At 39.5% G+C, this 71,921-nt stretch overlaps 6 protein-coding genes across 7 annotated transcripts; 2 read left to right on the plus strand and 4 right to left on the minus strand.

Moving 5' to 3' along the window:
• The first annotated feature begins 3,304 nt into the window (after window positions 1-3,304).
• Window positions 3,305-4,760, plus strand: LOC135677789 (uncharacterized). Its single transcript, XM_065190184.1, has 3 exons — window positions 3,305-4,148; window positions 4,248-4,343; window positions 4,438-4,760. Exons 1-3 carry the CDS (start codon window positions 3,336-3,338, stop codon window positions 4,648-4,650), a joined length of 1,122 nt encoding a protein of 373 aa, XP_065046256.1. The 5' UTR covers window positions 3,305-3,335; the 3' UTR covers window positions 4,651-4,760.
• A 1,470-nt stretch (window positions 4,761-6,230) lies between these two features.
• LOC135677790 (transcription factor bHLH112-like) lies at window positions 6,231-8,372 on the minus strand. Its single transcript, XM_065190185.1, has 6 exons — window positions 7,801-8,372; window positions 7,191-7,710; window positions 6,990-7,106; window positions 6,819-6,884; window positions 6,666-6,731; window positions 6,231-6,574 (listed from the first exon to the last, which is right to left on the minus strand). The coding sequence occupies exons 1-6, from the start codon at window positions 8,109-8,111 to the stop codon at window positions 6,401-6,403; spliced, it is 1,254 nt and encodes a 417-aa protein (XP_065046257.1). The 5' UTR covers window positions 8,112-8,372; the 3' UTR covers window positions 6,231-6,400.
• An 18,063-nt stretch (window positions 8,373-26,435) lies between these two features.
• Window positions 26,436-27,850, plus strand: LOC103988954 (uncharacterized). The gene is made up of 2 exons (XM_009407650.3): window positions 26,436-26,983; window positions 27,505-27,850. The coding sequence occupies exons 1-2, from the start codon at window positions 26,491-26,493 to the stop codon at window positions 27,543-27,545; spliced, it is 534 nt and encodes a 177-aa protein (XP_009405925.2). The 5' UTR covers window positions 26,436-26,490; the 3' UTR covers window positions 27,546-27,850.
• Window positions 27,851-29,211: 1,361 nt separating this feature from the next.
• On the minus strand, window positions 29,212-31,083 carry LOC135677791 (scarecrow-like protein 32). The gene has a single exon (XM_065190186.1). The coding sequence runs from the start codon at window positions 30,809-30,811 to the stop codon at window positions 29,480-29,482; it is 1,332 nt and encodes a 443-aa protein (XP_065046258.1). The 5' UTR covers window positions 30,812-31,083; the 3' UTR covers window positions 29,212-29,479.
• Window positions 31,084-35,786: 4,703 nt separating this feature from the next.
• LOC135676766 (chitin-inducible gibberellin-responsive protein 1-like) lies at window positions 35,787-40,923 on the minus strand. The gene is made up of 2 exons (XM_065188287.1): window positions 40,797-40,923; window positions 35,787-37,837 (listed from the first exon to the last, which is right to left on the minus strand). Exon 2 carries the CDS (start codon window positions 37,800-37,802, stop codon window positions 36,084-36,086), a length of 1,719 nt encoding a protein of 572 aa, XP_065044359.1. The 5' UTR covers window positions 37,803-37,837; window positions 40,797-40,923; the 3' UTR covers window positions 35,787-36,083.
• A 5,822-nt stretch (window positions 40,924-46,745) lies between these two features.
• On the minus strand, window positions 46,746-48,846 carry LOC135677793 (uncharacterized). 2 transcript variants are annotated; one of them, XM_065190188.1, is made up of 2 exons: window positions 47,912-48,846; window positions 46,746-47,691 (listed from the first exon to the last, which is right to left on the minus strand). In XM_065190188.1, the coding sequence occupies exons 1-2, from the start codon at window positions 48,582-48,584 to the stop codon at window positions 47,054-47,056; spliced, it is 1,311 nt and encodes a 436-aa protein (XP_065046260.1). In that variant the 5' UTR covers window positions 48,585-48,846; the 3' UTR covers window positions 46,746-47,053. The 2 variants fall into 2 exon arrangements, 1 of the variants encoding a protein (XP_065046260.1); XR_010514751.1 differs by having other exon boundaries at window positions 47,550-47,819; window positions 47,912-48,045.
• Window positions 48,847-71,921: the final 23,075 nt, after the last annotated feature.

The raw sequence follows: 71,921 nt of genomic DNA on the forward strand, positions 1-71,921 counted from the left end.
CCACCATCTCCCTTGAAGCAGACAGTGCATTTATGTTACCATGCTCGACCTAACTCGACGTTACGTTACTTTTTAAAGTTGTGATGAACTTGTGATGATCTTCTGTATCTCATGAAACTCCAACTGTAGATCCTCATTAAGTTTCACATGGTTGTTCCACGATGTTCAGACAAGTGGCTTGAATGTCTTTGGTTCGTGGCTGAGGAGAGCCTTAACTTGGGCAACCTTTTTGGTTCACGTTCTTATGGCTCAAACAGTAAACCAGCAGAGGACTAGTTTCAGAGGCGAGCAATCGATCTTGAGGGAGTGGGGACCGCAAGTTAAGACCGAAGAGAGTAATCAGGATGCTTGTGGCTTTGTCATTCTGCAGCACTATCACTCTGTTGGATGCATGCCGCTAGGACTGTACGGATCTGGATCTTGTGCTTCGCAGGACAGCTAGTCTTAGGCAATGCCAGCATCAGACACTCCAGAGATCCAACGTGTGTGTGTGTGTGTGTGTGTCTCTGGGCTCTGGCGGCGAGGCACTCGGAAGCTTGCATGGTTGTCTTAGTACTTGCTTATACCATACGTGTGCATACACTTGCATAGGAACATATAAGATGAAGTAAACACGGGAATTACTCTTGCTCTCGTGTTAACTACTCTGTGTCACTCAGATGCATATCCTGTTTGTTGTTTCTTGGAGGGTTTGATTTCCCAGACAACATCTTTCTTCCTCTTCTTTCAACCGAATGAAACCCGTCAAATCTTTAGGTGTTGCTGCACCGGACATGCATGAAACAAAAGAAGAACCCCAGCTTGGCCTTCCTCCTGTCTGTCCCTTTGCACTTACGTACCTATCTTCTTGTGACTACTCAAAATTTCCTAACTAACCATGTCCTTTCTATGTCTTAATTCCAATTGGACATTGCCTGCCAACCGTAGCTACCAAATGCATCAGTCAATCCCTCAATCGGCAGAACAAATCGCAGAGGTTTGAAGTTACATAACCTCGAAACAAATGCAGCATCTTATCAATACCTGAAGCAGCTAACTAAGTAAGAAGCGTTGAAGTTATCTGACTCCAAAGCAAATGCAGCATCTCCAAGAGGTAAACGCACCGCTTGTGTTAGAGGAGGTCCAAGTTCTACCATTCAAGATGAGGTAGTAGCCAGTCTTGATGATTCATTTGAATCCTGCTGATATTCCTGACGACTTCCTTCGACTGGAGGCTCCATAGAAGCTTGCGTCTAATGTTGGTAAGTGCAACATCCAGACTACAAAGTTGCAAGTAGATTAATTTCATCACACAGGTTCGTTCTTCTTCAAGTTAACCTTATGGGCCTACGGTGGCATCTTCGCAGGGGTTGCTTGTCATCGAAGGATCTCTCTCAAAAGGCTGTGGACCCTGAGCAGAGAAAGGCAGTCGGTACATGTGGAGACGAAAAGGAGAGCAGAACCGCATTGAACGACAAGGAAGTGGCTCGGTGGGCTACGAGGCATGTTGGCCAACCTCACACACCACAGGCTAGCTGTCTTCTCCGTTCCCAAACAAATAAAACAAAAAGACAATGTCAAAGTGGAGTAACACGTGAAGACAGCTTTCGCTTGGACAAACATATGCGTCTCGGAGATGATGCTACACACATCTCTTTCGTTGCAAGCAGCCATATGATGCAACTGTCAGTTCATTCTCGCTAAAACTATATTCCTCTTAGATATACAGTACGCTCATGTGACACACAAAGTTCCAAGCTGCTCGTTTCATCCATATGTCTTGCCAGTATGGATGAATGAGAAGGCTCAGGTAATTCACCTATTCAGTAGTGTTTCTCGGCTGCTTGTCCTTTAGGACCGATTAGTCCAATCGTGTATACAGCAACCTTCTAGCTCAGGTCGATGCTCGGAGATGTCACTCTGCTGTCATCTCGAGATCCTACCTTCCCGGTAATGATATTTGCAGCAATGCTGTATCGGGACAACGTGTTTTGTCCATATATGGGCCACCCCTTTTATCTCACTTACAACATAGCAGTTCAAGTGTGTGAAAACCCAACCTCGAGGACTCAAGCTGCACTTCCACCCAACACCTAGCTTGCATACAGCACAGGTGAGTGGCACATACACCTGAACTTGTCCTGCCTAAAACCACTACTTGGAAGGGCCTCCGGTGGAATCGATAGGATACAGAGGTCAATGCTGAAATGAGGTATTTAGGCCCAGGCCTAGTATCCAGAATGGGCCTGTATCTTCTTCAACTCCATGAAAAATGAGTTGCAAACATATAGAAACAGCATCACATACGATGACAAGAGCAGGATCATCGGTGCAGAACCCTACGCATTCTGGAACTCGATATCTTATATACTACACAAGATTTGTCGACCTTTCGATCCAAGAAACTTATCCGCAAGTGCAGAACTATCTTCAGAAACATTAACTCGGATGTGAGATAATTGGAGCATCACATTGACTCGGAATCCTCCTTGATTACCACTCTTAAATGACTCCAACTGCAATGATAACAAGAGCTTGGAGCACCCTTGTTGTGCGCGCGACATCCAATATTGTGGGAGTGGGTAACAGCAGTTAATTTTGTGTTGGTGGACATTGGATTTAATCCGTGGAAAACTCTTCCGTAGAGGTACATCGAAGAATTCATGACTCGTTGATCTAGATGGTTGTCAGATGCGGATGAATCTCGGCGCCATCACGGTCTAGGAAGCATGATTAGTGGTGGTGCGACCTGGCTTTGACGCAGTGATAATTATATAGCAACTTATGAGTTGAACCTCGAATTGCAGGGGAATGGATTTGGGGCATTGCAGCTCCGCCTTGTGGTAGACGGCGACTTTTTCGCACGAACCAAAGACTCTGCATGGCCGTGCAACTGGCGCCCGGTCTGTACTGGACGAGGCAGCTGCTGCCTCGTAGTACTGGTTCCGTGTGCCCGGCTCGCCATATACATCTCTCTCTCTCTCTCTCTCTCTCTCTCTCTCTCTGTGTGATGGTCCCGTATGTTACCAGGTTAAAGTAGTAACGCTCAATGACACGGTGCAAAGCCGGACCAAACGAAAATAATTCCAGAAGAGAGAGCGGGAATACCCACTCGATCTTTCTCCTTATCGTAGTTTCATCACCATATCCACCGTAGACCGTCCCGTTCAGTCCAATCGCCTCTCGCAAACTCTTAGCCCCCGCCTTTCTTCCATGACCCCACAACCTCCTCCCTGACTTGGTGAATGCCCGTTCCAGCACCGTGTACACACACATGGATGTATCTCTAACGTTCCTATCGGACGACTCTAACCATCCCCGGCACTGCCAGTCTACACCTCGTACATGAGACGGCTATGCGCCTTCCATATCATTTCGGATACTCCACCCCTGTGTCTGCCCTACTAGTGGGGACCACACTCAAGAATTCATTTATGAGACTGGCCGCTCCCTCGCGCATCCACCGTACTGTCGTTCCCGCGGTTGCCTCCCTCCCTCTTGTGGTTTTCTGGATCCGTCTCTTCTCGTCCTCCTATATATACCCACCTACTCCCCCGATCCTTGTTCCCTCTCGCCCTCTGTTTAGACCGTCGACGATGGCGACGTCCTTCTTCCTCTGGCCCTCCGACCAGCACAAAGCCGACGACGGAGGAGGAGGAACCACCGCAGAGGCAAAAGTGGAAGCCCCCACGGGCAACGTAAAGGATCGCAAGGGATGCGGAGCCAAGGCGGTCTGGCCAAAGCGCCCGCCGCAGAGGGGCCTTGGTGTTGCTCAGCTCGAGCGGCTCCGCCTCCAGGAGCGCTGGAACAAGTTGACCGCGCTCGACCGCGGTCCATTCCGCGACGACGCCCATCTCCTCCAGCCCCACCCCCTCCCCGGGTCCAAAAGCTACGGCAATCTCGTTCACCATCAACTCACCCCTCTGGCCGCGGCTGCCGTATACGGCGCTCCCATCGCCCTCTCCGGAAGCCACCCCACCGACGACTACCTTCCAAGTTACTGTTCGATCGTCCAGGCACCCTTGACGTTTGGCGGAACTGCTGCTGCTGCTGCCTCCGCCATCCAAGCTGTGCACAGGGATCGATGTCTTCAAGCCAGATTCCGGGTCGGGAGTCCGTCTCTAGAGGTCCCTTCATGCCAAAATCCTCAGTGCGAGTTTTGCGCCCGAGTAAGCCCCTCATTCCGTCTTCCCAAACCCCACCACGTCCGGTTCCCATCTTTCTTTAGCTTCTCATCCACTTATCTTTGATGAAACTTGATCCATTAGAAGGAACGCCGTTTCGGCAACGATCTAGGGGACGATGTGGCCAATGGCGCGGATTACTTAGACATGGATCTCTCTGCTGGCATGGCCGTCGATTTGGTGATTCCCACTCCCTTCGATTCCATCGCTCCGTCACGGTCGCACCCCACTCCTCTCCTTCCTGTTGATTCGGTGCTTTCTCTTTGGAATGCAGAACCGTGGCTGCACCCAGTGGAAGGCTAAATTGACCAACGACAGGGAGCTGACGATCAAGGAGTTCGACTTCTTTCCGCCGAACAGCCGCAGCGCATCCAACGATGGCAGTTCCTCCAAGCTTGTCAATAGGGAGGCTTGTGACGCCATCTCAACCTCCTCCGCTGCGGCCTCCTCGACTTGTCCCGATCTCTCGCTCAAGCTATCCCTCTGAGACGAGAAAAAACACAAGCGTCGACAAAGCGCCAAAGCCCTCTGAGTATGTCTCCAATTATTGATGTCTTTTTAAGTGTTTGGGGAACCTTTATATTAGTCACGTATGTGTAGATTTCAGCGTTCCTCGTCTTAATCCCGTATCATATGGAATTAAAAGCACATGTGGATATGGTAAAGTGACACGCTTAAGAGTTGACCACCTGGCAACGTTTATTACTCGGAACCGGAGGCATATACTGCACGTTTCCTGAATCGCTGATGTCTTTTTGCTCTGATCCTGATCTTGCCTAAAGGGAGGCATTTTAGGGGTTGGAAGTACGTACGAGCAGCAATTGGTTTACATATACCATAATGCAATGGGAGGGCCATTAAGAAAGCTCAGGACCACATACAGACATGCTGTCGTTCGAGAGAGCGAGCGAGAGTGATGTTGCAACAGTGCAGCAGAATACGGAGGGCGCATGAGCAGCGACCTGGGAATAGTTGCTAATGCCGCTTCCCTTTGTTGGTGTGTTCCATTGGGATAGGCGAACTGAACTTTGATCTCTCTTCGGAACAGAAGAAAAGCTGTGAGACTTTGAATACCAAGGTTTAATCCTCTGATGCAAATGGAGGCGACAAATCCCTAAAACACCGCTTCTTCTGGTCTCGCTCTGTCGAGCTGGGCCACGCGGGGCACCGATGCGCTACGAGCTGAACGCCTGGGCTGGGCTAGCCGACGAGACGCGGTCCGGCCGCGACACTGTCTCGCACACATTTAGCAGGCGTTTTATTCCACAGCCATTTGCAGGCTCACATTCTTTTGTGGCTGTGCCATTTATGAGCTTCGTTAGTAATCAGTAAAATCTAAGGGATTTGTATCTGACCACGGCTTTCGGTGATAAGCCCTGTGCTGCTGAGACTGCCTTTGCATACATAATATATACAGAAGAAGAAGAAGGAAAAAAACGGAGTTGTAAGGTTCTGCCGAGATGACTGACATCCAATAGTTGGAATGCTACGTTCTGCAAAAGCACTAGAGTCGTCGTCGTCGTCGTCGTCCATCTTCCAAGCAGGCCACGCTCTGAGTCCCACTAACATCATCACAGAATATAAATAGACCAAAAGTAAAGATCCCAAAACGAAATGGGGGCAGGCTGCTGCTGCATGTGTCCCCATCCCTGAAGGCGGCATTTGAACGGCATCCAGTGAGGTGGTCGGGCTTGGGGTCTGCACAAGTAATTTGTTTGAATCTCTTACCAAAATAAATATGATGACCATCGAAGAGCATAACAAAAGAAGGGAATAGAAAAAAAATACTCCAATTTTATATTAAATATAATAATTTATAATATTTCAAATCTCTCCACCTCTTTTCATTCTATAGCATCTCTTTTTATCAATCATATATATATATATATATATATATATATATATATATATATATAATATTACATGAGTCTAAATTAAATTTAAGATGATATCTCATCATCAAGTTTAATTTAATACTCGATTATTCCGTACCACTGTTAAATTTTATTTTTATTTTATTTTATTTTTTTAATGAAAAGAAGGGGTACAGTGGGGCTGATGGCAGTATATATGTATATTATTTTTATTATAATAAAAATTCATAAGAACATACGGTACATATTCCTTTGCTCCTAATCTAAAATATCATTTCTTCGGCTTACATTCTGCAACATCGTGGGGTTCAGACAAATGCTCCATCATCCCTATTCCCTCACTGGACGGTGTAATCATCATCTCTATCTGAAGATTCCTCCGAATGTGGGGTGCCAGAAGTCTGCTGTGGTCTCGCTTGCCACCGGGTGCGTGCTTGCGACGGGAACCAAACACAGTCCCCGGCTTCTTAGATCTTGATTCGGTTCACTGCAATCCTTCGACTTGTCGGACATCTTCAAGTATGGACTGCTTAGAACCTGCAGTTCAGACGGGGTTAGCGGTGCAAGAATTTTTCTGTGACGAGAAACATAACAATAGCTGGACGAAAACATGGATGAAGAAGCTTACACCAACTTGATCCTGCAAGAACTTAATGTATTCGATGGCTTCTTGGAGAACCGATGCAGTGTCAGTCTGAAAATATAACAGCAAATAGTTCGTTTGCTAGCGTAGTTAACAATGCTCTTCGAGACAAAGACAAATAAAACAAACAGCACTGACCTTTCCAAAAGGCGAAACTATCTGCTGGAGAGCAGTGATTCTGTCCCCTAATTTTTCTTTCCTCACCTGCAAACATGTAATGCGAACTCTAACATTACATGAAAAGTGACGGGCAACAGAAGCAAAAGACCAAATATCAGCGATCCAAAATCTCGACTGGTCTAACCGTACCTTAAAGGTTGGTTGTGGCGAAGGTGTCTCGGTCCGGAGCTTTTTAGTTGCCGCCGGCTCGCTTCCGGTTTTCATGGTCGAGGAAGAACACGAATCATGAATTCCTTCCGGATTCATCTGCACAGTCAAGCGTCCCAAACGACACTCATGTTCCAAAACTTCAATGGTCAGAATGAAGATACACGAATCGATGATGGGTACCTTAGCTGTGAGATTACGGTAGATAGTTCTGGGCTGCAAGTCAAATTGCGAAGTCGCCGGAGAACACAAGGCCGACCTTATCTCACCAACTGAGGTAGCCGCAGATGCATTCCAAAAGAGAGTGTTGTTGGTGAACTGCAGCTGGTTATTCGACTGCTGCTTTGGATGAGAGGATTTAAGGAACTGATGAGAGAATTTAGCCCATGAAGGTTGCCACAGCTCGTTCGAGCTTCCCTGATAGGAGGTCGTCGGAGACTGGTAGCCATTCATCAGTCGATTGCCATACATGAACTGATAGCTGCCAACACCAGCATCGCTGGACTCGTGACCTGAGCTGAAATGGTGTTGTTCTACCAAGAGATTCTGGTTCATGTCGCTAGACGGATTCGCGGTCCAACTTTCAGCGCCGGTACGAGTTTGATTTGAAACAGCCGGCGTGTCCTGCCTGATATAAGGTCTTGAGCCGAGATCCTCTTGGAGCATAGCATGAAGGCTGCTGCTCTCAGGTCTTCCACCATACCTATTTCATTAAGTTTCGGATGGCTCAAACCTGTGATCTCTGACTACACGAAAATTCTAAGATTTAAGCAAGCATGCACCAGAGACATACGATAACGCTCGAGTCCAGTTCATGGAGGAAGAGACGAGGCCGAAGCTTGGGATGGCCGAATCGATCAACAAAGGGCGAATATCCGAGTGTTGGAACATATGATTACTTTCTCGAAAAGCGATGGAGCTACCGCCGGCCGATCCTGCGGTGTCATCGCCCGACGCAGCGCTCAAACAGAAGGCTCTTCCTCCGATCATATCAGCCATTGCAGTCGAGCATGACATGGAGGTTGGCGCATCAAAGCTGCCGCTTCCTTCAGGGTTCCACCAGCTCCCTCCACTGCATATCCCGGTCTCGAGATCTTCTGCCATCGCTCACGACCCCTCCCCCCCTCTCTCTCGTGTGCTCTTGTTCTTCTATTGACTTTGGTATGGCTTCTTAAGGTTTGGGTTGAATGGAAAGAACAAAAAAACAAGGACTCGAGGGTATCCTATATCTTACAAGCACTGTTGGGCTGTGGAATTCATCCACCTTTGACCTACAAGGGGAGGATGGAGAGCTGAGAGGAATTGGTAAGCTTCTCCAAGTTAAGATGTCTGTCGTTTTGGGACTTGGGACTAGTATCTTACGAAAACACTCACCGGGGTAGCCAAAGGTCATTGTGTGAATAACGCTACTCCAGTTGTTCATCATCTACTGTGAAAAGGATGACAATCTCGTGAAGATATGTAATCTAAATCCAAAATAAAAGCACCATTAGAGGAATTACTAAGATTAAATGCTAAGGAAGTGAGATATTGTACTTGAGGCAGAGGTAGCACAACGATAGGGGCAATGAGTTTTCTGTGCTGTAGAGTGGTGAATCAAGTTGACAATATTTTAATGGAAGTCCACGCTGCTTTCAAAGGTTTATAGAGATGTAGGGATGCCAACAACAGACTGCATACTCGAGTCTTTCGGTAGGATAGAACCAACACACTTGTTTAATGCTAGCATCGATCGTATAGAATTGAAAAGTTGGAGAGCCGATAAATTGCTTTCCAGATTCTTCAACCACTCGATTCTTCTTAGTGGCTCAATTTACTTTGTCCAAATTCTAAACTAATATTACCTATCGAAAAAGGCACGACTTGAGAACATGTCATCTTCTGTTTTCACAACATGGTATAACTCGTGTTAAAACTGCATGGATCCTCCAAGGGAATGTAATCATGCACAATAATCTCTCTCTCTCTCTCTCTCTCTCTCTCTCTCTCTCTCTCACTCTCTCTCTCTCTCTCTCTCTCTCTTCAAGTGATACATTTTAGTGGTGGCAGCCTTATGTTTGTGTGGGCTCAGCAATTACAGATTTAGCTGTAAGAACTTTAACAGTAAATTTGTTCAGTAACTCTGCTTCCATCTAAATTTTTTTGAGCTTACGATCTAAACTTCACTAAGATTCTCAAACTTGCAATCATACAATCCAATGAATGACCTATATTGGCCAAATCCGTCAATTCATTGGATACAAGATATTCCAAATTCCAAAGGTAATTGTCTGCTGAAAGAGACAGACATTGGAACGAGGAGGAGAGGAGAGGAGAGAGGACACGAGGAGGCAAGGGTGATGGCATGCTCATGACCAGGCTGTTGTAGGTCAACGTGGGTCCCACTTGGCGTGCGGCTGGCACTAAGACCCGCGCGGGGCCCACCCCCTTCTTCCACTACCATCGAAAAAGCCTGAAAATTTTGCACTTACCTCCCTAATGGGTTGCTGATTCACATCGCCTGCTCGTGCTTCTCTCTCTCTCTCTCTCTCTCTCTCTCTCTCTCTCTCCGTCTCCTCTTTTCTTTTGCCAAGGTCTTCTCTTCTGTGTCTAAGCCTCTCCCTCAGTCAGTCACAGATCTCTAGTTCCCTTTTTCACCTTTTTAGTGTCGACGCCGGTCCTCTAAAACGAATCTCAGAGATCTACAGTTTGTCCAATGCGTTGCAATCAAAATTGCGTAGCTACATAATACCTGAATTTAATTAGTGCATATATAGGTCGATTTTTACAGTTGTGTATATGGATGTATTGCCGTGTGTGCCTTTGTCGCTCCAGTTCCCGGTTTCGTCTATCAGCCATGGAAATTAGTTTTCTAAGATCAAGCGTAAAGCTACACAGAAAATGTAAACATATTCTTAGTCGACCTAAAGAAAAAGCCGGTGATACTACTAAAATTCTTAGTCGACGTTACTGTGACAAGCTTTCATTTAAAGACGAAAGAGAATTCTGTCTAAGCAAAAAATATTGATAGATTAGTGATAGCATGGATATTGATGATGTCTCGGTCAATTAGACTTGATTCAAAGTAAGGTGTGTCACCAGAAGAGAGACTGAGTGCTCATTTGGAGGCAAAGGTAGATTTAGGTGTGTGCTCAAACGACTTGCATGAGGACTAAGGTTAGAATAGATTTTTAGATATGATTCCTTCAACGTTCAGTAGTCAATAAAGATAAAAGTTATTTTCATGAATAATCACCGGTCTCGATTACCATGTCTAAAAGTAATTTTTAATAGTGAGTTAATTGAGAAAAATATTTTAAGGTATGGATGGAATGTTTCTAGTCCCATATTTTGAGTTGATATCCATGTGATCTGGATGTTGATTAAGTCCTTTGTCGAGTTGCTATTAGATATTTGTCTTATCAATTATGCAACAGATACACATATTATCAAAGTTAAGACACACTTGAACAGATTTTTCCTTCATAATACATGGTATGGTATGAATAATCAAAGATCATTTTGATTGTTTTCCGGATTCGGCATCGTGGAGAGTCTCATTTCATTTATATATGTGGAAAGGTTGTATAAAAAGTTAGTAAGCTTGAAAGATGAGGGGTTGATCGAGCAATGACTCACCATACATTCAACATTGACTTTTGTTGTGGTGTGCACTTGGTGACCAACAATGAGTAAAGGTTTGACTTGTACAACACCTTTGTCGACGTCGCTTCTGGTCTTCTCAATGGAAGTTAGGTCATAGCCATCCACCACTCAGGAGATATATATATATATATATATATATATATATATATATATATATATATATATATATATATATATATATATATATATATACAACAAAACCTTTGAGCAAAAAACTCGTATGCAAGAACAAGGGCTGGCCGTGCTGTGTCACCACCCACTCTTTTAATAATGCCCACAGAGATATCTTTGGAGCTCGAATTGGAATGCCACGTGCTCCATCCATTAGAATACAACTCTCCCCATTTGAATTTGAATTGCTTGGTCTTCACCTGTGAGGCTAAGACTTTTTTTTTTTTCCCTCAAAACAAAGAGAGAAAATTATATTGGAGTAAAGTAATTACAATTAGTATAATCCACAACTATAATTTATATTTATAAAGGTATTTACTTATTTGAGCATAGAGAATTAACCCATTTGACAATTTGATTCCCCGAAGAATTGTTGGTAATATTTCGAACGATGCACCCGAGGCATCTTACGCTTGAAAAACAACATAAAAATTCTCTAAGATGATTAATGTTTCACATTTTATCTCTAAACATCCAATAAAAACCTACGTTCAACGAAAAAACAAGTAGCAATATTACTTCTTAGAATGAATTATCCTCGAGATCTTACTGTTTTGATGGCTTCGGATGCTAGAGGCATGGGTTACAATCATCGAATAATATGACTTTTTTTATCATAAAAAAAAATAAAACTCAGTCCTCAATCCTCATCTTGGATTTCCATTATAGTTTAACTTAACCTACCCAAAAACAAGATCAATCCACCTAATAATGGATCGACATTTTTCAACAATTTTCACCTATACGAAGGAAGTCAAGGAAAAATGAATAGCAACTATTACTTTAATAAAAATAATGTGAGAGATAAAGGTCTTTGTTAGACAAAAAATCATTTCTCATCTTCCAAATCAATCATAAAAATATTAACAATAAAAGTAGGACCAGTGGTGTTCATAAAACCGTTCTCATTGTGGTCCTTTAGGAGCCAATCCATCCCCACCCAAAAATGAACTCATTGGCAACCAAAAAAGTTGGCAAAGGGGCTAATTGAGGCTAAGGCTTCAAAAGAAAGTTTTTTTTTATATGTAGTCAATCATCCACATACATACTATAGCTTCTAACATGATAATTAATTATTATTATCATCCACATACATACCATGACTAGAGAAGAAATGTTTCACATGCTATAATCGTAGCTTTTTATATTTCTCGTGTGGAATCGCATGTCATGTGGAGGCAATTAGAGATAAGCATGCAAGTTGACCTCCTTCGCTGCTTCCCTGTGAAAATAATGGTGGTTTTGACGAGGGAAGATGATTTTTTTCCTATGCTACCACTTTCGGCCATTGTGATTCGATTGTAGCAAGTCAAACGTCATCATAATCGAGATGCTGAATCTTATACACTTCACTCAGTAAGAAGAACTCCAACCGGACTTTTCATGTCACTCTGGCAGATGAATCAAAGGATAAATGTAATTTTTTTTTTTTTTGTAATAAAAGTTTGGTAGTCTTAATAAAACTCTTCTGAGATCATAATCATCGATCTAAGATGCATTCATCAAGTTTTTATTAGAATATCTTTATCACTTCAACAGTAGAACTAGCTTGACGTGTCCCTTATGAAAGCATAAAATTGATTCATACTGATGGGGATATAAACAGGAATAACCTTTGTATAGGAACAAATACTAGAAGACCAAAATACGCAGCGGAATAAAATGGAAACACAATCAAACAGAACACCAAGATATACGTGGAAAACCCCTTCAATGTGAAGGGTAAAAACCACGGGGCAAACTAGAGATAGTCCACTATGAGAATAATGAATATACAAATCTCAATCTCTTGCCGAAAACCCAAGCAACAACCACAAGAGAATAACTGGGATACAAGGATCACGTTACTGCCCACAATATCTAAAACCTCCCAAGTAATCACAGCAAGAGCCTACTGTAGATTTGATCTAACCCGAGATGAGAACACTGCTAGATGATTGTGAACAGTCTCTCTGCGTTGTCCTTGTCTTCTTCCCTTTCTTTCTCTTCCTCTTCTGCCTTGTTCTCCTTCTTCTCTTTGGAATCTCGTCGCTACTAAGATCTGCCTCGTTGCTGCCTTTTTATAGCTTTAATCTGTCTCTAAAACGCAGCCACCACACCCCCCTAATCTTAATTAGGGTTAGGTTAAGAGGGGGTGTGAGCTGTGGGCTGATAAAGCCCACATGGGCTGAATATGGGCCATCAGCCCAACAACCTCCCCCTTCAGCCCATAAGGGAGGCTGTCCCATGACTCCTCAATGTGAAGCCATACCGACCAACTGTCGGCATATCTCCTGTCTTTCTTTTGTTAAGGTCTTCGTCAACATGTCTGCTCCGTTGTCATCTGTATGAATTTTCTGAAGCTGCAACTGCTTCTCTTCAAATACATTTCGAATCCAGTGGTATCTGACATCTATATGCTTTGACTTGGAATGAAACATTGGGTTCTTACACAAATGGATGACACTCTGGCTGTCACAATGCACCACATAATTTTCCTGTTTCAGCCCCAATTCTTGTAAGAATTCTTTCATCCATAACATTTCTTTGCATACCTCTGTAGCAGCAATATATTCTGCTTCTGTGGTGGAGAGAGCAATACACCTTTGTAACCTGGATTGCCATGACACAGCTCCCCCTGCAAAAGTAAGTACATAACCTGAAGTAGACTTCCTCGTATCTATATCTCTTGCCATATCTGCATCTGTGTAACCTGTTAACGCAGGTGGTCCACCTCCAAAGCTTAAACAAACCTTAGAGCTCCCTCTGAGATATCTAAAAATCCACTTCACTGCTGCCCAGTGCTCTTTGCCTGGATTTGCAAGAAATCTGCTAGTAACACCCACTGCATATGCGATGTCCGGCCTCGTACATACCATTGCATACATTAAACTTCCAACTGCTGAAGCATAAGGAACCTTTTGCATTTTCTCCTTCTCCTCATCACTTGACGGACTCTGTTTTGAGCACAACTTGAAGTGACCTGCAAGAGGAGAACCAACTGGCTTAGCATTGCTCATACTAAATCTTTCCAATACCTTCTCGATGTATTTCTCCTGTGACAACCAAATCTTCTTGTTTTTCCTGTCACGAGAAATCTGTATGCCTAATATTTGCTTTGCTAGCCCCATGTCCTTCATTGCAAATGACTCACTCAGTTCCTTCTTCAACCTGTCAATTTTAGACATATCTTTTCCAAGAATAAGTATGTCATCAACATAAAGTAAGAGAATAATAAAATTCTCACCAAACCATTTGATGTACACACAATGATCTGAAGCCGTTCTTTTGTATCCATTTTCTGTCATAAATGAATCAAACTTTCTGTACCACTGTCTTGGAGCTTGCTTTAGCCCATACAAGCTCTTCTGTAACTTGCAGACAAAATTATCTTTACCTTTGACTTTGAAGCCTTCTGGTTGCTCCATATAAATTTCCTCCTCCAAATCATCATGAAGGAAAGCTGTCTTCACATCTAACTGCTCAACCTCCAAGTCCTGGCTAGCAGCAATACCAAAAGCAACACGAATAGAAGACATTTTAACAATAGGAGAAAATATCTCTTCAAAGTCAATACCTTTCTTTTGACCAAAGCCTTTCACAACCAATCTAGCTTTGTACTTTGGTTGAGAACAATATTCTTGAGTCTTCAACCTAAAAACCCACTTGTTCTTCAAGGCCTTCATTCCATTTGGTAGCAGCACCAAATCATAAGTGTGGTTCTTCTGAAGAGCATCCATCTCTTCCTGCATAGCAACTAACCACTTCTCTTTCTGCTCACTCTCAACTGCTTCCTGGTAACTCTCTGGTTCACCTGCATCAGTAAGCATCACATACTCATCTGTAGAGTATCTTCTGGAAGGTTGACGTTGTCTAGAAGAACTTCTCAATTGAGGTTCGGCGGGAACTTACTCTCCTACTTCTTCTTGCTCAACATGTCCTGCAAGTAAATCAATATCAGGCTCTACACTATTTTCCTGCACATCTCCCCCATCACCCTGATATATTGGAGGAATAACTGGGTCACAATCTGCTAATCCTTCTACAGAAGTCTTGGCTGGTGCCTTCTTCTTCAAATCCTCAAAGGTTTGATCCTCAAAGAAGACCACATCTCTACTCCTGAACACCTTCTGCTTTTCTGGATCCCAAAGCCTGTAACCAAACTGATCATGTGAGTAACCAAGAAAAATACATTCTTTAGACTTACCATCTAGCTTGAACCTCTCATTATCTGGAACATGTGCAAATGCACGACAACCAAACACTCTCAAATGCTTGTAGGAAACATCTTTCCCTGACCATACATGCTCTGCAACATCACCATCTAGGGTTGTACATGGTGATAAGTTGATCACATCAACTGCAGTCCTCAAAGCCTCATCCCAAAACCTTTTGGGTAGCTTGGCCTGTGAAAGCATACATCTGATCTTTTCCATGATGGTGCGGTTCATCCTCTCTGCAATTGCATTATGCTGAGGTGTACCAGGAACTGTCATCTCATGTTGGATCTCATGCGACCTGCAATAGTCATTAAACAATCCCATATACTCACCACCATTATCTGATCTTATGCATTTCAATTTCCTTTCTGTCTCCCTTTCAACCCTGGCATGAAACTCTTTGAAGACATTAATAATCTGATCTTTGGTCTTCAAAGCATAAGCCCAAACTTTCCTGGAAAAATCATCTATAAAAGTGACAAAATAAAGTGCACCACTTATACCAAGAACATCAACAGATCCACCAGGAGTTTTTGTCCTCAAAGGACCACATACACCTGTATAAACACGGTCTAAGGCATGCATTTTTCTAGACAAAGCAGCACTAGCAAATGAAACTCTATGTTGTTTACCAGCCAAACAATCAATACAAGGGTTCAGATGTATACCTCTGAGATCTGGTAATACATCTCTCTTGGAAAGAGCTTGCAGCCCCTTTTCGCTCATGTGTCCCAATCGCCTATGCCACAACTCCATACTGAAGTCTTTCTCTGTAGCATTTAACTGCTCACCATAAGCTTTAGCCTGCAACCTGTACAAAGTATGACATTTCTTTCCATTAGCTATAACAAGAGAACCCTTACTGAGCTTCCATTGCCCTCTGTGAAATCTGCTTTCATACTCTTCATCATCTAGTCTTCCAACTGAAATTAAATTTAGCCTCAAGTCAACCACATACCTCACATCCTTAAGTACCAACTTACAGCCAAGGTTGGTCTTTAAATGGATATCACCCATGCCAATGATGTCTGCTGTGCCATAGTTGCCCATCTTGACAACACCAAAGTTTCCAGACCTGTATGTAGCAAAAAACTCCCTCCGTGGTGTAGCATGATAAGAAGCACCTGTGTCAATCACCCACTCAAGATCCTGACACACACAAGAAAAAATATCATCAGAAGGAGACAAAATCAAATAATCACCACCCTGCACTGTAGCTGTAGTATTATCCTTTGACTCTGTAGACTCCACTTCTTTTCCCTTTTTCTTGTTCTTCTTAGGTTGCTTACATTGGTTCTTGTAATGTCCTTTCTCACCACAGTTATAGCAAACAATATCTTTTCTTGATCTTGACTTGCTCCTACCTATACGTGAACTGCTTCTAGACTTTGACCTTCCTCTGTTCTCTGAGATAAGTGCCTGTGAATCATTCTGAGATGTTGCCGAACTCTTTCTTCTCAACTCCTTATTCAACAAACTGCTTGTTACTTGACTCATAGTGACAATACCATCTGGCGCAGAATTACTAAGGGAAACCACCAGTGTCTCCCAACTTTCTGGTAATGAACTGAGAAGTAACAATGCCTGCAACTCATCATCAAGAGACATTCTCATAGAGGATAACTGGTTAGTAATACTCTGCATTTCATTCAAATGCTCAGCAATAGAAGCACCCTCTCTATATTTTAGGTTCACAAGTTTTCTGATCAAAAAAGCTTTGTTGCCAGCTGTTTTTCTTTCATAGAGACTTTCCAATTTTTTCCAAAGAGAATATGCAGAAATTTCAGTAGAAACATGGTGAAATACACTATCATCAAGCCACTGTCTAATAAATCCAATTGTTTTTCGATCTAACCTCTTCCACTCATCATCTATCATAGTTGTAGGTTTTGCACTATCCCCTTGCAAAGGTCCATACAAATCTTTGCAATACAAGAGATCTTCCATTCTTGGTTTCCATATCATCCAATTATTTCCATTCAAACTAATCATGCGAGAAATATTACTGGCCTCCATGTTCAAATACAAAAATTAAATCACCAAAACCCCGCTCTGATACCAGTTGATGGGGATATAAACAGGAATAACCTTTGTATAGGAACAAATACTAGAAGACCAAAATACGCAGCGGAATAAAATGGAAACACAATCAAACAGAACACCAAGATATACGTGGAAAACCCCTTCAATGTGAAGGGTAAAAACCACGGGGCAAACTAGAGATAATCCACTATGAGAATAATGAATATACAAATCTCAATCTCTTGCTGAAAACCCAAGCAACAACCACAAGAGAATAACTGGGATACAAGGATCACGTTACTGCCCACAATATCTAAAATAGTCTCTCTGCGTTGTCCTTGTCTTCTTCCCTTTCTTTCTCTTCCTCTTCTGCCTTGTTCTCCTTCTTCTCTTTGGAATCTCGTCGCTACTAAGATCTGCCTCGTTGCTGCCTTTTTATAGCTTTAATCTGCCTCTAAAATGTAGCCACCACACCCTCCTAATCTTAATTAGGGTTAGGTTAAGAGGGGGTGTGAGCTGTGGGCTGATAAAGCCCACATGGGCTGAATATGGGCCATCAGCCCAACACATACAAGTATCTTATCTCTATCTTCATTTTTTTCTAAGCGTATGTATCGTGACATTTTATCTCTATCTTCATTCAAGTAATTTTTTTTATTTCAAATGATAAATAGCGAAGGTGGTGGGATTTGAGTCCAAAACCTCACGTTAAACTATCGAGACCAGCTAAACAAATTGGAGGACCTTTATAAGATTTATATTAAGTTGTTGCTTGTTCATTGGTTGGAGCAGATTTATATATATGCCAAGACTACAACTTTGCTTGATCGAGACTTATTTCATGTTTGGTGCAACAGTGAAGTCACACGAAGACTTGGCCTTAGAGACGGGTCACCCTTTGGTGCAACAGTGAAGTCCGTCCCTGTCCTTTGTTATATATGCTGCAGCTAAAGGTTTATTGCATTCAGGAAACCGAATTACTCGACATAGGGATTTCTTGGACCGACGGGCACTGACATCCCCACTGCTCTTCCAACGTGTTTGAGAATTGCCATGGTGAGACTCTTCCGATCGATTCCCCATAACACACAACGAATAATCATGCATTTCTTTGAAATGATGAATGGGACCCTGAGAATAATCAAATAGAAAATATTCTTGACAAAGGCAAAGGCACAATAATTATCACACGGCAATCAACTTCTCTAGCGGAGTGAAGAAAACGCGGCATATAAACATTTTTCTCCTTTTGATAAACCTGAATAAGGGAGATCGGATATAAAAATATTTTTCTACATATTATTATGTACCTTTGCGTAAGAAAAAAATATATATAAAGGCGAACTTTATATATAAATATGTAACTTTGCCAGCAAATCATTATAGAACAAATAATGAAAGCAACTGCCACCAAACAAAACTACATCTCTTCGATCCATGCAAGAGACAGTCTTAGTTGGATGATCAACATAACCTTAAGTTGACAGTGATAAAAATAATAGAAGATAAGAATAATAATTGAAGAAGTTTTATTGTAGAAATGAAATAGTTTTAGCTTGAATATATTGACATGTTCCCTCTCCTATTTATACATATTAGGAGGAAGAATTAACAGAATAAAGAGATTTCCTCGTAAAGTTGAAAAAATCTTTTCTTCTATTAAATTGGGGGAAATCTTATCTTTTATCATCATCTTATTACGAAAGCCATCGGCATACAAGAGACAGAATTAGTTGAATTTAGAACATCAAAATTCCAAAAGCATCGTAAGGAAGGAAGGTTTCGACTGCTCTGGTCGCCAAAGCAGAACCTTTTCCTCCATGGCTTGTGCAGCTAGCTAATCTTCCGGCCTAACATTCTCTCGACGAGATAAAGTCATCTATTTCTCGGAGCATGGTGTCCTGAGGGTCTTTAGGACGACAAATATCTCTGCATACTTGGAGCAGCCTTCCCCCAAATCTTTCACAAGTTTGTGGACGTCATAAATCATAGACAGCCGTTTCAGTTTAATGCCAGATTAACGTCGGAATCTTGTTCTCTTTACAATTGCGATCCTCCTTGTGCAGTATAGGGTTTCGGAAACGGAAGATTATGTTCTTAGAGATACCACACTGATGGGGTGGATGTGGCCGGCTCTCCTACCAGTGATCTTCTTTCACGCATGTCACCTCCGAGGGTTGACTTTTGGGACCTTAGCTTTTAGGAAGATTCGATCAGGAAGAACATGTGCTTCATGCATGTTTCTTCTGATGTGCTTTTTGCCCAAACTGGTGCTTGAAAGCAAGTAACACGATAAAATGCCAAAATGAGAGGAGTGATGCACTGGATGGAGTTGGCAAGATCAAGAGCATCTTTAGGCGCATGTAGCGAACATAGAGTTCAGAGATGAGAAGATACAAATCCCAGCAGGACCACTGACAGTGTTATGATTCGGGCAGTCTGTCTGTGGGCTTGGAAAGAAGATGGATGTGCTAAAAAGAAGACAAACCTGTTCTAGTTTCCATTCTCAATCTTTTTCTTTTTGTTTTTTTTTCTGATTTAAGAGAAAAAAAAATTATTGACGAAAATATACAATCATAAACAAACAAAAAAAATCTAAGTATGGAAGAAATAAATTTCTCCAAAGACAAAAAAAGTTTGCTGACCCTATCATGGTTGGCCAGCCAGCTAGTAACATGATTTCTTTCACAAAATACATATGTTATTTTACAATCATTCATGACAGATCTAACTCTTTCTCCTGTTTTTTCCTGTGAAAACAAATGAACTCGAAGGCTGAGGCATGAATTTGCTTCTTGACGGTGTTTAGCTTTTTAGGTTGTAAAGCAAAAAACAAAAAAAGAACAGAACAGATACACAGTGTTGCTTTCTTCTCGTCTTCTTCTTCCCTGTTAACGAAGGATAGTAATTTGTATTTTCCGTTTCTCCAGATTGGGTTCCACAGTGACCTGTGTCAAGGATCTGATTGCAACACAATAAACTACACAACGGACTCCGAAGCAAAGCTGACAGAGTGTGGTTAAGCAAGCAAATGTCCTTTTGCCCAACAGTGTGAAATCATAGACTTGGACTAATTTTTATAAGCCACAACAAATGTTTAGGTTAGCTTTGTGGTGCTTAATTTGGCTCTTTCAGAGTATCCACTCCAAGTTCTTGAGGTATGTATCTGGTCACATTGCTTTTACTGAAAGAAGAAGCACATGTGAGGAAGAAAGTCCATTCCATGACAGCGTATGTTCGTTCTATGGCTTGGTTCTAGCAACTGCAGCTGTTACTCGTATTATGCGTCGCTCTTTAGCCCTGTAAGTGGCTGTGAATTAAGTCTTATATCTAAATTCGATCTGAATTTTCCCCTCTTTTTTCTGGAACTCATCTAACATAGGTATACTCGCATCAATCAGCAAACAGCAGAATGAGTGTCCATGTATAATCATTTGTATTTATGTTAATTCATACGTCAGGGGTTCAAACTCAAGTTCCTCAGCCATTTGAAGAACCGTCTCATCATCATCATCATCATCATCATCATCGACATAAATGACACTAACTCAGCCAAATCTACCTTCCTGCTTTGTTACGTCTGAAGCGTAGAGGCCCCAATTCCAGCTGCACACCCAAGACCTGTGTCCTCCAACCCAAGCAATTGGCTAACCTCGGTTGTGCCTTGTCCTGTCGTTTGTAGGGTTTGTCTGATAGATAATGTTTGGTGGTGGTGCACATCGCAGTCCAGCTACCTTCCTGTGTGTTCAGTAGGATCTGTCGGACCTGGTGCTCGTTCATGGCCCCCCGAAACGCCCAAGGGTTTCACTCACCACGAAACAATGGACGCTGGTGTTTAGTATTGATGCGGGGTCGGAACGTAGATGGCCATCGACACGTCACACTTATCCAGTTTCTGGACCCGTCAATTGAAACTTAATCTCATGAGATTGGCGATGTAATACCAATGAGAGTCAACCTCATCGACACATCACACTTATCCAGTTTCTGGACCCGTCAACTGAAACTTAATCGCATGAGATTGGCGATGTAATACCAATGAGAGTCAACCTCATCGACACGTCGCACTTATCCAGTTTCTGGACCCGTCAATTGAAACTTAATCCCATGAGATTGGTGAAGTAATACCAATGAGAGAGTCAACCTCGCGAGGTTGACAACTTAGTGCTGACGAAAAAGTTGGTTCAATAAAACTGTTACCTCAATAGCCGTCGACTCGAGGGTTTGACGCGAGAGCTTATGGCTCATTAATGGTTAAATGATTGACTAACTTTGACATTTGATCGGATCCTCAGAACCACTTTACTAATATAAGTATCATAGGATTCTTATCGGGTAATGCCCCCAAATCATTATATTGAATCCCATCAACTAATACTCAAAGTTGATGATATTGTACCTCAATTGGGCAAGCCCTTTGGAAACGAGGGTTTGGGAATCCACGGAGCATTCTAAGCTCCAAGTTTTGAAAGGTCCAAGTGCAAAAATGCATATTTATAAGGGTCGAATGACCCTTGAGGACCACCATCAGACCCTTTGATTGTCCAATGGTCCATTTAGACAAACGACATGGTAGCCTGATGTTGGTCAGGAGAGATTGATCACTAAGATTGCAATCTCCTTTAATCCCAAACGATTTAGTTGGAGGCTGATGTGGAACTCTACTATTGGGCTACGTGGAATGTCAAGAATCAAATCAAGTCAGATAGGATGTCATAGCCTAAGCAGCATGCCTAAGGAAAACCGATGTAATGATGATGATGATTTGATCTGATCGATTGGAGAGTTTGCTAGCAAGTTAAAATCTAAACCAACAATTGTATTTGCCAACAAGTATCTCTCATGGACGATACAATTAAATTAGCCAAGGAACATCTCTTGACGATTACATATGATCGAATCAATCAAAAAATATCTCTTGATGTTGACATAACCATAAAAAAAAAGTCTCTTGATAATGATGTGAGCAAATCAATCAAGCATCTCTCAATAATAATATAATTGAATTAGCTAGGAAGCACCTCCTGATGATAATAAGATTGTATTAAAAAATGAGATGTCTTTTGATAATATAAACAACTTTGCCAAGGAAGAACACTTATTCAATAAAATAAGGGTAAATAAAATAAGGGAATGACGTGTAAGTGATCGCAAACACATCACACTTATTCAATCGAGATGTTAGATGAAACTCGATCCTATGAGGTTGGTGACATAAATAACAATGAGAGTGCTGACTCGGGTCCACAAGGTTAGTAATATAGCATTGATGAAGAAACTAGTTTTAAAAAGTCATTACCAACTGTATTATAAAAAAGCCTCGCATGTGCCTTTTCGCTCTTTTTTTCATTGGACACATGTTAACTTAGACATTTGACCAAATCAAATCGTTTAATCTGATGTGAGCATCAAAGAGATCTTATAGGTATAGTCTCATTAACTTTTTGATACCTTGGACTCATAAATGAACCCAACTAATGTGTTGAATAATCATAATCTTAGTTAATAAACATAAATTAAGGATACTTGAAATTGACAATATATATATATATATATATATATATATATATAGAGAGAGAGAGAGAGAGAGAGAGAGAGAGAGAGAGAGAGGAATGTTCTTAGTAACAATCAAAACAAACACACTCGATTTGGTTTGATGTAGATTAGCTGATTGATCAGGTGATCGGTGAACAGGGCGATGCCATTACTTTTTTAAGCCAATCCAGCATTGCAAAACATGCAAAGGGTCCTCATTTGCTGCCTTCCCGGAAGATAGATAGGTGCAGGATGGCTGTCTTATATGGAGCGTACAAAGCAAAGAATAGGTGCATGATGGCTTTCACACTCCAAGAACACATCGATCGAAGCTCACCCGCGAAGAGGATGAAAGAGCCCAGAATCCAGTCATCGATGCTAACGACAGTATCACGGAGGAATCATGATCCGAAGAGAAAAAGGTTTCTCCCTATTTAAACGTGGAACCTGAAAGAATCTCCTCCACTGTTGCTCGGAGCTCCAAACCAAAGCTCAAAAAATTAATTGGTTTTGCAAGTGATGATCATCTTCTAGAATCGTAATATCAGATAATTCTTTGGAGGATGTTCACATGTATTAAGATCTCACAGCTCTAAAAGAAAGCCTATGCAAATCGTTTTGCAAAAAGGACGATCGCCTTCAAATCGCCAATTGCATCTTTTCCTCGGGTAAGTACTTCTAATGTCCATGGTATCATCATATATTTAATCTTCAAAATCATGAACAAGTAATATCATAAAATTAGAAAATTCTTATAATGATAAAATAAAAAAAATACAAACAAAATAAATGACAAATGAGAATCGAAGAACATATATTTATAAGATAAAAAATATTTCTTTGGGAGATTTTTCTCAAAAAAAATTTCTCAAAAAGCGTCTTTTAGTGTTTTTTCAAATGATGTCTCTTAATTTGAATAATACCAAAAATACTCCTTACCAACTCCAATGATACTTTTTTCGTCAAACTTTTCACTAGTTTTGAATCATTACAATGTTTTTATGTGATTCATTTATAGTAATTTTTAATAGTATTTATAGTATTTTTACTGAGGTGTTGCAAACACTGTATTATGCTTTTAGATTTGTTGTTAGTTTGGTTAAAACTAAAAGTCCATTTGGGTCATTTATGATATTATCAAGTAGGTTTTATATGGTTTTTATTGCGATAACCAAAACACTATAATAAACCAATGTTTCATCCCTATTTGGGTGATGTTATTCATAAACTATTATAAATATCTATTTGAATCATATTATGATGTATCAAATAGTTTGTAGTATGTTTTGATTTCATTTGTCTCGCTTATAGTGTTTTCTAATGGCTTTATAGTGTTTTTACTATGGGCGTTGAAAATACTATAAAAACTACTGAAAAATACTATTGGTTGTTATTGCTCATACACCATTATGGTATCATATTTTAGGTTTCAAGTTTATTTGGTTGAGGTTACGTAACCATTTATATCATTATAGTATTTTTAAGTAGGTTTTATAGTGTTTTTGTTGTGATAACTTAAACACTATAATGGACGAGAAAAATACTATTGAAATTGACTAGGGGTATTTTGAACATTATACAAAATGAGATCATCATTAAAAATAAAAAAATAAAAAAAGGAGATATTTTTGGAAAAAATAAAAAATATATATATATTTTTCAAACAAATCATCCTCTTTCTTTCTCATTATCCTTCTTAGTGATAGATAATCCTAGTATAGAGTACTGAGTTTGGTCTTACAACGTTTCTATAAGAACGTCTACATCCTACTAATCACTTAATCATACAAATGCATTAACTTCCCTTTGGAAATTTTAGTAGGAACAACCTCTCATTTCATTCCAAAACATTTTTTTCCTTGATATAAAGACTTTGCGGTTCTCATTAGATTTTTTGGTTCCTTTAAATTCACGTTATTTTCAGTTAACATAAGTCCGTAAAATAATAATAATATGTTCTTTTATAATTCCAATGCTATCGATATCCCAAATCCAACCTAAACTTATCCTATAAAAAATAAATTTATTTTTGAAAACCTTATAACTATCCATCCATCTTCAAAAAACCCACCCAAAAGGGTGATTTTTCTATAGAAGATCCACGTATTTTCAAACAACATTCTCTTTTTTTATTTTTATTTTTCCAAAATAACCCTAATCAACTCTTTCTGTCAGTTTTTTTACACATTTTGAATTATTACAGTGTTTTCATTTAACATTTATAGCGTTTTTATTAAAATACTAAAAATATTATTAGTGACATTATATTATGTCCTTTTGATTGTTATTAATTGTAGACTCTTACAATTTCATACTATTTGGATGATGTTGTTCCTAAATTATTATAAATCCACATTTAAAAACTAATATGATATAATGATTTATAATGCATTTGTTTCCAACAAGGTTTTATAAATTCAATTTTGAAAACCTAGTAATCATCCATCTTCAAATAGCCTACCAAAATTGGTGATTTTTCTATAAAAGATCCTCCTATTTTCAAACAACATTCTCTTTTAGGATTTTTCCAAAATATCCCTAATCAACTCTTTCTGTCAGTTTTTTTATACATTTTGAATTATTACAGTGTTTTTATTTGACTCATTTATAGTATTTTTAATAACATTTATGGTATTTTTATTAAAATTCTAAAAATATTATAAATTATTATTAATGACATTATATTATGTCTCTTTGATTGTTATTATTTGTAGACTCTTAGAATATTTGGGTGATGCTATTCCTAAACTATTATAAATATATATATATATATATATATATATATATATATATATATATATAAGTTTAGGAATAGCATCACCCAAATATTGTAAGAGTCTACAAATAATATATATATATAAACTAATATGATATAATGGTTTATACTGTATTTTGATTCCATTTGGCTCATGTATAGTGTTTTCAAGTAGGTTTCGTAAATTCAGTTTTGGAAACCTAGTAATCATCCATCTTCAAATAGCCCACCAAAAAGGGTTATTTTTCTATATAAAAGATCCTCAGTTAGGTTTTTTTTTCAAATAACGTTCCCTTTTGGTTTTTTTTTTTAAATACTCATCACCAACTTTTTTTTGTCAGTTTTTTTTTTTCACCCATTTTGAATTATTACAATGTTTTCATTTGACTCATTTGCAGTCTTTTTTTATAATATTTATAATATTTTTTTATTAAAATATAAAACTATTATAAAACTATTTAAAAAATACTATAAGTAATATCATATTATGCCCCTTTGATTGTTATTATTCGTAAACTATTACAATATCATATTTTTAGACATATAGTTAGTTAGATTGATGTTAGGAGTCCATTTAGATTATTTAAATTGTCTCAAAATAGATTTTGTGATATTTTTATTATGGTGGCCAAAACACTATAGCAAGCTAATTTTTTATACCTATTTGGGTTATGTTGTTCTTATACTATTATAAATGCATATTTGAAAACTAATATAATATAAAAATGATTTTTAATGTGTTTTTTTATTTCATTTGGCTCATATATAATGTTTTCAAATAAGTCTTATAATGTTTTTATTATAGCAATCAAAATAATATAATAAATTTAAAAAAAGTGTAATCGCCCAAAATATTATAACTGATAGAAAAGTTATAATTAATTTTTTAAAGAGATAATTTAAGTATTTTTTTGAATTATGGATACTGTTTGGAAAAAAAATTAAAAGGGGAGTTTGGGAAAACAAAAAATCTTTTGCAAGAAATCGCCCCACCCAAAATTCAAATATAATTTTCTTGAAATTTCCTTTTGTGGGCCCACTACAATCCGCGTATATAAGCAATGTCAATCTCTCCCTCTCTCTCTCTCTCTCTCGCTCGCTCTCGTTAGAAACTAAACCCCTTGTTGAAACACTTTCTCCGTTTTCTCTCTCTTCAATGGCAAAGCTCTCACCTTTCCCTGCCTTTATATCACGTAGAGAACTCTTTGTTGTTCTCCCATGCTTCTTTTTCTTTCTGTCCTCCTCGTTGGCAGCCTCTGGTGGCGGCTCCATCCGGGACCTTCTTCGGAACTACGGCCTCCCGGGCGGGCTCCTTCCCAACTCTGTAGAGTCCTTCGCCCACGACCCTTCCTCCGGCCTCCTTGAGGTCCGCCTCGATTACCCCTGTTACGCCCGGTACGGCGATGGACTCGCTTACTTCGAGAGCGAGGTGCGGGGCAACCTCAGCTACGGCGCTCTCTCCGGGGTGGTCGGATGGTCGGAGGAGGAGCTCTTCCTATGGCTGCCCGTCAAGGGGATCGTCGTCACCGACCCGACCTCGGGCGTCATCCTCGTCGACATCGGCGTCGCCCACAAGCGGCTCCCTGTCTCGGTCTTCGAGGAGCCGCCGGAGTGCCGGCCCCCAGGGGAAGAAGTGGCGGCCAGAATCGGTTAGTTATGTAACTTAAAAGAAAAGAACGATCTTTGCGGGCGTTTCACATCTTTATGGCGTTATATGGAAGCTTCAAATTCTGTTTCCGTTTCGAAAACGAATGATTGGTCATTTGCAGAGGCACATTTATTTTCGCAGGCTGAAAGTTGAGATTCTTGAGCTTCTTTAATTTTATCTCAATTCTTATTCTTTTTTCCTTCTGCAATTGTCCTTTTCTTATTCTATTTGCACGTTTTCTTTCCTTCAATTCTAAAATGACAATGATTTCTTTGTTGTTTTTTTTTTCTCTTTACTTTCTTCTGCTCACAATATCTGCTAATAATTTTGGTGCCGCCCGTCTCGCGTTTCACGTTGGTCCTGCTTTGCGTTTATTGCGCGCCAACCCCCCCCCCCCCCGTGCTTGCGTTGGTTGTGCAGTCCTTTTCTGGAGTTTTGTTCCTTTCCTGCGCTTGTGGTTTCGGTGAATGATCTTTCGGCACTCGCTTAGCTAATGGAGTAAGTTTTCTGGCTTGGTTGCAGGGCTGTTTGGCAGAAGAAAATGGTTTCCGCAACCGAGATAATATTTACGACTGGACAAAAAGACACACTTCCCTGTATTCGATAGTCATCCCTCCCTCTCTCTCTTCTTAACCTCGATGAACCCTAAAATATTTGTGCTTGAAATGGAGTGTGGTCACTGTTCTCGAAACCACCACCTAATCGTCTCTTCATCTCTGTAACCCATCCATCGAAGGCTTGATAACAACGGTGAGCAGTGCCAGCTTGGCAACCTTGGTAGCTGATGACAACGTATCGGCTGTCATTCTTCTTTGTCATGTTGCATGTTATCTGTGCTGCTTCGCTCCAACTCGTGTGATGTGACGTAAACATTGGATCTACGAAATACTAAACTTATAGCGACTTTTATTTTGCGGTCGTTGAACCAAAAATTTTGTACATCTCTGTGAAGAACCATATTTGGCGTCATAAAAGCCGTTTCAACATATATCTAATCATATTCAAACTCAATTCAAACCTATAATTCTCGTCGCTATATCAGACTGTCAATTTTTGAGTCGAAATATGACATTTTCTTTTTTAACTGTGAAAATGATTTTTTACAGTTCATTTTCATTGTTTTGATATGTTAATAAAAAAGACGGTTTGAGTAATAATTACAAGCGTAGATTCTAAATCTGAGAAGAGTAGAGGTGGAGTAGCCAATTGGTGACTGGGTAGTGGGAAAGGAAGATGGGATGGGATGATCTCCCCCACGATGTACAGTACCGGTGCACATCGCGCAGGCAGACCTGCGTCGGCTGATATCAGACTTCTACATACGGACCCCCGCCGCCAGATGGTGGAGGCGCCTGGATTATTTCAGCGGCTACGTTCCAGAAGGGGACCGGGCCCCACCCGCCCACCATCGTGTGCTCGAGTTCGCCGTGCGGCGTCGCGCTAAGGAGCCGTGGCCGCCATCCGCTTCCCCTACTCCATGTACCGAATCGTGGAAGACCCGAGTGTACGTAGCATCCCGGTAAAAGTCGCAACAGCCAGCTGAAGGCTTTTCTAGCTTCCTCGCCAGTGTTTACCACCATCTCTAGATCTTAGATGTGTTGTCGGTGCTCTTTGTCGAATGCCATCCCAGCATGTTCAATTGATCACGATCAGTTTTCAACCACATCTTGAAAGAAGCGTCCTGATTGGAGGATTTCCAAATTACCAGTGGCGGCCACAATAACACGCGCTGGAACCATTATGCATGGATTCTCTTCCTGGAGATTATAATAGATGGGCTGAAGGTCTCTCGTAAGATTAGTCTTTGTTAATTATGGATTCCCTTTTCAATTAAAGGCTTTAAAAATATTCTTTGTTCTGTCTCCCTTAAAAGTTTTCTTTCCTAACCATTCGTGATTAGCTTGAAGATGTGCGCACTTGCATTTGTTTGCCTTTCTGTAGTCAATTTTGATGGAGTTTTTTACCCGTAAAAGGAAAAACAAATTAATTGGCGTTCGCACCTATCAAAAATAGTTTCTGTTCTTTGAGAGATACGTCTTTGGAATTCAGATCAGTGGTATATCGTAGTTGTTTCGCATTGCCCTCAAGTAAATCTCCGGAAGCACTCACTCACCAGAGATTTTGGTGGACGAGTGCATTCTAAAAGATGTGTGAGACTCCATGTCACAAGAAGGGGATCCATTATGCTCCAGGCATGGAAAAATAAAATACCAAGAAATTTAATGGGGAGACCAGAATTAATCTGCGGCGGCTCGTAAGCAGAGGATGAATGGAACGCTCATACAAGTAAGGAAGATAAACCATTCTCCCTGCCACATGAAATGGTAGATAGACAGCATCATTGGCGGCCCTGCATGGCTTGCTCCCGGATGGACGCCAGTATGGAGTTGCGGAAGGCTCAGAAAAGCTGTGCATCTGTCGGCAACACGTTTTTGTCATCTTTCTTGCTCAGGACCACCGAGGAGCTGGTGCTACTCCCACCATAAGACGAGCGATTTCATCCATCATATCCGCTTGGGACCCAAGCTGTTGTGAAGACTGAATTGTGGCCCTTCCATGTGAGCACCAACGTGTCCTCCTCCCTCTTCAGCCCCCATGCACTCGCATGTTCATCGACAAGAAGCTTCACCTCGCTCACTGTCTCCTCGTCGAAGGGATAGCTTTCGAACCCCGCCCTTGTCATCCGTTGACTAAACCTGGCACCCGATTCCAACCTCTCCATCCGTTCCTCCCCCTCGAACCCGATGATGTTCTCGATCTTCTGCCCGATGTCCGCCTCGTACGCCAACCTCTGAGGGCTGTCCTTGGGCAAGAAAGTCTCCAGCGCATCAAATGGTATCCATAGGTAGTTGAAGCATGACATGATCCTGGAGGTCAGCCTTGCGGAATCCAAGTCTGCGTCCTCGTCGGTCACAGTAACAAGGCAAGGGTTAAGCCTATGAATTAATTCCATGAATGCATCCCTCGAGGATAGGTCGTCAGTAGCTCTCCCTGACCCCTCCGGCAGATACCGTAACCAGCTCTGGCAGTTGACGACGAGGGCCTCTCCCTCCCTTAAGCCTAGCGAGGAAGGATCCAACAGACATGACGCGAACTCTTGGAGGAAGTTTGAGTGTCCGTTGAGAGCATCACTGGAGCAGCTCCAAGTGGCCTTGACGACATGGAACTCGAGTGGCACATCCCTAGACTTGGCAAAGTTTGCCAACTTCAGCCCGATCTCCTCCGTGGAAACATTCAGATGAGGTGGAACCGGCGGCCGAGCGGAGGGCATGGTGATTCGGAGCAATGGTGGCCCTTCGGGCCTTCCAGAAAGCGCGTCGATGAGGGTAGGCCATTGCATGCAGTAGTATATGCTGAAGTCGAGCACATGGACCTTCCGCCTCCCCTGCACCATCTTGAGGATGGCGCCATTAGCTGCCGTGAATCCGAAGCGGTGCCATGGAGTGAGGTCAACGTAGCCAACGAGCTCGGTTGCGGTCATCGGCCGGGCCCTGGTGAGCCCGGTCGTGGCGGAAGGGATGGCGGTTGGGCAGAATTGGGAGGCGCGGGTGACGAGCGCCCTAAGGAACCAGGAGGTGAGCCTCTGGTTGGGGTCGCCATGCGAGGAGGCGATGTTGTTCAGAACCCACATGACCTGCTGAACCAGGGTGGCGTCGTTGGCCTCGACAGCGGTGGCGCAGTGGAGGAGGAGCTTCTCGATGCCTGCACCATCCAGGCTTCCGAGGCACCCCTTGAGAGCGCCGGAGAGTGACCCATGGTGGGTGTCAAAGGGGTTAGGATCAGGCACGGAGACATGGCCCGGAGTGCTGCCCCTGAGCTCAGCCCTCATGTCTCTGTGGCGAAGGGCGAGAACATGGAAGCTGGGGTATGCTAGCTAGGGTTTCCCCATTTCACTCACGTGCATGGAAGTGGTTTCTGTGGTGATGAGCAGGCCACATGGCGGATGGTAATAGGGTGGGTGACGATTATAGAGGGTAGGGTTGTATCCTCGAGGGGCTTATGGGAGGGAGGCTCAGAGGGGATGATGTGTGTTGCAATTCTCAAGGAGATATGGATTGTAATCGATTCCGGAAAGGTTGCTGAGAGTGAGATGAGGAGGGGTTGGGGATGGGTCGTGTTTGGTGTCTTCCATAGCTTTAGGACTATATATATGAATATATAATAGAACGGATTGGAAGTGTTCGTGGACAGGACAATGGAATAAGATTTAATGAGATCGAGATGGGGATAAGGCCTATTATCAATTTTATATATCTATAGGAATCCAATGGTTTGGCTGAACCGAGAAAGAATACCAATCGTCTTACTTATCGACAACTCAGACGTAGATACCTTCTAACATATAAACATATTTACCACAAAGAGTGCTTTCAAGAGAAGTAGTATCTTTACCTGTAAAAATTGATATTGATCAATACGGTAGAATTTTATTTATTTATTTTTATAAATTATTTTATATTTATTTATATAGTTATACTTTTTATATATTTAAATATTTTATAAAATTATATTTATTTAAATAAAAAATATATTTATTAAAAATGTTAAAAATAATAAATTTATCAAATAATATTCAACAAATATTTAAAATATAATTTTACCAAATAACACATGCTTCGATGCACATTCAAAATAGTTTATCAAATTTTTACTCAAATTAAAGCATCCACAATTATATTCACTTCAATTTTTTCTTCAATTATATATCAAAATATAAATATAGTTTTTATTCATTCAAACACAGTTTTAATCTTACACTCACGCATCACTTGCACACAATGCAGTAATTCTGATACATTCCTGAAGCCTCCAAAGCACTACTGATGCTGAGTAAAAAATTGCCACAGAAACAACCTTATAGCCGGCCACAATTTTGTCCGGTGCTACATCAAGACAAAGACAGCATTTAGATTGCTGATTTGTTACATCAGCTCCTTTGGGCATTCAAATTGAAATATCATATCCCCTTTCCCCTTCTAATAAACTTCATGACAACAACATAAAATAGATCTCTAGTCATGTTAGTCCACTGCAAAGGACAACTCAACTCCAAAGGACAAATCAGCTCCTTTGCGTTAAAGCTAAAATATATAGAGAGGACAAATATACTCCTTTGTTTTAAAGCTAAATTATATAGATGGTAAATAAATAAGTAATTTGATTTTCATTGGCGGGTTAGGAATATTTTTAGTTTTAACAATCCAGATACTTCAAAATTATTATTTTAAATACATCTCTTTAGTCTCATGTTCACGTTTGTTTGTTGAAAAATCATTTAATATATAATTCGTAAAAGAATTATATGATTCTATCTAATTAAGTAAAATATTATGAATATGATTAAATTTTAATTATGGTTATCGGTAAATAAAAATAAAATCTAATTATGATAAGATTCCTTAGAAGATGATTTTGATACGAGAGACTCTCATAATTACTTTTCTTAAATCTTCTGCTCTCGTCTATAAATAAATATGATCTTCTAGAGTCTACAACATAATGTGTATACGAATATGCGAGTATACAGATATAAGAGATTATAGATCTTCTTTTATTTTTCTTTAGTCACGTAAACTAATCAATAAGAGATTATAGATCTTCTCTTAATTTTTTTTCTCCCTAAATTCATCACTTATAATAATCCTACAAAAGATAGAAAGAGAAGAAAAATACGAGCTTAATTCTTTTTGTAGATCGGTGTTACTAAAACTTTCGGATCTGACGATAATATGTTTACATATCAATTAAAGGTTTTCTAAATAGTATTTAAAATGTATGAATCATAATATTTAGGTCTATTATTATTTAGTTTTAGATTTTTGATTAAAAAAAAGTCTTGTATCGTATAAAAATAATGATTTTTATACTCACATAAATATATGATGAACTAGTTAGAATGGAAGGTGAAGTTAGGTTTGGATGGAAAGAAAAGTGATGTCAACCATGAAAGATAATTGAGAAAAGGGAAGTTTAAATAGATTTTATAGACAAATCAGTAGCTATCCTTAATAAATATAAGCATGCCGTTTGCATGCTACCATCTGGCGATTTTAATGTATCGCGAGAAGCATATGTAAAAATACTCAATGGGCAATCAGGCCTTGTGAATATCAATACTCAACGTACTACCAAACATGAGCGAGTCATATACTTTGAATGCCTTAGTTAACTCTGTCGATAAATTTTTTTAACAATATATTTATAAATCATATAAAAAAATCATGCTTATAAAGATTTTTAACAATATATTTATGTTTATAATAACAAGCATGCCATTTGCATGCTACCTTTTACATTAAAGAGAGAGAGAGAGAGAGAGAGAGAGAGAGAGAGAGAGAGAGAGGAGACGAGTTTTAAACAGCTCGGGTGCAGTATAGAGAATACATTAAATCATAAAGCATTACAGTCGGAATCGCCTTTGTGACCTTAACTCATTATCTCACTCCACCAAAAGTTTGGTGGAGTAGTGAGTCAGCAACTACTGTTGTTTCCCATAAATGTGTTCCTTCGTGGACGGCCACTGCGTGTGTTTTTTAAGGGGAAAACACCTGTGGGATTAGGATAAGATAGCTGATGATGATGATCCGGTTTGACTTCGAGATCAAATACTTGCAACACATTTATTGGAAGATACCAGCTGTGAGAGGACTTGAGAACAAATACTTCCTCTTCCCGAAACACCAATGGACTTGAATCTTCTACTGGGAATATTAATTCTAGGTACTGCATCATGCAAGATATTTTTATCTTTTTGATTTTACTTCTTTAATAATATCATCATTAGTTTATTAATTAAGTGATTGTTAATGATGTACAGATAGAAAACCTACCAACGATTATATTAGCCTTAAAACAAGGAAAACGTAATAACAGATGATTTGGGGATTAGCTGGCGTGCTTGGAAAAGTCAAAAGGGTGTAACTATACGTTCCCCATTAAAATGATTTTATTTGCTGATTAGCAAATAATTATTGGATTTAATTTGTTGAGATAATTAATCTATTAATTTTAATTCTAACCCATTTTTTATATGGGGCTTATCAAAATATTACACCCTTCCTACCTACTAAATGGTTGCCAAAGAGTAATAACATATTTATTTAATTATCATACCAATAAAACTATATATATATATATATATATATAATATTATTCCGCCAGCTAAACTGTATCCGCTCCCAGCTGTCCTTTTTATTATTAGTATTATTATTATTATTTTTAATTGCGCAAAACGTCACTGAGGACCACTTCGTTATATCCATGGAGTAGTCAGTCAGAAGCAATGACTACTTTATCGAAGACTTTCAGGTCAACCGACGAGGAAATGGTTATATAGACAGACCAAATCGCCGGGAGTGGTGAGGTACCAAGTCGTCTTCTCACGACTGGCCGATGCCTGCGATGGCAGCCTTGTAATCCAAATTATTCTGCGTTGGGAGGGGCTGAGGGATCGATGAGGCTACTGGAATTCCCTTGCGGCCGTCGAGCCTCCCTGCCGGAGGAGACGACGCCAACGCCGACGGCGGAAGCTGGGGACACGCAGCCAGCGGCGGAGACTGCGCCGCCGGAGAAGCTTCTTTGAAGGGCGACGCGCGGGTGGGTGCCGCCGTGGCGGCCGTCTCTGCTGTCGATCTCGGAGGACGGTGCCTCTGTGGGGACTCCGAGGCAGCCGGCGACGGTGGCGAAGAGCGGAGGATCGGTGAAGGCGAAGGCGAAGGCGAAACCGGCTGTTAGAGCAGTGCCTCGTGCTACCAAATACGACTACCAGTACGTAAATGTGTGTTTTATCTACTGCTGCTGTTTCCTTGTGCTACTTTTTCGCTCTAGTATATATGAAGGTTCATGGAAGACAGTTGAGACTGTGTGTACGTGTCAGTCTGGATTCGAGTTAGAGACGCAACTTAGGTACTTGGAGATGCCAAGGAACATGAAATAAAAGCTTTTAGCTAACTTTTTTGGATGAAATAAAAGCAGAGAAGTTGAGAGTAAAAAGATGTAGGCATCATTGATACTTTATTGGAGCAAAGGTGGTCGATGAAGTGATTGGCATGCTGCTTAGGAATAGTCTAATTAAGAAAAAAACTATATTTTCGAATAAGCAAGTTTAATAAGGTCTCTATTCATTTGCTTCTGTCAGGCACTACGCCGTCGTGCCCGCATTTGCTCCGATGGTCTTCCTATTCTAAGCATCATGGCAGTGAGTGAGTATGAAGAAATGTTTCGGAAGCAAAACCGAATGCATGCCTGTAATTTCATGTTGGTGCTGTTGATGATGATAGATGTTGGTGACTCTATATTTTTCTTGTCCTTTCTTTTGTCATTTTGATTAAGTTTGGAAATATATGTACATACTTGATTGATTAAAATTGAAGGTGGTTCATTTCACCATGTGATTTGATGGATTACTCTTTTATCTTGAGTATTCGTAAAGAGGAAGAAGGGAATTAAAAGCTTTCACACAAAATGATGGCATTACCACCATCGGTTGCGGTACGCTTCAACATCGATCCTATACTCGATAGTTGCACCCTCTTCGTGAAGACGACGTATATAAGATCCCAACAGGGTCATTTGCATGCATGTGAACAGGAGCTGCATAGAGAGAGAGATCCGAGTCGCTTACTGTCTTCTAGCTTGGAAAGTGAACATGATGGACACGTCCTCTGCTCATCTCGCAAATCATAGGTTGACCCAGCAAGCAACGCAAAGATAGAAGTCAACTGCTGCATACGAGAACTGACAAGACGTCAACGAGCCGTGGTACGTGTTATTGATCGCAACAAATTATAATTCCAATGAGTAGATGATACCGCAACCCTCCTTTCAAACAATATTCTCACATCGATAGCCCGATCAGACCCGACCCATTTGATTTCGGGCCCAAAAAATTGATTAGAAGAAAACAGAATCGAATACATACGATTCTCAAGCTCCCAAGTAGTTTGGTGTCACAGAAGACTCTGATTACAACAACAGACGCAGCACTCGGGTAGCGGGCAACAAAACAACGAGATACATCACAAGATTCGTACGTGGATGTTCTGCATTCAGCGATCTGACCTTTATTCCTTGGAGGCTTCTCTCTAATGGGCAATTACTGATCAGTGCCAAGCAGAAGCCGAGACGAGGTTCCTATTCTTCCAACCCAGCAGCAACGCACCATCTTTCTCCATCAACGTATATTTATCTGAGTAATAACCCAACAGAGTCTTTATCACTGAGTTCACATACGGGCTAAGCGGGTAAGGTCTAAAACCTGCCATGCTGAGCCTGGATCTCCACTTGCTCAGCAGCTCGTGCCTCTCGATCCTATCCTTCCCTTCGCAGGCAATGATGTTAACCATGTCCTTTGCCAGACAATGCTGCTCGACGTTTATCCTATCCTTGCTCTCCTTGGGCAGCATCACATCAACCGATTCAAACACGGCAGAGTAGTAATCTAGTGTCTCGACAAATCTCGACGAGAATGGTGTCGTGTTGGTGTTGGACTCCTGCTCCACCAAAGTCATCACTTTCGGGGACAAACTCTTCACCAACCTTAGCAATCCATCACCAGGGTTGTTTACGTCGTCACTCTCATCGGGCGTGTGGTGGAGCTGGAGAGTGAAGTTGACGGCAAGGGCTTCCCCAAGCCTAACATCCAACATTTCTTTTGTAACCTCAGGCTCACATACAGGGAGGCCTTTAAACTCAAGCGGAATATTGAATTTCTTGGACATGTCCAGCAACATCTTCCCGACTACATGCAACCCATCTCCTCGAGTATACTCTGCCACTGGATCATCAATCCCTGTTATTCGCACATGTGGTGGACCCCCAGGTCTTGCAGCTAATGCTTGAATAAGAGTGACCCATCGGGTCCCTTGAGCAATCTGGAAGTCTATAATGTGGATCCTGTCCTCCTTCTTTAGCGCATCAGCTATTGCTCCATTCGCTGCCATATACCCAAACTTGAAGTAGGGGCATATGTCATACAAAATCCTCATGTAGGAAAGAAGCTCCTTACTTTCTGGCTCACGGCACCTCAAGGCACGATGGATGTTGGTGCCAGAAGACTTGTGCCTTGCCACCAGCCCTTCCAGCATATAAGCACCAAGTCGCTGGATAGGTACTCCAGTAATAGAAACAACACTTCGGGCTTTTTCAACTAATAATTCAAATTCCTTTATCTTGTTCTTGGATAGAGTTTCAGCACACTTGATTAGAAGCTGTTTCACATCATTACCTGATGGTTTCCTCATTTCTCTGAGACGTTTCTCTGGACGCACTTCATGACTTGGATTCAAATTTCTACCGGAGAGGTAACAAGGATGGACTAGAGAAGGAGATTCTAACTGGATTTCATGGGTCCATGTTCTTGACCGCTGCTTTGGCAGCTGAGTTTGCTTGTTCTCCTTCAACTCAGGATCAGTGCTGGTTGTTGGTTCATCTGTATCCGGTGCCATGAGAGCAGTTTCAATCTCCTGTAACGCGTGCTTCATGCTCTGACTGGAAGCTACAGAAAGTGAATTGGATTGTATCTGGATACCCTCTGGAAGTTGAACTTGCGACCGTTTGAATCTGCTGTCGGTGTCCAACGGAGAGTACCCAGAGAGGCTAACCCCTGGGATGGTATCTGTGGAGCTGTGCTGATCCTGAATATTGCTTGGCACAGACAAATTGTCACACTCAAACTGGCTAGAAAGAGGGGAGCTGGGTGAGTTGCCAAGAGCTGATTTTGTGGAATCAAGTGTCCATTCAATAAGCACTAGATTTCTTGGAGAAGGGTATTCGCACGATAAGTTTGCACCAGTCAATCCACATAACTGATGAGAGTCCATGCTAGAAGGATGAGAATCAACTATGCATGAGATATCTGTGCATGAAAGAGGAAAGGAACACAGCCTCAATCAAATATCACATAAAAGCATGCTTGTCAATGAAAACCAAATGAGGCTACAGCTGACTTAAAAGGAGATCGTTACTGCAAGATGCATATAATTACTGGAAAAAGAAAGGAGGAAGAGAATGAAGGCAATAACATCTCAGTCAATTTAAAACCAATGAATCACATAGCTACCCAAGTCTTGAAAGAGACTATTGTCTATGCAGTTTAGGGAGCCAGATTATTTATATACTTATCTTTTAAGCTAGTGGCCAAAGGCACTGAGAAAATTTTAGGGTCTCAAAGGTGGATCAGGCAAAACTCCTGGGTCCTACAGTATCTCTCATTCATTCTTAAGCAGTTCTGTAATTGTAGAGGATAGCAGTAGTGCAGACAGCAACTTAATTTGAAATTGTTCTCACACATAGCATATGTACATACTCTATGTTCATAATTCTTACATAAAACATTAGTGCAGAAACTGAAGAGCTTGAGGCAAACATTACATTCTTCTAAATGGCACTTACCAAAGCCTAACAACCACATCGATGATACTTTAATGATCAAAAGCAGTAGAAAGAAAAGATTCATTGGCACAATTGACCAGATTCTCTCATAACATAACCGACAAGTTTACATATATATGGCAATATGTTGCCTAGTCACCGACTGGCATTGGGCTTTCACAATTCCTTAGTAATTTATGGATGGTAGTTCTAATCCAATATTCTAGGTTTTACAGAATGAATTATGCTGAGGATTTCCTCTTTCATTGCACAGATGATGAGCCCTCGTACTAGCAAAACCTTCTTTGTTCATTGGATGTCTTAATGCAGAAATTAAGAGCTTCACATGTGGTAATGAAGAATTTTAACAGCTTCTGAGGTGACAAAAATAACATTGCCTAGGAGAGTACAAGCACATGGCTTTTTAATTTTTTATAACAGTGAAACTACAGTGATATGCCCATCGAGAATATACCAGTTCGGGGGCTAATTTAATTTTCACACTGGTTAAAAGTATTGCATGAACATAAAAAAGACAGCATAAACTCTGGGAGGGAGGGAGATCAAAACAATCAAGCGTATCACGACAAGATCATACAACCACCAATAATGACCATGATTCATTGACAGAAATAATGGACATGATTTTTCAGAGTGTAACTATTCTTGCCATTTCTTCCTTTGAGATTCATTGAATAACTTATTTTTAATATGAGCTCAAGTAGACTGTAAGTAGTATGACATAATTTTAGGATAAAGCATCCCGCCTATACCCCTCTGAGAATTCTAATCAGTCTCCCATCCCAGAACTTCATGCATCCTGCCTCTGTCACCTTACCAAGTATCCATCCTAGAAGAACAAAAACAGATAACTATGATAGGTCTTATTGAAAAATAACCAACATTTATTGCCAGATTGTATCAAGTGCACCAACAATGATCCATCATCCTGAACAATTGATATCAAACTCCAACTCTAGCATTGTTAGGTGTAAGCCTTTTATATATAGCAAATTGAAGATTTCCTTCCTGGTGTTGTTTTCGAGCATCCCAGTATTATTAATTGTCTCTGTAATTAGAATATCTTCATCTCTAGACTAATCACCATAAAATTCTGTGTTACTTATTTTGTTTTGTTCCAAAATTGATTTATGCAAGACATGAACTAAAATACAATGTCTCATTTAAAAAAGCAAAACTTGATAAGGTCCTAATGTGGTATGCTGCCGAGAAATATGGTAGAAAACTGTATGTTACTGGAAACTTGAGACCAACCGTAGCTAGTCAAGCCTCCACTTTTTTTAACCATATGAATAACTTTTTGACAAAATCCTTTTCTACACAAAATATTTTCCAGATCCTTGAAGTAGGCCAAAATCTTTGGATCATCCAAGAGTGGTTTTCCAAAGATTCCCGACTTATGAAATATTTTGTAGGTTAGTCCTCACTTGCAAATCCTGAAATTACTACGATGGATGTCATTTAACTTCACATTAGATAACTGTAATTACACTGATAAATAATAAATATTGCTAAAATGACAAGATTATATCAAATAAGAAACCAATGTAGTTCCATACAGGAAGAATTAATCAGTGCACAAATGTAACATATGTGAAAAACCCAATTCATTTCCACTGATATTTCTTGGTTGTGCATTGAACATGTGGATTAGGCTATATGCATAGAAGATGGTGAAGAGCAGTGAAGGCTGATAAAGAGAATCATCCTAGTGACAAGTTTTTCTTTTCTTTTATATAGAGGTAAGCAATGCAGAATATTGATGATATTGGAAGAAAGCATCAGGGGAACACTGAGCATAAGTGATTTGCATCAAAGGTTTGCAAAAAACTTTATGCGTCACTGCAGAACTTAATGGGAGGGTAGTCATTTCCCTCTTCATCTTTTCATGTAAGATTGTTAATTTCTATTCACAAACAATGAACAGATAATCAATATCTCTCAGAAAGAACACGATTTAAGGAAACATCAAAAAAATCAAACGGAAAAAGGGAAAGAAGCAAGTGTCAGAATATAAGTCATAAAATCCTATTTTTTACGTCATATTAACCTTAAACACCAAACCCACTCAAGCCTAACAACGGATAACATACACCCATCCAACTCCAAAAGGTAAAAGCAAAGACAAAGCGAAGACTTTTTTGCTTTTTATCAACAATCAAAGTTTGCAACTTGTTTCCCTAACGAATCATAGCTTGTAAGAAGAAACGCCTGATCAACCTCGCATACGAGCCTCAATCACCAATCACCATAAAATACAGAAAGATTAATCAAAACCAGCAGAATTCAACAGATTTCGCGAAAATCTTTGGGAACCCCCGCACGAATCAACGGAACAAAAATTAGACCTCAAGTGTAAAAATTTGCCATGCAAACCAACTAGAGACACGTATAAAAATAAACCTTGAGGTCACCGATCCTACCTTCTTAAAGAATCTCTTCGCCTCGCTCGTCTTCCCCTCTCCTCTCTAGTGGAAAAAGTTGCTGCTCTGCTCACGGCGTCCCATTAGCTGCGCCTTTATAGGGGACACCGAGAAAGCGAGATTTAACCGTACCATTTGACAGCGTTTCCGACTGGGCGACCCTCAGATCAATCTGACCGCGAACTCGACGGACCTGACGGCGTTAACCCTGCCGACCTGAGATTCCAACCAGCACTAGCCGTTCGATTGAGATCTCGCGGTGCTCAGGCTCCTAACATCAACGTGCGCAGCCACTGTCGACAGTTCCGCCCCCGTGGCCCACCGCGTCTCGTCACGTGACCCTCGGGTTCCTACCGCGTGACACGCCTGCGGCGTGGATCCCATATGCCACTCGACACGCGGGAGCGTCAAGTTTGACCTGTCGGTGTCTCGTTGGCGCCAGATTTGCCCGTCCGATGTAGATCAGACGGATGGGATCTTCCCTCTGGCGTCGCATTTGACCGGTCAGACTTCGTCCGGGCCGTCAAAAGAGTCAGTTGCATGAAGAATATTAGTGGCAACAGGGGAACATCTCGATCGAGTACCAGTGAGACCCAATGTCGAAGGGTGTTGTGCAGGCTGGTTAATGGTTCGAAGCAACAACTACACGGAGAAGACCATGTGATACATGGTTATCTTATGTGTGAATATAAATGCAGATGCCGAAAATGTTCGGCTTCATTAATGACATGATGTTGATCGGTGACCAAAGTGGGAATAGATAACAAGGTGACTCGGTGAGCAGCAGTGGGAGGAGGGTCCATGAACCAAAAAATCCAAGTGCATAGGGATGTGAATCTTGCCAAGGTCAAATGCTACTATAAATATTGGTGTTTGTGTGATTTCCACCGTCAAATTAACAAGGGATAAGTAGTGCCTCAGCTGAGGGTCGAGAATCATTATAAGACGTGTGGAGAATTTAACCAAAGAAAACAAGAATTCGTGTCTACCTCTCCAGAGAGTCTTAATTTATTATTTGTAAGGCCTTGACCTAATTGGTGCATTATGTCCAAAGGATAGGACAGATAGATAGGTCCATTGGCCTAATTGTGGGGTCATACCTTCAATTTATTGAGTCAAGACAAAGAGAACAAACAGAGAGATAGTCAATTCTTTGCGTTGACCTCCGATCATCATTTAGTAATATTGCTGTTCGGGTATTATTGGTGTCAGATGGTGCTTATGATGCATCTACGGATAAGAATAAAATTAGATTTTTAATCAAAGATAGTATTAAAAGTCGTATTTTTGCAGGCTGCAAGTCGATGACAATTTGGATGGCAAAGCTCAATGAAGCATTGGCAATCAAAGGAAGCTTAGTTTTAGCTATTAAGAAATAATAACTAATTTAAAAATTGAAAGTGATGATCTAAATCTCATAAACTGAAGAAAGAAGTTTCTTCACATTGGCTACTTAAAAATTGCGTTAACAATATTGAAAACCTCATATCTAAGTTTCAACGTACCAATTTACTATACATATAAAGAAATGTAAATAAGACGGCCCACTTGCTGCTTTTGCAAAAATTGAAGAATCAAATATATTTTTTTCCTAAGATTGAACTGGCCTCAATTCTTATATATTATTTTAAGCTTTGGTGAGCAGAATTTTTGTAATCTTGTCTCAAGTTAATAATATTTTATTTTTTTAAATATGTTATCATTTAGTAATTACTTGTTAAAATAATTCATATAGCAATCATTTTCTAGGAATTCCATATTATATACTCGTAATATGATTAGAGTAATAAAATGTATATCTTTTTTTTTAATTGAATAAATAATAAAAATACTCAAAAATAGTCATTGAATTCAATTTTTTTTATTTGAATTAAAGATTCTTATGCAAGACAATCCTAAATAGTAAATGTCTCCGGTTTCTTATTAATCAATAACTCAAAAAAGTTTAAAAAATTGACTTTCTAGTAATCATATTTAAGTTATTTATAAAATTGATCCAGGTATAGAAGAATAATCTATCATACTCTTAATCATATTCATAAGATTATGATTTCACCTTTAAGTATTATTATGGAACATCTAATAAAATATACTAAGCATAAATATCCTTTTTTTTTTAAGAATTTAATAAAAAAAATAAAATTATGACCAAACTCATCATAAGTATCATAAAATTTATCACCTCGATCCGATAATTTTTAACTTTTCTATTTAATTATCTTTCGACTTCATTTATATATACTTAAAGTTGTTAATAGATTGAGACCTTAGATAGTTATATCTTAATATGTAATTTATAAAAGTGATAAAATATTTCTTTCCACTGAAATAAAGAATATGGAGTGACCTATAAATATATGCATATATAATATTAAGAAGTTTATGAAATTATATTTTATTCTAATATTTGATTATAGGATCATTGTAAATTTAAGATTCACATTAATTATGTATAGACCTCATATAGAATTTAAAAGTTAACTTTTGTTGAATCATAAATATATATACTAAAGAAAAATAATATACTGACAATTTTAGATAAAAAAACTAAAATTCTAAAATTATGCATACATACTCAAGATCTATCAAATGAATTATTACTATGTATAGGTAATAAGTCCCAACTAGTATCGCTTTTGGTTGAAGATAAATCCTACTGGGCGTAGGGGATAAATATTTCTTACGCTTTTGATTTTCATATTAAAATGAGTCCTTATTATTGATAACATAAATTAAAGCTTCAGAATCAATCCATCAAGTATTAAAAAATAACTTTTGTAACGTTTGATTCAAAACATATAAAAGTCAAACTAATACATTTTTCTTTGGAACCAAAACCTCATTGTCCTTCTTCACTTAACTTTTTTTATCATAGAAGTAATACTTTACCAATGAAGATTTTTCTTTTATAAGTTTATATAGCATTTAAAAACATGAGTGATTTACATTTCAACTTTCTTTTATTATTACTCACTCTTTTAGTAGTACCTAAAATATTATAAGTCTTTTCTATTTGAATCTTATTTTTTTTTTCTAAATACACATACTAGTTAGCTTATTTAAATTTTATTTATCCTTAATTTTATTATAGTAAAATTTAAATAAGCCAAACTAAAAAAATAAAAAAAAATAATTATACAAGAAAAAACTCAATTACATTCATGCTTAATATTCTTGGACTTATAACTTTTTCAGTCATATTGATGATATAATTTTAAAATTTTCAAATATCATTATATTCAATTTTAGTTAGTTCTTTCATTAATATGTCGATCAATGATCTTAATGACTCGACAATAAATTTAAATTGATCTTTATAATATTCTAATGTATTAGTTGTAAACTATAATAAAGTTTAAATATTATTAATAATTATCATAAAATTAAATCTTTTAGACCATTCTTGATTATTTATCTTAATTATTTATTTTATAAAACTTTAAGTAGTTATGTTTGTGATTCTTTCAACTGATTTGATCAAAGTCTAATATATCTAGTGTAAATTGTATATACTCAAATCAATTATAATAATTTAATATAAAAAATATAAGAATATTTACAAGAATATAATGATGAAAGTACCACTATAATAAAATAATATAATATTAAATACTTTGAATTTACCAATAAATGTTGAACTATTAATATCATCTATATTTCATAATGAAATATTGATATCTCTAGTATTTACTCAAAATTATTTATAGAGGACTGATATCATCTTTGTGGAATAGTTGCTATCTTTAGGTATACAACCCTAAACTATAAAGATATTTAAGACAATATCATTCTATCCCATCACATAATTATTCGAAGTAGATTCTCCTTTGGAATTATCTAAATCTCTTAATTATATGTGCTATTATGAATATTATTTTTCTTAATATCATTTAGGACTAATTCTTTGATGTAATTTTATAAGTTTTTAGTTTAGATCACTTTAATGACTATAAGACCAATACAATAATATAAAATATAATTTAAAATATCTTATAAATAATAAAATATTTATTATAATTTATATCCCATAAGCTTATCATCCTAGGCTATTTTGATGTTTACTAGTCAAATAATACTTAGGGACATGAGTTACAAATAATATTTACCAAATTTTTTTCAATCTAATCTATGTCAAAATAATTCAATAATAATAAAACAATAACCTTAATTATTATTGAATATTAATCAATATAAAAAAACTTATATAATAACTAAATAAATCATATATCATACCTTTTATATAAAAATAAATATTATTTTAAAATTTTAAATATATGTATCTAAATAACCAAATAAATTTATAAGAACAATAATTAAATTTTTTATTCATCATATACCAAATTTTATCAATATGTCATATGAGAAAACTATAAAAGAAAATCATAATTTATATTTTTTAAAATTCCACTTAGAAACCTAAATTAGACCTATCCATCTTTTTTAATTGGGCAAGCCTAGAATTGGTCCACCCAAATTAGACTCATAGATTTTAGTGAACTATTTACTCAATTAAGCCCATCAACATTAAAGTTGAACAAAGTAAATAATTAATTAATATTTAATTTTTTTCAAATTTGATCAAAACTTAATTTATCGAATTTAAATCTAGTCAAGCAATCAAAATACAAATATAATCAAGTCTGATCAAAATAGTTGATTAAAATAAATCAAACTAGTCAATTTTATAATTGAGGACATAAGTAAAAAATTTTAAAATTTAAAGGATAAAACTATAATTTTGCTTGGGATATATAATGAAATTATATATTTTTGAAGGGTAGAACTATTAATAGGATATAAGTTAGAATTAAAAGATTTATAAGAGTAAAAATATAATTTTAATAAATGAAACCATAACCCTCATAGTCGCCCCTATGTTCCAACGTGCCCACGTGCACAGGTCAGTGGTATAGCAGTCGTTTGTCACTTGTGCGCCACCCGCGGTGGTGCACGTCTTCTTACATGGTCGACTAGTGACCTCACTGATCGCTGTGCTATGCTATCATATTCCTCATCGGTAGAACATCTTCACAGTGCATCGCTAACCTAGTGTCGCTGATGGATCGTCCCATCGTGCGACTATGCACATGCGTCGATCGACAACCACATCGTCATAGTGGTGCCTAATACTTACGAGTTCGCCATGCATTAGTTGGATACCGTAACCTTCAACATCCAATTGATGCCAACTATAACTAGCAAATGCTACAGTACATTGTTGTAGTCACCACAAACAGCAATGCTGTTGTTGTCACTTCACGCAGCGACACAACTACAGTCACCTATTTATATAATAGTAAAAAAGAAAATTATACCAATAAAATACTAGTATTGTTGTTGCAAAATGGTGAAGAAGAAAAGCTAAAGTGACATAAAAATTATAATTATGCCACTTTTAGGTAGAAAACTTGAATATTAGAAACTAAAGTGAAATAATAATAGATTAAATATACGATACACATTTTTTCTATGCTACTCAGAAAGTTTTTGTCTTATCTACACGTTCCATTATTGGATTTAGAAGTTACAACGATACCGATCTATAAGATCTATAGAAGATCTATAAGAGTAAAGAATCTTGTCATCTCAATAAAATTATCTCCTAAGAAATATATTATTTATCTAAAGCCACTTTTCCACCTTCTTAGAGGTGCATATCTATCCCCACCTGTAGCGGGAACTGCAGACAGAGCTTTTATACAGGCTATGGGGGACCTCTTATCAGACCAACCATGATCCAACAGTCCCGGGAACACTACCCAGTGATTAGCCAGTCAGGATGAACGAATCCTACCTGTTGCAAAATGGTGAAGAAGAAAAGCTAAATTCACCTAACCGAATCATTCTGTAGTGTTTATCTTCACAAAAAGCAAGAACAAGAAAACATTTTTTTCATCAAATTCCAGTTGTAATGAATGCTAATAAAAAGAAATGGAAGCAGTGGCCAGCTGAAGGTTAAGTGCACAGAATGCTTTATAAATCAGAGCAACGACTACGAAGTAAAAGCAACGCATATCAATACGTATGATCTTTCTATGCTACAGTAAAAACGTCACGTGAGAGCATGCAACCCAAAATGCAGATGTGAAGCCATTCACGCCCGAGAGACAGACATCTCAGTATGATTTTGACATCTCTGACGCAGAGACAAGGCACTGAATGTGGAGGTGGGATTCATCGACCAAGACGACGACCCAATTACTGTTTGTCGAAGAAGGAAAGTTCAATATCAAAGTCTATGAGAGGCGTAGTGGAAGTTACTTGAGGGTTTTACATATTACCACAAAGCATGGAAGTAGAGCTTTTGGGTTGAGCAAATAGAGCTCCTCAATATTTGCGTAAAGACCAACCTTCCCCGCCAACGAATCGAAGGCACACTGACCTACTAGCTCTTGGTAGTTGTCCAAAGGCTTATGAACCCTCCCAGCGATGACTCTGCACACCAACAGCGCTTTCTTCACGGAAGTATCATCTTCATCCGTCTCGATTGATTCCAGTGCTCTACCGCTAGTGGAAGTCGTAAAAACGCCGATCCCTCCCTTGGTTTCCTCGTTGCCGGTGAATCCGTGTCTGATGATCTGACAAACACTGCATTTCTCCGACGCGCAAAGCCCAGACGAGCCGTTCATGCCGAGAGAACAGGCAATTGTGGTGCCATGGAACCTCAGAAGCTCATTGCCGTCGGCCAGGCATCTAGGGTGCTTCTTTGGCAGCTTGCTGGCTTTCATCTTAACCGTTTCCCTGTACTCCTCAAAGAGAGTAAGAGTTTTCTGCATGTTATGGACCTTGAGGACCCTCTCGATCCGTCCGCAGCTGCCGTCGGTCTTGGACCACCCTGTTCTGCATATCATTTCTACTATCTTCCTAGAGGAGTCACCTTCCACAAGTTCGCTAACTACATGCGTAAGAGAAGCACAAGTCAGTCCCTCACCTCCAACCGAAGAAGATTGTGATGTAGGAAAACAAGAAACAGCAGTAGCGCTGCAAGACATTGGCGACCACTAATCCTCTGGTACGCATATGCTTCGTCGGATGGATGCGAAGGAAAGAAATAAACATGAGACACTAAACAATTCCAGGAAATCCACTAAAAGCAGCAAAGATCGACATGGTACCTGCATGCTTGGTTAGGTGGTGCGCCTCCAAGGTCTCCCACTTCACAAACTTGTCCCCACATTTGTGGCAGGTCACAGCCGCAGAGCACTTCTGCAAATGCATCTCATGAGAGAACCTTGGTGTTGAAGCGGCGTGATGGGGTCCGACAACACCATGGCCAAGCAAAACGGTAGCGAGAGATGAACCCCCGGGGCCATGGTCTTCTCCGTCACCGGAGAAGCTAGGGCATTTTCTTGCTGGAGTGCTACTAGCTCCGCCACATGGAGGAGGGTTATATTGAAGTGGTGAGGGGTGGCCTCCTGGTCCAGGCGTCCCAGGCCTAAGGGTGCCAACGCAGGGAGAATCCAATCCTGCCTCGCCCTCTTGGCAGGCTCCCATTCCAGGTATCCTCAGCTCGCACCTGGAATTGTTAAGAATAACATCATGGGTGATTGGGTTTATGAACTCACTACTCCCGATGGACCTCGGGCTGCAACTCGGTGGCTTCTCAATGTGCCTCTTGCTTCCATGGATGACATCTCTGAGATTGGCTATGGATCTAGAGCACCCAGACCTTCCCGCTTTCCTTGTCAAGATGGATCCAAGATGCCCCCTGGCCTTTGGATCATGAACCTCCGACGGCTCAGACTTGCAGTGGAGAGATCTCTTCAAGGCAAACCAAACTGTCGGCATCTCTTCTTCTTCCTCCTCCTCCCCCCCGTTCTCCTTGATCTGTAATCCACTCTCTCTGTCTCTCTTTCTTCACTTCTTCATGGGCTCTCTGCATATCACCCTAATTCTGGAGACAATAGATTCGACTACTTATGTCTTTGCCTGCGCTGAATTTGCACCACTAGTGCCGTACTCCTGATTCCCTTCCTTATTCATCTCATCTATCAGCATGGAAAAAACAGGACTAAATTAAGCTCAACAGCCATTAAGAACATACTCAAAACCACTGCAAATTTAAGGGACACTTAGGAAGCCTCGTAGATTCAAGGCTTTGTGGTCAGGAAATCGATTCAAGATTAAAATATATCTCATCTTTTTTCTTGAATAGTTACCGGGAAGAGAAAAGATTGTGGATGTACCGCAGAAGGAAACATATGGGTTGGACCTTTTGGTTTGTCGTGGGACCAGAAAAGCTCAAGGCCACTCTGTAATGAATGTGATGTAGCCTTTAGTGTGGGAGGGGTACCCCAGAATGAATGTGGTGCAATGCTTAAAACAGCTGCCAATATGGGGTCATATTTATCAGAGTCGTCCGCGTGATTGCCTGCCTGCTTGCTTTGAGTGGCTTGACGCACACGAATCTCAGCAGGAGCTGACCTGAAAGAGATAGCACAGTCCCCATGTCTAACCCAATCCTGCTGATCCACCCCCAGTCTTTCAGTCTCTTTACTAATTGTACTCTTCTCAATCGGAATGCTCATGCTTGTCCCCGCCTGGCAGAACACGAATCCAACTAGTCTGAAGCACCGGGAAACACATCATACAAGTAATTGATCAGATCTCTCTCTCTCTCTCTCTCTCTCTGCGGCAGAAGACATGTATTGTGTAATGTTTACTGGAGCGAACTCCTTGGCAACAGGACAGCTGCCTTTTTCATTGATGGAAGTCCCACTGTCTTAAGGTTTCCAGTGGGGACCGACCAAATGAATTCGAGTGCTCCAGACTTCAGGGATGTTTGACGAGTTTGCTTGCATAAATTAGTAATATACGGGCACTAATTCCCCTGAAATAAACATTTGTAACCATAAGCAAAGACACAAAAGTGGCGTGGTTAAGCATCTAATATATAATATATATATATATGTTGATAATGAGTACCAAATGATGTGTATCGATTTGGAATGCTAAATTTGATCATATAAATTTTATCAAATTAAAGACCGCGAGAGAAGAGTTTTATTAATGGATTTCTCAAACTATGGATCATCACTCATCTTCTTCCTCATTTGTCTCTATTACTATTTTTATTGTTACACGGATGATAGAGCAAAGTAATAAGGGTCATACAAAAAATAAATTATTCTAATGTTAACAAGGTTAAAAAGATTAATTGTTAAACCATTTGATCATCAAGATGAAGATATTAAGCGTACTTGTTTTGATGAAACAAATATTCCTCTCAAAAGAATAATTATTAAATTAATTAGTTATCGAGATGGAGATATTGAATACCCACCCAAATTCAAACCGTTGATTTATTCTGGTCATCAAAATAAAAAATCTAAAGTAATAACTTATACACCATGAAGCACAATCATATCTTAACTTTTTTTTATTTTTAGAGTTGTTTGGAATCCAACCGTCCTATTCAATTTTAGTTCAATTTAAAATCATAAAACCATTGATTTATTCTGGTTTTGATAGGCTTAATCTAGTTGGAATCGGATGTATGTAGAGAAAAGAACTATCATATTGAAAAATACTATCTTAAATAGTAGCAACAACAACAAGGTACTACTAACTTAAAATCTAACAAAGTAGAAGATTAAAAAAAATGATAGAATTTAAAAAGAAAAAAAAAACTATATTAAACTTCTTAAGATAAAAAATACTTATAATAGATTGATTTAACTACTTAATACTTGGATAATCTATACATCTAGGTACCATGTCTATTTGCAGGTGTTGAATAGCAACTTAAACCAAGATAACTTTATCAGATCTTTTATTTTAATTAACTAAAACTCTAATTAGTCTATATATCTAAACAAACAAGACTCTTAAAATCCTTCAAATAATATAACTTTTAATTTTAACACTCCTTTTAAATTATATTTTGAAAAATAAGTCCCGGCTTACTTCAATAACTCCGTCAAGCTCATTTTACCAAATAAAATGATATTTAATTTTTAATATGTTTATTTTTCATAACAAATTAAATTTTTAGTCAATTTTTGGATATTTTAATTCATACTATAAAATAGTTAGTTTGTTAGTTTGACGGTAAACATCCTCGATCAAATACATTTAACCATATATACTCTTAAACAACAAGTGAGAAAGCATTGTATTTTGTTTAAGTTGTGGAAAGAGAGGTTTATTATTATTTTTTATTATACCAGGCTAATTATAGATTACCATATAATTAGCTATCTTTAGCATTTTGGTCTATATACTTTCAAAAATTATATTGAGATCCCTACACTTATGAAAGTAAAATCATTTGACCTCGTTGCTCCAACAAAACCTTTCTCTCTCTTGATTTTTAACCCAGTGAAATTATCTTTTAAAACCTGTATAGTGTTGAATCTCGGATTTTGATGATGAAGTCAATTGTCATTTGTTGTCTAACCTATATGTTGAGATAAGTGTGCAGGATTAACTACGATGAAAGTAAGACATGCAGCAGGAGTTACGCCGGAGTCATGACAATGATCACGTTGGGAGTTCGAGAGCTCGACGAAAGTTCGGACAGTCATCGGAGGTTCTGCGGGAACAAATCCGAGAAGTCGATAAACTTGCCAAAGAAGCTCGTCGGAACTCGCCAAGTGTATCGTCGCAAGTCCAGGAGTTTGCCGGAAGTCCGCAGGAGAATCACCGAGGGTTCATTGGATGATCGACGGAAGTTCACCGGAAACTCGCCGGAAGAAGCGATTGATGCACCGGAGCAAGCTGCAGAAGTTGTTTTAGGATTTATCGTAGTTAGCACAATGATTAAGTTGGAAATGGGAGGTGATCCCATTAGCTTAATCTTGGGGCAATTGGGCCCCCGAAAAACCCAAATTGGGCCGAATGGATCTATCCATTCGGACCCTGATTGCTGTGGGAGGTGCAACCGCCCAAGCCAGGAGGTAGCACCGCCTGGGCTAAGTCTCCCGGGGAGACTGGGCGGTGCAACCTCTCCTGACAGGAGGTAGCACCGCCTGAGCTCGGTCTTCGAGCTCTGGCAGGCAGTGCAACCGCCCCAATCAGGAGGTGCAACCGCCTGAGCTCGGTCTTCGAGCTCTGGCAGAGAGGTGCAACCGCCCCAGTCAGGAGGTGCAACCGCCTGAGCTCGGTCTTCGAGCTCTGGCAGAGAGGTGCAACCGCCCCTGATAGAGGTGGCACCGCCCAGAAGCTCAGTCTTCGAGCTCTGCCAGGCGGTGCAATCGCCCCAATCAGGAGGTGCAACCGCCTGATCCCGGAATTCCGGGAATTGATAGTTTTGAGCTCCAAATTTGAACTGGGTTGGGGCCTATAAATACCCCACCCATTCAGCACTGAAAGGTAGAAAACTTACACTCGAAATCTTGATATCTTTCTGTGATTCTTAGAGCTCAAAATTATTGTAAAGGCCAAAAGTTCTCCCTCTGTTCTTCAAAGTTTTGAGTTGTAAAGAGAGAAGAGAAAATTTCTGTAAGGGTTGTCTCCTAAGCCCGTCAAAAGGAGTGAAACTGTAAAAGGGTGGTTGGCCTTCGCCTATTGAAGGAAGGCCTCTAGTTGACGTCGGTGACCTCGTCGGTGGAGGAAGCCAAAAGTGGAGTAGGTCAAGATTGACCGAACCACTCTAAATCTCGGTTTGCATTTACTTTGAGCATTTTATCTTTACTGCAAACCTCCTAAATAGCTACTGCCTTCTGCGCTTTTACGAACGAGTTTCTAAGTTCAGAGCTTTCCGAATCTGCGTTTAGGCGTAAATCGACTTTTTCGTACGATCATTACATTTCAGTTTACGTTTACATTTTGATTTCAATCATAACTGCAAACTGCCTTCTGTGCATTTATAAAACATATCTCAAAGTTCAGTATCTTCAAAATTGACATTTAGACGTAAACCAGTTTTATCGTACGAACGTCGCATTTCAGTTTGCGCTTGCATTCTGATTTTCATCATAAACTGCAAACCGCCTTTGTAGATTTACTTTAACGTCATCTCGCTTAATCTTAAGTTAAAGTAATCTTAGAATCGGCTTTTACATCGAAATCGTTTTTATCAAACGAACGCAGCTTTCGGTTTTAATCGCTGAAATATTTCCGCTGCACTAATTCACCCCCCCCCTCTCTTAGTGCTCTTGATCCTAACAATTGGTATCAGAGCGGGGTTAACTCTCAAACGGATTAAAACCCAAGAGAGATGGCTTACGCCGGAAACCAAGAGGGCCATTCTATTACACGTCCACCCATGTTCAATGGGATGGACTACACCTATTGGAAGACCCGAATGAGGATCTTTCTTATTTCTATGGATTTTGAACTTTGGAATCTTGTCAAAAATGGTTTTTCGAAGTCTTCTCTTCCAATGATCGATTGGAATGATTTGGAGAAGAAGGCTTTCGCTCTTAATGCAAAGGCTATGAATGCCTTATTTTGTGCACTTGATAAAAATGAGTTTAATCGTGTTTCGATTTGTGAAACCGCATTTGATATTTGGCACACACTCGAAGTGACTCATGAAGGTGTTGAATCTCGTATTTTGATAATGAAACTACTTGATATATGTTTATGATTTAATATGCGTTTTGAGTGAAGCAGGATGCTTTGATCAGGATGAGACAATTAAAGCAGGAAAATCATGTTGTGCCGGAGGAACATGTTAGAAGATTGGACGTCGGGCCGGTGGATCGGTCGACGTATCGACAGAAGGCTTCGGGCCGTAGACTCGGGCATCGGGCCAAGAAGAGCTGGTATTATGCCAAGGATATCGGAGTTGCAGAGTCAACAGGCCGATTGGGCAATAGGTTGCAGGAAAGGACGATGCGCCGAAGAATCGGACGAAGCGTCGAGGGACCAATGACATGCCAGACAACTTGGTTAATTGCTTAGGATTAATTGTCTCGATCGAAGTTTTGCTTTAATTGTGCAGGATTAACTATGATAACGATGAAGACATAAAGTGAAACAAAGTGTCGGAGTCAAGTGCGAAGGATTTGTTGCGAGTTCGAGAGTTCGACGGAAGTCCGAAGGTTCGTCGGGAATGCTACCGGAACTAGCCGAGAAAGATCGGAGCTTGCCGAAGAAGCTTGTTGGAACTCGCTAAGAACAAATCGTGAAGTCTAGGAGCTTGCCGGGAGTCCGCAGAATGGTTTCCGAGAGTTCATCGGAAGATCGCCGGAAGTTTGCCGGAAGCTCGCCAGAAGAAGTCTTGACTTGCAGACTTTGTAATAGCTTAGAAAATGTCTTTAAAATCATAGTTAGCACATTAATTAGGGTTAGGATTAGGTGTTAATCCTATAACCCAAGTAGGGGCCAATTAGGCCCAAGTTCGGACTGGTTTGGGCCAAGTTTGGAGCCAAACCAAGTGAGCTGAAATAGTGAAAGAGGTGGCACCGCCAGGGTCAGAGGTGGCACCGCCCAGGAGAGGTTCTCCCAACGAAGCTGGGAGGTGCAACCGCCCCAGCTAGGAGGTGCAACCGCCCAGGCTCAGTCTCCGAGCGAGACTGGGCGGTGCAACCTCTTCTGTCAAGAGGTAGCACCGCTAGAGCTCAAGTTTCGAGCTCTGCCAGGCGGTGCAACCTCTCCAGTCAGGAGGTGCAACCGCCTGAGCTCGGTCTTCGAGCTCTGGCAGGGAGGTGCAACCGCCCCTGACAGAGGTGGCACCGCCCAGAGGCTCAGTCTTCGAGCTCTGCCAGGCGGTGCAACCTCTCTAGTCAGGAGGTGCAACCGCCTGATCCCGGAATTCCGGGATTTGATCGTTTTGAGCTCCAAATTTGAATTGGGTTGGGGCCTATAAATACCCCACCCATTCAGCACTGAGATAGCAAGAACTTACCCGAAATCTTGATCTTTTCAGTGGTTCTTAGAGCTCAAAACTGCTAGTTTTCCTCCTCCTTCTGTTCTTCAAGTTTGAGTTGTAAAGAGAGGAGAGAAAACATCTGTAAGGGTTGTCTCCTAAGCCCGTCAAAAGGAGTGAATCTGTAAGAGGGTAGTTGGCCTTCGCCTATTGAAGGAAGGCCTCTAGTTGACATCGGTAACCTCATCGGTGGAGGAAGCCAAAAGTGGAGTAGGTCAAGACTGACTGAACCACTCTAAATCTCTGGTTTGCGTTTATTTTGAGCACTTTATCATTACTGCAAACCTCCTACATAGCTACTGCTCTCTGCGCTTTTACGAACGAGTTCTGTGCAGTTTACGTTCACGTCTTAATTCCATTTACAAACTGCAAACTGCTCTCTGCGCTTTTACGAACGAATTCTGTGCAGTTTACGTTTACGTCTTGATTCCATCTACAAACTGCAAACTGTCTCTCCGTCTTGATTTCATTTAGAACTGCAAACTGTCAACTGAGTTTAGACGTAAATCTGCGTTTAGACGTAAATCTGCGTTTAGACGTAAAACTACGTTTAGACGTAAACTACGTTTAAACGTAAAACTGCGTTTTAGACGTAAACTGAGTTTGGACGTAAATCTGCGTTTAGACGTAAATCTGCGTTTAGACGTAAATCTGCGTTTAGACGTAAAACTACGTTTAGAGGCAAACTGTATTTAAACGTAAATTGTGTTTAGACGTAAACTACGTTTAGACGTAAACTGCACTTAATCATAAGTTATCTTAGAGTCGGCTTTTGCTTCAAAACTGATTTTTATCGAACGAACGCAGCTTTTGTTTTTAATCGCTAAAAGATTTCCGCTGCACTAATTCACCCCCCCCTCTTAGTGCTCTCGATCCTAACAATTGGTATCAGAGTGGGGTATTTCTCATTTCGGATTTACACCCGAGAGAAATGGCTCTTCAAGAGGGCTTTTCGGTCTTTCGTCCACCGTTCTTTAACGGATTGGACTATACTTATTGGAAAACTCAAATGAGAGTTTTCTTGATGTCTCTAAATCTGGATTTATGGAATATCGTTGAAAACAGTTTTCAACTTCCCTCTAAACCGACGAACGAATGGTCGGATTTGGAGAAGAAGTATTTCTCTTTAAACGCAAAGGCTTTGAATGCCTTATTTTGCGCTTTGGACAAAAATGAGTTCAATCGGATTTCTACGTGCGAAACGACTTTCAATATTTAGCGCGCTCTTGAAATCACGCACGAGGGAACTAGTAGAGTCAAAGACTCGAAAGTTAATATTTTACTGCATGATTTCGAGCTTTTCCATATGAAACCATGTGAAACCGTTGTTGACATGTACACCCGTTTTACGGATGTCGTCAATGGTTTAAAATCACTTGGTAAAAGCTTTTCGGATTTTGAACTCGTTAACAAAGTTTTGCGCTCACTTTCTAAAACTTGGGATTCAAAAGTAACTGCTATTCAAGAATCGAAAAACTTGAACCAATTTCCACTTGAAGAACTAATTGGTTCATTGATCACATATGAAATGACGTGCAATGCACGTGAAGAACTTAAGAACCACCTTCCAAAGAACAGGAAGGATTTGGGACATAGAACATTTGAAGACCACTCGAGCATAAGCTCAAGTGATGGTGAACTTAAACTACAAATGAAACAAAAATTAAAAAGTAAAAAGAATGGAACTACTTGCTTTGAACGCAAGAAGAAGAACAAAAATTGGGATAAATCGAGCTCCTCTAAAGACGAGGAGAAAATCAACAAAGGCGAGGTGGCAAACTATGCCTTTACGCCTTTCGACGCTGAGGTAATCAAATTGCCTTTAATTTACTTCGAAATTACATGATGTTTTTCATGATGCATTTTTCTTTTTCTTTAAATTTTCTTGAAAATTATATTTTTAATAATTTAATAATAAAAATGCAAAAATATGATCATGCTTGTAATTTTGAAAATGATAATGAAAATTGCATGTCTTATGTTAATGCAAGATAGAAATCTAATGATTGTACACCTAGTGAGATTAAATCTTATTTATGTGCTTGAGAAGCAAGAATGTATATTTTGATGATTTTCATATTGCTTTTCAATGACGATACATGGCTTTTGTCTGGAAGGCATGATATTTTTCATTGTCTTTGTTTGTTAAATATAATGTATGATTTTGACATAAGAATAAAGATTTGAGATTTTAAAGTTATACATGATGATTTTTGTGATTGACGGTTTTATGATGAAATTCATTTCACGATCCTAAACATTGATGCATGTTTTCATTTGACATAAATGAAAAGGCATGCTAACATGAAATCGATCACTTAAGATGAAACACTTAAAAAAAAAGGGGAGAAATATATGAATTGATGCTATAAATACTATGCTATGATTATCCCATGCTTGCATCACCAAAAAATATATGATTGCTATCATTGCTATATGCCCTGTATCAAGATATCAAACAAAAATTTGCATCATACGAGCTGATATCTTACCATGTGATGCAATGCTACACTTGCTAAAATATTCGAAATGTGTACATCATGCCCTGTATCAAGATATCAAACAAAATCTTGCTTCACAGTTTTATGCATTGATATCTTACCATATGATGAAATGCTACAATTGATGAACACTTGAAATGTAATCCTCTATCTTATTGATTTTTCAATAAATCTATGCTTGTCATACATGAATTTATTGAATGTAATTTTGAGGATGATTTCAGATTTGACAAATGCTTGATTCGTATTTACGACATAAGATACACTTTAAATATGAATCATGCATCAATCATGTTAAATGCTTCAATCATTTTCTATCTCTAGAGTTCTCGATTTTGATGAAATACAAGTGATAAATTCATTTATGATATCTTGTAAATCACTTGAATTATGAATGAGTTTTTTATGATGTGTTAAAAGAATCACTTAAAAAGAAAATGCTTTTCCCATCTTATCGAGATTAATGATTTCATGATATTGTGTGAATCTCGAAATTGATTTTGATGAAATATTAATAACGTTATTCATGTTATGAATCTTAAAAATGATAATATGCTTCATGTGATAATATGAATACATGAAATACTTATGATATTCCGTGTATTCATAAAATATTTATCTCATCATCCAATAACTCTTCTTGATATTGCTTATGAGATGAAATGAAATAATGCATGAAATACAAATGAGGAGTCAATGATCATGCATAATAGGATGTAATGAATTCTGACATTTAGATACCATCGTTTGAATATCTATGATTATGTTGCCAAAATGATATATCATGAATGCTTGAATATCATGTTTGATATGCTCATGATGATGATTGATTTTTCGGTATCGTGCATAAAAAAAATGAAATGTAATGTTAATGAATTTGTGCATTGAAACTATAATGATGCACAAATAAGAATGATTACTTACCTTTGTCATGATATAGAAATTGATGTAAAGGGCTTTTCCCTTCTTTTTGACAGTGACAAAGGGGGAGATAGATTGCTAGCACAATTCAAGAAAAAGGCAAAAATTACAAAAGAGAAGAAATTGCTATCTTGAACATCACCGATAATTGCTAGCTTGAAATGTCAAGAAAATGCAAAAACTTGTTTATTTTCTTGCACATCTAAAGAGAAGATGCAAATGTAACACTTGCCAAATTGTTTGCTTGCCTCATGTAAAACATTATCTCTTGCTAGTTTGGCATTTTATTAGCTTGCACTTTGCAACGAAAGCAAAAATGACACTTCTCAAAAGAGAAGAAAGAGCTTGTTATCTTGAACATCACAAGCTTGCCAAACAAAAATTGCAAAAGTGCTATCTTGCCTATCTCAAGAAGCAAAACTTGCATATCGTAAAAATTTGCTAGCTTGCAACTTGCATATTTCAAGAAGCAAGAGTTGCCTTCTTGAACATCTCTAAATTGCTAGCTTGCAAGTTCTAAAATGTTGCAACATTGCTAGCTTGCATGTTATAAAAGTGCTATCTTGTATGCTGTAAAACTTGCATATCTAAAACTTGATAGCTTGAATGTTCTAAGCATGATGTAACATTTGCTAAATTTTCTGGCTTCAAAACTGCATGATGATAAAACTTGATATTATGTTTTTCATGCAATGAGTTGAACCAATATCACAAACACTTGATTGTGATACTTCTCCTTTTTGTTGATGACGAAGGGGGAGAAGTATGTTGATGAAAGTATGTTGATGACATGACATGACATGTGATGCATAAGTTTATGCATATGTTCATGTTGACGTGTTGCAAGTATTCATGATGAATATTGCAATGACTTGAATTCAGTTTGAATTCAAGGTTCTATCAATATGGCATATTGATAGGGGGAGTTTGTTTAAACTCCGGGAGTTAAGTTTAACTCCGTCATCAAGTAGTTGTCATCATCAAAAAGGGGGAGATTGTTGAATCTCGTATTTTGATAATGAAACTACTTGATATATGTTTATGATTTAATATGCGTTTTGAGTGACGCAGGATGCTTTGATCAGGATGAGACAATTAAAGCAGGAAAATCATGTTGTGCCGGAGGAACATGTTAGAAGATTGGACGTCGGGCCGGTGGATCGGTCGACGTATCGACAGAAGGCTTCGGGCCGTAGACTCGGGCATCGGGCCAAGAAGAGCTGGTATTGTGCCAAGGATATCGGAGTTGCGGAGTCAACAGGCCGATTGGGCAATAGGCTACAGGAAAGGACGATGCGCCGAAGAATCGGACGAAGCGTCGAGGGACCAATGACATGCCGGACAACTTGGTTAATTGCTTAGGATTAATTGTCTCGATCGAAGTTTTGCTTTAATTGTGCAGGATTAACTATGATAACGATTAAGACATAAAGTGAAACAAAGTGTCGGAGTCAAGCGCGAAGGATTTGTTGCGAGTTCGAGAGTTCGACGGAAGTCCGAAGGTTCGTCGGGAATGCTACCGGAACTAGCCGAGAAAGATCGGAGCTTGCCGAAGAAGCTTGTTGGAACTCGCTAAGAACAAATCATGAAGTCTAGGAGCTTGCCGGGAGTCCGCAGAATGATTTCCGAGAGTTCATCGGAAGATCGCCGGAAGTTTGCCGGAAGCTCGCCAGAAGAAGTCTTGACTTACGGACTTTGTAATAGCTTAGAAAATGTCTTTAAAATCATAGTTAGCACATTAATTAGGGTTAGGATTAGGTGTTAAACCTATAACCCAAGTAGGGGCCAATTAGGCCCAAGTTCGGACTGGTTTGGGCCAAGTTTGGAGCCAAACCAAGTGAGCTGAAATAGTGAAAGAGGTGGCACCGCCAGGGTCAGAGGTGGCACCGCCCAGGAGAGGTTCTCCCAATGAAGCTGGGAGGTGCAACCGCCCCAGCCAGGAGGTGCAACCGCCCAGGCTCAGTCTCCGAGCGAGACTGGGCGGTGCAACCTCTTCTGTCAAGAGGTAGCACCGCTAGAGCTCAAGTTTCGAGCTCTGCCAGGCGGTGCAACCTCTCCAGTCAGGAGGTGCAACCGCCTGAGCTCGGTCTTCGAGCTCTGGCAGGGAGGTGCAACCGCCCCTGACAGAGGTGGCACCGCCCAGAGGCTCAGTCTTCGAGCTTTGCCAGGCGGTGCAACCTCTCTAGTCAGGAGGTGCAACCGCCTGATCCCGGAATTCCGGGATTTGATCGTTTTGAGCTCCAAATTTGAATTGGGTTGGGGCCTATAAATACCCCACCCATTCAGCACTGAGATAGCAAGAACTTACCCGAAATCTTGATCTTTTCAGTGGTTCTTAGAGCTCAAAACTGCTAGTTTTCCTCCTTCTGTTCTTCAAGTTTGAGTTGTAAAGAGAGGAGAGAAAACATCTGTAAGGGTTGTCTCCTAAGCCCGTCAAAAGGAGTGAATCTGTAAGAGGGTAGTTGGCCTTCGCCTATTGAAGGAAGGCCTCTAGTTGACATCGGTAACCTCATCGGTGGAGAAAGCCAAAAGTGGAGTAGGTCAAGACTGACCGAACCACTCTAAATCTCTGGTTTGCGTTTATTTTGAGCACTTTATCATTACTGCAAATCTCCTACATAGCTACTGCTCTCTGCGCTTTTACGAACGAGTTCTGTGCAGTTTACGTTCACGTCTTAATTCCATTTACAAACTGCAAACTGCTCTCTGCGCTTTTACGAACGAATTCTGTGCAGTTTACGTTTACGTCTTGATTCCATCTACAAACTGCAAACTATCTCTCTGCGCTTTTACGAATGAGTTCTGTGCAGTTTACGTTTACGTCTTGATTTCATTTACAACTGCAAACTCTCTTCTGCGCTTTTACGAACAAGGTTCTGTGCAGTTTACGTTTACGTCTTGATTTCATTTAGAACTGCAAACTGTCAACTGAGTTTAGACGTAAATATGCGTTTAGACGTAAATCTGCGTTTAGACGTAAAACTACGTTTAGACGTAAACTACGTTTAAACGTAAAACTGCGTTTTAGACGTAAACTGAGTTTGGACGTAAATTTGCGTTTAGACGTAAATCTGCGTTTAGACGTAAATCTGCGTTTAGACGTAAAACTGTGTTTAGACGCAAACTGCATTTAAACATAAATTGTGTTTAGACGTAAACTACATTTAGACGTAAACTGCACTTAATCATAAGTTATCTTAGAGTCGGCTTTTGCTTCAAAACTGATTTTTATCGAACGAACGCAGCTTTTGTTTTTAATCGCTAAAAGATTTCCGCTGCACTAATTCACCCCCCCCCCCCTCTTAGTGCTCTCGATCCTAATAGAAGGCACAAGTAGAGTGAAAGAGTAAAAAATCAATCTTTTGTTACAATCTTTTGAACTTTTCCGGATGAAACCGAGTGAGACTATTGGCGACATGTTTACCCGTTTCACGGATGTCGTCAACGGTCTAAAAGGACTCGGAAAAAGTTTTTCGGATTTTGAGCTCGTAAATAAGATTCTAAGATCCCTTCCTAAAAGTTGGGATCCTAAAGTCACTGCTATTCAAGAGGCGAAAGATCTAAACAACTTCCCTCTTGAAGAACTAATTGGGTCATTAATGACCTACGAGATGACTTGCAAAGCTCATGAAGAGCAAGAAGACATCCTTCCAAAGAACAGGAAGGATATGACACTTAAAACTTCAGAAGACCACTTGAGAGAAAACTCAAGTGATGAGGACTGTGACGATGACTTGGCACTTCTAACAAGAAAATTTAAAAAGTTCATTAAAAGAAACAAGTTTAAGAATGACACAAAAAACAAACTTGAACCCAAGAATGACCAAGTTATTTGCTATGAGTGCAAAAAGCCGGGACACTACAAGAGTGATTGTCCCCAAGTCAAAAAGAGAACATCAAAGAAGAAGGCGCTCAAAGCAACATGGGATGATTCGAGCGCGTCCGAAGAAGAGGAGTCCAACACCGAGCAAGTTGCTCATTACGCCTTAATGGCCATCGGAGAGGAGGTAACAAATTTAATAGATGCAGATTTATCTTTCGATGAATTATTAAATGCCTTCCATGACTTATTTGATGAATGCAAGATTATCAATAGAAAATACAAATTGCTTAAAAAGGAGCATGATAGTCTTACTTGTGATTTTGATAAGTTAAAAACTGAATATCATGATAGTTTAAATTCATGCATCAAATGCCATGATCTAGAAACTCTCCAAAAAGAAAACTTGCTACTTAAGGACACCTTGAAGCAATTCGAGGTTGGTAGCAAGTCATTGAACATGATCCTTGCAAACAAGGGTCACGTTCCCAAAAGAAGTGAAATTGGATTTGTGGGAAGTTCTCACCAAAATCCAACCACCTTCATAAAAGGCACCATCTTACATGTTCGACACCAAAACAAATGTAACTTTTGTTGCAAACTTGGACACAAAACGCATTATTGTCCATTCAAGAAGATGAGTCCGAATAAATTAATTTGGGTCCCTAAAGGAACCATGATAAATTCTATGCAACATGATAGACAATGTAGATCTATTTGTGAGGCACCCAAAAGCAAATGGGTACCTAAAAATCATCCTTTCTTGTAGAAACCCATACCATCGCAAGTTAGGAGCAAGAAATGGTACCTTGATAGTGGATGCTTAAGGCATATGACCGGAGATCCATCTCAATTCTCTAAGCTCACTAGCATAGACGAAGGCTATGTCACATTCGGAGACAACAACAAGGGTAAAATCATTGGCAAAGGAACCATAGGTAACAAATCCAACTTCTTTATTGAAGATGTTTTGTTAGTTGATGGTTTAAAACATAACCTCTTGAGCATTAGTCAATTATGTGATAAAGGATACATTGTTAGATTCGAATCTAATGCTTGCATCATTGAAAAACCACACAAAAACATGTCTATGATTGCATTAAAACAAAATAACGTATACACTATTGACATCAATGATTTGTGTAATGAAATGTGTTTTTCGGTTTTGAATGAGGATGCTTGGCTATGACATAGAAGATTAGGTCATGCTAGCATGAAACTAATCACTCAAATATCATCTAAAGATCTTGTAAGAGGAATTCCTCATATCAAGTTCATCAAAGATAATGTATGTGATGCTTGCCAATTAGGTAAACAAATTAAGGGTAGTTTCAAATCTAAGAATCAAATAAGCACCTCTAGGCCCTTACAATTGATCCATATGGACTTGTTCGGACCAATCTCTACATCAAGCCTAGGAGGTAGCAAATACGCCTTCGTCATTGTTGATGACTATAGTAGATACACATGGACTTACTTCTTGAAACAGAAAAATGAATGCTTTAGATCTTTTACCAAGTTTTGTAAACTTGTTCAAAACGAGAAGGGTTCTATGATTTCGTCAATTAGAAGTGATCATGGTGGAGAATTTCAAAACCATGATTTCCAAGAATTCTGTGAACTTAATGGATACAACCATAATTTCTCTACTCCAAGAAATCCTTAACAAAATGGAGTAGTAGAAAGAAAAAATCAAAATTTATAAGAAATGGCAAGAACCATGTTGAATGAACATAGCCTACCCAAATATTTTTGGGCCGAAGCCGTAAACACTGCATGCTATATTTTGAATAGAGTTCTAGTTAGACCCTTACTCACCAAAACTCCTTATGAGTTATGGAACAACAAAAAACCCAATGTTTCATATTTTAAAGTCTTTGGGTGTAAGTGCTTTATCTTGAATGAAAAAGATAACTTAGGAAAATTTGATGCTAAATCCGATGAAGGAATCTTTCTTGGTTATTCTTCGGTTTCTAAAGTTTTTCGTATCTTCAATAAAAGAACATTAATTATTGAAGAATCCATTCATGTTGTTTTCAATGAGATTTTCGAAATCAGGAAAAACGATTTTGATGATGATGTTAATTTTGATTCCTTGAATTTAAATGAAACCCCGTCTCCAACTAGCAACTTGAATACATCCACTTCCGAAACATCCTTACCCAAGGAGTGGAAGTATGTAGATGCTCATCCTAAGGAGCTAATCTTAGGAGACACATCAAAGGGGGTTCAAACACGATCCTCTCTTAAAAATTTTTGTGCCAATACCGCTTTTCTCTCCCAAATTGAACTCAAATGCGTTGACGAAGCCATGAAAGATAATTCATAGATTATCGCAATGCAAGATGAATTAAATCAATTTGAGAGAAATGAGGTGTGGAAGCTTGTTCCTAGGCCAAATGACCATTTAGTTATTGGTACTAAATGGGTCTTCAGAAACAAGCAAGATGAAAATGGTATCGTGGTTAGAAACAAGGCTAGATTAGTGGCCAAAGGTTTCAACTAAGAAGAAGGTATCGATTACGAAGAAACCTTCGCTCCTGTGGCTCGATTGGAAGCCATAAGGATGCTCCTTGCCTACGCTAGTAGTAATAATTTTAAGCTGTTTCAAATGGATGTTAAAAGCGCTTTTCTAAATGGCTTTATCTCCGAAGAAGTTTATGTTGAACAACCTCCTGGATTTGAAAATAATAGCCTCCCTAATCATGTGTTTAGATTAACTAAAGCTCTCTATGGTTTAAAACAAGCCCCAAGGGCTTGGTACGAGAGACTTAGTTCTTTTCTTATCGAAAATAATTTCACAAAAGGCAAGGTTGATACTACATTGTTCATCAAGAATTTTGAAAATAATTTTCTCATTGTTCAGATTTATGTTGATGATATTATCTTTGGCTCTACGAATGAATTTCTTTGTGAATCTTTTGCTAAAACTATGAGTCTTGAATTTGAAATGAGCTTAATGGGAGAATTAACATTCTTCTTAGGCTTGCAAATCAAACAACTAAGCAATGACATCTTTATTAGTCAAACTAAATATGCTATGAATTTATTAAAAAAGTTTAATATGAACAACTCAAAGGCTATTAACACTCCTATGAGTACCTCCACTAAGTTAGAAATTGATGAAAGTGGAGAAAGCTTCGATCAAAAAACTTATAGGGGTATGATAGGAAGTTTACTTTACCTCACTGCAACCATACCAGACATCATGTTCAGTGTAGGACTTTGTGCTAGATTTCAATCAAACCCTAAGATATCTCATCTCAAAGCAGTTAAAAGAATACTTAGATATCTTAATGGTACCACAAATCTAGGATTATGGTACCCAAAATCAAAGAATTTTGAGTTAATTGCTTATACTGATGCGGACTTTGCTGGCTGTAAACTAGATAGAAAAAACACATCAGGATCATGTCAATTTTTAGGACATGCCTTTGTTTCCTGGTCATCTAAGAAACAAAACTTGGTTGCACTATCAACAACCGAAGCTGAATATATTGCAGCAAGTGCATGCTGTGCACAAGTTGTATGGATGAAAAACACCTTAGAAGATTACAAAGTTAATCTTAAAAATATTCCCATTAAATGTGATAACACAAGTGCAATATGCTTGACTAAAAATCCTATACAACACTCAAGAACAAAACACATTGTTATTAGACATCACTTTATACGAGATCATGTTACTAATCATGACGTAACCATAGAGTTCATTGATACTAAACATCAATTAGCTGACATTTTTACAAAACCTCTAAGTGAAGAACAATTTGATTTTATAAGAAGAGAATTAGGAATGTTGATGTGTCCGAATAGATAAACTAGTCAAAATTATTTTTCGGACTTTATTGAATGATCAAATCACTTGATTGCCATGTGTTGAAATGTTTTGATTTTTGAAAAACTGTAGCATAATCTTGCCCGAATGCATGAAAGAATTCATCTTATTTTCAGATTCGCTTAACAGTTGGAATAACAAAAATCAAATACACTCTTATGAAAAATATTTTGAAATGGATTTGATAAAATGACTTTCCTCCTTCATGCACAAAGGATTATAACAAAAAAGAAGAAGAAGTATTCAAATCATTATACGTATCATGCCTTCCTTTATATGCTTGATAACTTGCTTATATTGTTCTTCTAGTATCACATCCACCATGCTTTTTGTTGATGACAAAGAGGGAGAAATATATGAATTGATGCTATGATTATGCCATGCCTACATCATCAAGAGATATATGAACAGATGCCATATATAGAAATGCAACACTTGCTAAAATATTTAAAATGTGTACATCATGTAATGATATCAAAATCTTACTTCACAGCTTTACATGTTGATATCTTACAATATGATGAATTGCTTCAATTACCATCATTCAAAATTGTTATGTAAGAATGAATGTCAAGCCTTGACATCATCTTTAGAGATGTCACTTGAATTCTTAGGTCTTGAATTCAAGAATGACTTATCTCAAGTATGGCATGTAGACAGGGGGAGTTAAGGTTAATTCCATTATCAATTGATTGTCATCATCAAAAAGGGGGAGATTGTTGAATCTCGGATTTTGATGATGAAGTCAATTATCATTTGTTGTCTAACCTATATGTTGAGATAAGTGTGCAGGATTAACTACGATGAAAAGTAAGACATGCCGTAGGAGTTGCGCCGGAGTCATGACAATGATCACGTTGGGAGTTCGAGAGCTCGACGGAAGTTCGGACAGTCGTCGAAGGTTCTGTGGGAACAAATCCGAGAAGTCCATAAGCTTGCCAAAGAAGCTCGTCGGAACTCGCCAAGTGTATCGTCGCAAGTCCAGGAGTTTGCCGGAAGTCCGCAGGAGAATCACCGAGGGTTCATCGGATGATCGACGGAAGTTCGTCGGAAACTCGCCGGAAGAAGCGATTGACGCACCGGAGCAAGTTGCAGAAATTGTCTTAGGATTTATCGTAGTTAGCACAATGATTAAGTTGGAAATGGGAGGTGATCCCATTAGCTTAATATTGGGGCAATTGGGCCCCTAAAATACCCAAATTGGGCCGAATGGATCTACCCATTCGGATCCTGATTGTTGTGGGAGGTGCAACCGCCCAAGCCAGGAGGTAGCACCGCCTGGGCTAAGTCTCCCAGGGAGACTGGGCGGTGCAACCGCCCCAGCCAGGAGGTGGCACCGCCTAGGCTCAGTCTCCAAGCGAGACTGGGCGGTGCAACCTCTCCTGACAGGAGGTAGCACCGCCTGAGCTCGGTCTTCGAGCTCTGGCAGGCGGTGCAACCGCCCTAGTCAGGAGGTGCAACCGCCTGAGCTCGGTCTTCGAGCTCTGGCAGAGAGGTGCAACCGCCCCTGATAGAGGTGGCACCGCCTAGAGGCTCATTCTTCGAGCTCTGCCAGGCGGTGCAACCGCCCCAGTCAGGAGGTGCAACCGCCTGATCCCGAAATTTCGAGAATTGACAGTTTTGAGCTCCAAATTTGAACTGGGTTGGGGCCTATAAATACCCCACCCATTCAGCACTGAAAGGTAGAAAACTTACACTCGAAATCTTGATATCTTTCTGTGATTCTTAGAGCTCAAAATTATTGTAAAGGCCAAAAGTTCTCCTCCCTCTGTTCTTCAAAGTTTTGAGTTGTAAAGAGAGGAGAGAAAATTTCTGTAAGGATTGTTTCCTAAGCCCGTCAAAAGGAGTGAAACTGTAAAAGGGTGGTTGGCCTTCGCCTATTGAAGGAAGGCCTCTAGTTGACGTCAGTGACCTCGTCGGTGGAGGAAGCCAAAAGTGGAGTAGGTCAAGATTGACCGAACCACTCTAAATCTCAGTTTGCATTTACTTTGAGCATTTTATCTTTACTGCAAACCTCCTAAATAGCTACTGCCTTCTGCGCTTTTACGAACGAGTTTCTAAGTTCAAAGCTTTTCGAATCTGCGTTTAGACGTAAATCGACTTTTTCGTACGATCATTACATTTCAGTTTACGTTTACATTTTGATTTCAATCATAACTGCAAACTGCCTTCTGCGCATTTATAAAACATATCTCAAAGTTCAGTATCTTCAAAATTGACATTTAGACGTAAACCGGTTTTATCGTACGAACGTCGCATTTCAGTTTGCGCTTGCATTCTGATTTTCATCATAAACTGCAAACTGCCTTTGTAGATTTACTTTAACGTCATCTCGCTTAATCTTAAGTTAAAGTAATCTTAGAATCGGCTTTTACATCGAAATCGTTTTTATCAAATGAACGCAGCTTTCGGTTTTAATCGCTGAAATATTTCCGCTGCACTAATTCACCCCCCCCCCCCCCCCCCCTCTCTTAGTGCTATTGATCCTAACATATAGGAATCTCAATATTTCAATTTCGTAAGTATAGAGATCTCAATGTAACTTTTGAAAGTGTAGGGACCGAGAGGCTAAATATAATTAATTACAAGGGGTAATTTATAATTAATCCTATACCAAAGCAAAACTATATAAAGAGACATAACCAAATGTGGATATATGATTATCTAAATCACTACCCAGATTAGAATCATTCAATTTAGAAATAATATTCTTTTTATATAATAATCTCAAATCAAGTATAAAATTCACATAAGATTTTCTTTGTTGCATCAAAATGTGGCTTCCTCAAAGATTGTAAAAAACGACTTATATAACCAACTGACAATATAATATCTGATCTTATAATTGTTAAGTAGATGAGACTACCAATAAGTGCACAAAAGGATCGAGGATAAGAAAAAATCTTATTATTGTTACAACTCAGTTTTGTATTTGTGGAGTATAAACATTCTTACTTTTGTTAATTCTAAACTTTTTAATATTTCTTTTACATATATTGTTTTAGAGATAAATATACCTTCATTTGTATTCATCACCTGGAGACCAAGAAAAATATTATGCTCTTCTAAAACTTTGGTTTCAAACCGAAGAGAAAGGTTGAAGCCTTGAAATCTCTGCTTCATTATTACCAGTAATTATCATATTATCCACATACAGATGACTAATAACATATAGGTTTTCTTGCCTTTTGAAAAATAAATTAGGATATGAATGAAAAGAAAAATGGCCACACAAATATAAGTATTAAATAATTTTTACTAGGAGCTTATTTTAACTCATAAAAATCTTCTAGAGCTTGCAAACATAACTTGATTTAAAAATAGAAATATACTTTTGTGGTTGCTTCATATAAATATCATTATCAATTTCACCATATAGAAGACATTTTTCATATTAAGTTTTCAAAGCTTCTAACCAAGATTAACTGCTAGAGCAATCACCACTCGAACAAATTTTATCTTGACTATAGGACTAAAGGTTTCCTTATAATCTTCTTCATATTTTTTAAAAAACTCTATTGCAATAAAGTCTTTACTTATATCGATCTATACATTATCTGATTTATGTTTCACCTTGTAAACCCATTTGCAATTAATTATATCGACATTTGTAAGCTTTGGCAATACAAATATTCTTATTGTTCATTCTAAACTTTTCAATATTTTTTTACATATCTTGTTTCAAAGATAAATATAGCTTCATTAGTATTCATCACCTCCAAACAAAAAAAATATATTAAGTTCTTTTAAAACTTTTATTTCAAACTGAAGAGAAAGATTAAAGCCTTGAAATCTCCACTTCATTATTACTAGCAATTATCATATATCCACATATAAATGAATAATAATATAGGCTTATTTGCTTTTTGACAAATAAATTAGGATTTGAATGATAAGAAAAATGACCACACAAATATAAGTTTTAAATAATTTTTTCATACTAAGCTATGGGAGCTTATTTTAATTCATAAAAGATCTTTTAGAGCTTACAAATATAACTTGGTTTAGAAATAGAAATATACCATGGTGATTGCTCCATATAAATATCCAACCTACGGTGCAACTCCGAAGGAGAACTGATCGCCCCGAGATGCCACTCTCGAGGCCCCCTCTTCCACCCTTAAATGCTTCTCGCACTGAAATCTTTCTCCAGATATGAGAGAAGAGACTCATGTGAGAACCTAACCCAGTAAAAACTGCTCACAAGGATCAGTCTAAATATTGCAGATTTCACGGAGACTACGGTTATGACACGGAAGAGTGTCGCGACCTCCGGAACCAGATTGAAGAGCTAATCCAGAGAGGACACCACGGGCGCTACCTTAGAAAATCGAGAGAGGCATCTCCGTGACCTTCCTGATCGAGAAGTAGATCGATGTCATTATCGGTAGGCCGGCCTCCGAAGGCAGCAGTGCCACAGCACGAAAGGCCTATGCACGTAGCACGGTGGAAAAATGACCGAGATCGGAGCCCGGGCCCCATATCACCTTCGGAGCAAAAGAGGCTGAGTTCTCGAACCACAATGACGCCCTAGTGGTCTTGGTCCGTATCGCGAACGCACGGGTAAAGAGAGTAATGGTCGACACTAGAAGCTTCGCCGATGTGCTATACTTCGAAGCTTTCAAAAGGCTCAGTCTCGCGGAAGGAGATCTCTCTCCACTAGCATCATTGCTCATGGGATTTACGGGGGATTCCATCTCCCCACTCGGGACTACCTTGCTTCGTGTTACCATCAAGGAGGAACCGAGGACCAAGACAATAATGACCATCTTCGTAATGGTTGATTTGCCTTCTGCCTACAACGTTATCCTCGGCCGACCAACTCTCAACAGGCTGAAGGCGGTCATCTCCACCTACCACTGTGCCCTAAAGTTTCCAACCTCCTCGGGGGTCGAGGTTGTCTGAAGTGACCTGAAAGAATCCCGACAATGTTATTTGACAGCGGTTATTATGCCGAAAAGGCTACGACCTACCTAGTCTCCCTCGAACCCCCACATTGACTTCAAAGCACCAACACATCCAGAGCCAATGGAGCAACTTATCGAGGTACCCCTAAGAGAAGACCAACCTGACAAGGTCGTTCAAGTCGGGACAACATTGCCAAAAGCAGACCAGATACAACTTGTCAATTTCTTGAAGGAAAATGTCGACGTATTCGTGTGGTGCTTGGAAGATATGCCCAGAGTCGACTCGACAATCATGCAGCACCACCTTAATATCCACCCCAAGGCCCATCCTATAAGCAAAGGCCCAGAAAATTCACTTCGGACCTGCGAAAGGTGATCGACGACGAAGTGGACCGCCTCTTAAGTGCAGGGTTCATATCCGAGGTGAGGTATCCTTGGTGGTTGTCAAATGTAGTTCTCGTTTAGAAACCAAATGGAAGCTGGAGGATGTGTGTCGACTATACCGATCTCAGCCGAGTATGCCCCAAGGATAGCTACCCACTCCCAAGGATAGACCAACTAGTCGATGCCACCACGAGACACGAACTCCTTACGTTCATGGATGCATTCTCTGGCTACAATCAAATTCAAATGACACCACAAGACCGAGAGCACACTACCTTCATTACTGATAGAGGGGTATATTGTTACAAAGTAATGCCCTTCAGCCTGAAGAACGTTGGAGCGAAATACCAGAGAATGGTCAACAAGATATTCAAGTAGCAACTCGGGAGAAATATGGAGGTCTATGTCGATGACATGATTGTCAAATGTAGATCGGCGAGCACACATCTAACCGACCTGGCCAAAACCTTCCAAACCCTCAAGGAATTCAACATGCGCCTTAACCCTTCAAAGTGAACCTTCGAGATTAGGTCTGGCAAGTTCCTCGGATTCATCATCCACCAAAGGGGAATATACGCCAACCCAGAAAAAATCCAGGCCATAATGGAGATGTAGCCCTCGCGATTGGCCAAGGAAGTACAATAGCTCACCGGAAGGCTAGCAGCACTCAACCGATTCATGTCACGCTCCGGAGACAAATGCCTCCCCTTCTTCCAAGCCCTACGCCATGCGAACGGGTTTTCATGGACCCCTAAGTGCGTGCTGGCCCTTGAGAATCTGAAGGCGCACCTCAGACGGCTATCGCACCTTGCCTTGCCCACACCGGGCGAGACCCTTGGCCTATACTTGGCAGCCTCAGAGCAAGCCATTAGCTCGGTGCTGGTACGGGAAGGCCCGGAGGCACAGCAAGCCATCTACTATGTCAGTCACGTCCTTGT

The sequence above is a fragment of the Musa acuminata genome, chromosome BXJ1-6 (assembly GCF_036884655.1).
Source record: "Musa acuminata AAA Group cultivar baxijiao chromosome BXJ1-6, Cavendish_Baxijiao_AAA, whole genome shotgun sequence".
NCBI classification, from domain to species: Eukaryota; Viridiplantae; Streptophyta; class Magnoliopsida; order Zingiberales; family Musaceae; genus Musa; species Musa acuminata.

Coding starts and splice junctions, on each gene's coding strand:
- LOC135676766 (XM_065188287.1), bottom strand. CDS start 37,802: ATGGACTCTCATCAGTTATGTGGATTGACTGGTGCAAACTTATCGTGC.
- LOC135677789 (XM_065190184.1), top strand. CDS start 3,336: ATGCGCCTTCCATATCATTTCGGATACTCCACCCCTGTGTCTGCCCTA. Junction 4,149..4,247: donor AGTGCGAGTTTTGCGCCCGA/GTAAGCCCCTCA, acceptor TTGATCCATTAG/AAGGAACGCCGTTTCGGCAA. Junction 4,344..4,437: donor CTGGCATGGCCGTCGATTTG/GTGATTCCCACT, acceptor TTTGGAATGCAG/AACCGTGGCTGCACCCAGTG.
- LOC103988954 (XM_009407650.3), top strand. CDS start 26,491: ATGGCAAAGCTCTCACCTTTCCCTGCCTTTATATCACGTAGAGAACTC. Junction 26,984..27,504: donor AGAAGTGGCGGCCAGAATCG/GTTAGTTATGTA, acceptor GCTTGGTTGCAG/GGCTGTTTGGCAGAAGAAAA.
- LOC135677793 (XM_065190188.1), bottom strand. CDS start 48,584: ATGCCGACAGTTTGGTTTGCCTTGAAGAGATCTCTCCACTGCAAGTCT. Junction 47,692..47,911: donor CCACCTAACCAAGCATGCAG/GTACCATGTCGA, acceptor TTACGCATGTAG/TTAGCGAACTTGTGGAAGGT.
- LOC135677790 (XM_065190185.1), bottom strand. CDS start 8,111: ATGGCAGAAGATCTCGAGACCGGGATATGCAGTGGAGGGAGCTGGTGG. Junction 7,711..7,800: donor AACTGGACTCGAGCGTTATC/GTATGTCTCTGG, acceptor TTAATGAAATAG/GTATGGTGGAAGACCTGAGA. Junction 6,885..6,989: donor CGCCACAACCAACCTTTAAG/GTACGGTTAGAC, acceptor ACATGTTTGCAG/GTGAGGAAAGAAAAATTAGG.
- LOC135677791 (XM_065190186.1), bottom strand. CDS start 30,811: ATGAGGGCTGAGCTCAGGGGCAGCACTCCGGGCCATGTCTCCGTGCCT.